General features: G+C 39.3%; 1 protein-coding gene and 1 pseudogene across 1 annotated transcript; one reads left to right on the top strand and one right to left on the bottom strand.

The window, feature by feature from the left end:
* Window positions 1-1,840: 1,840 nt before the first annotated feature.
* Window positions 1,841-53,038, bottom strand: LOC137049971 (zinc finger protein 721-like). Its single transcript, XM_067428720.1, has 9 exons — window positions 52,982-53,038; window positions 46,948-47,093; window positions 43,929-45,037; window positions 34,724-34,808; window positions 25,035-26,130; window positions 23,104-23,249; window positions 22,784-22,861; window positions 12,317-12,505; window positions 1,841-3,869 (listed from the first exon to the last, which is right to left on the bottom strand). Exons 2-9 carry the CDS (start codon window positions 47,030-47,032, stop codon window positions 2,695-2,697), a joined length of 3,963 nt encoding a protein of 1,320 aa, XP_067284821.1. The 5' UTR covers window positions 47,033-47,093; window positions 52,982-53,038; the 3' UTR covers window positions 1,841-2,694.
* Window positions 27,022-33,066, top strand: LOC137049903 (uncharacterized; annotated as a pseudogene).
* Window positions 53,039-54,200: the final 1,162 nt, after the last annotated feature.

Genomic DNA, 54,200 nt, shown 5'->3' with positions numbered 1-54,200 from the left:
GAGCGTTTCAAGGCCTCCAGGAAGACCAGGAGACTAGAAAAGGTAGGATACCCCTAGAAAGGTATCACTGATGATGGCCATCTGGACAAGTTCATTTGGTAGACAATATTAGCATATCAGAAAGCATGCAAGGAAAGCATCAGGGTAGCTCACAGACAACTCACCTGGACAAGAGATAGGGTTAGGGTGATCAACAACCTCTAACACAGGAATTACTTTTAGGGCTGGGCGATAAAACAATAACGATATGTATCGCGAAAGACACATAATCAAGCAAGTTTGGCTACATGAGCAAAGGCACTCACTCTCTGGTAACCAAGCAACATAGGGAGTGACACGCTAATACCCAATCATGTAACACAATCAAGTTTGGTTCAGTAACTCAGAACCGGCGTGGAGTGATACGTGGATAAGCGAAAATTGTTGATAAATCAGGAAAAACAAGTTAGCTCGCCATTTTTTGGGGATTTTAGGTCTGACCATAGTCAGACCTAGCCTGGCTCTGCCCTCCTACGTACTTCCGCTCAATTTTCATTTTCCTTCAGTACTACGTCTGGGACTGCTGTGTAGTCTTAGGTTTTCTTCGAACAAATTTTTACCTGTCCAATCAGCGAACAGAGGGAGTGGCTGAGAACGATGACGTTGATGTCGAGTGCTAGTTTGAGATGTAGTTCAGTAATGGCGGCGGAGAAAGATGCAAATTAAACCATTCATTGCATTGTGGCACCGCTGCCGAATATCCAGAAGTTAAAGCCGGAGCAATAACAGTCTTTGCTGGGGTTTGTTGGTGGCCATGATGTTGTGGCCCTCCAACAGGGTAAATTCGGGAAAAGTTTGATTTTCCAGATCGCTTCGTTAGTGATGAAGGAGTCGGCTGAAGCTTTTCGGACGGTAACTGTTCCCCGTGGGGTCGGAAGGTATTGCCATCATTTAAGTTACAGGGACTGGTCAATTATTTTATTGCCGTCCGTCTCTCACCACCTGTGTAAAAATCCCCGGCCGAGTTACCTAACGTTACTGCTTTTGACAAACGCAAGGTCGTGTTGATGTAACAGCTGTCCGAATCCACATCTCTTGAGTTTTCAACAATATATCACTTCAAAAGTCACTGTTTGTAATCATTTTTGACCCCTGCAGGACACCATACGGTTGCTTTGCTGTTATTAGGATGCATTTATAGACTTGTATTTCCTTAAAATGCTGGCAAGTATTTAGAAGAGCAACATATTTCATCACTGCTCAAACAAATTAAAATAAAAGCACTTAAACATTTGAATCGGTCCGTTTTTATAGCAGCATTTATTATCATACCAAGCATATGACATTTTATTTACAGCATACAATGATGTTACGGTCCATGTGAGTGCCGCGTTCCCGATCACAGAACTCTCGTCTCCACCGTGGCGTGAATAAATCACAATCCGAATGCACGAGTTTTAGGTTTTATCCTATAGTTTTATTACTGAGGTGGCATGCACATGTGCACTTTTATTTTGTCGGATTTACCTGAGTGAAACAGGCGAAGGGCGCATGACATACGTCACGACCAAACGTTAGCGATTGGTTATGGCAGATCCAGAGCGGCTCAGGGCAGATCCAATAGTTTTAAACCTCAACAGGGTGCCCTGCCTTCGCGGAAATAAACCCTTGTCAATGGAGAGTGGCCAGACTCTATGTACAAATGAAATGTACGAGAGTCTGGTAAAACCAGGCTAAGTCAGACCAACGTTGTTTGCAAATTATGCAAGACCTTTGTCCCGACCAAGACTGGTAATACCACAAACTTGTTTTACCACCGTAATCCTTTTCAGCTCCTCCGCCTCGTCCGTTTGGGGGTGTTTATATTATGTGCTATCTCTGAAACGACAGGAGGGCAACTCGGAGTAATTATTCTATAAACCATCAAGAAACAGTGGAAACTTTAAACAGGCAATTTTATTAAAGTATTACTTGTGGCATTAGAACGGAATATATCGATGGGAGAACAATGGGGTCTCATGCTCTCAACGCGCACAACCGTTTGGTTGAAAATACAAAATTGATTGAAAACTAGTTGAGGTTCTATTGACAAAATTTAAAAAAAATGCTAAATGGTAACAATTATATACATACAATTAATAAGCTGTACAACGGACCACAAGGCCAGTTGAGTGTTGTACAACAAACAGATAGAGGAGTACATAAGGTAGTAAGTTAAAAAAAATATTAATGAAGATAACAAAAATAGATTATAGATGATATGTACAGTATTTACAGAGATGTACAATACAACCAACAGGGAGGAAGAAGGGATGCAGGTGGGGCCAAATAAAGTAATAAAAGGAAGGAAGTCAAACTTTTCAATGCCCTCTAAATCTAACTGAAAAAAGGAGAGATAAGTGACAACCTTATATCCTAATGCAGGGGTCCCCAATCTCGGTGCTGGAGGGCCACTGCCCTGCAGAGTTTAGCTCCAACCCCAATCAAACACACCTGAAACAAGTAACCAATGCTAATCAATGCCTTTATATGTGTTTCAGGTGTGTTTGCTTGGGGTTGGAGCTAAACTCTGTCCCTCCAGGACCGAGATTGGGGACCCCTGTCCTAATGTGTGGAATATCCTTCCACACTAACAACATATAAAACAGTTCTCTCTTTAGTGAATCTTCATGTGGCAATAAAGGTCTACTTTATATCTGAAACTTTCTACACTAATCACGTTGTTGGCTGCTCTCTAGTGTGAATTTTCATGTGGGTATTAAATGTTTTTTTATATTTAAAAATCTTTCCACACTGTTGGCAGGTGTAAGGCTTCTCTCCGGTGTGAACTCTCATGTGGACTTTAAGGTTTCCTTTACAACTGAAGCTCTTTCCACACTCTTGGCAGGCGTAAGGCTTCTCTCCAGTGTGAATTCTCATGTGAACCTTAAGGGTTTCGTTCTGATTGAAAGTTTTTCCACACTGTTGGCATGGGTAACGGCTCTCTCCAGTGTGAACTTTCAGGTGAACTCTAAAACTCTCTTTTTCAGTGAAACTCTTTTCACACTGAGGGCATTTGAACGGCTTCTCTCCCGTGTGAACTCTCATGTGGACTTTAAGCCGTTTGTTTTCAGTGAACGTTTTTCCACACTGTGGGCAAGTGAAAGGAGTCTCTCCGGTGTGAACTCTCAGGTGAACTCTAAGACTCCCTTTTCCAGTGAAGGTCTTTCCACACTGAGGGCATTTGAACGGCTTCTCTCCAGTGTGAATTTTCATGTGGATTTTAAGGGTGTCACCTTGAGTAAAACTCTTTCCACACTGTTGGCAGGAAAATGGCTTCTCTCCAGTGTGACTTCTCATGTGAACTTTAAGGTTGTCTCCTTGAGTGAAAGTCTTTCCACACTCTTCGCAGGAATACGGTTTCTCTCCATTGTGAACCCTCATGTGGACTTTAAGGTTTCCTTTTTCTGTGAAACTCTTTTCACAATGAGGGCATGGGAATGGCTTCTCTCCAGTGTGAATTACCATGTGTTTTTTAAGGTTTCCATTTCCAGTGAAAGTCTTTCCACACAGTTGGCAGATGTAGGGGGTGTCACCAGTGTGACTTATCATGTGTGACTGAAGGTTTCCTTTTTTAGTGAAACTCTTTCCACACTGTTGGCAGGTGAAAGGCTTCTCTCCAGTGTGAATTCTCATGTGGACTTTAAGGTCTCCATGTTGACTGAAACTCTTGTCACACTGAGGGCAGGTGAAAGTTCTAGTTCCTGACTTCGGAGCTCTTTTTGGTGTGGACGTCTTTTTAGTCTGTGAGAAACTAACATCTTTTTCTTCAGTTATGAAATCATTCTTATAGTGATCTTTCTCTTCCTTTTCATTTAATTCTTGACACTCCTCTTTCAGCGGCATTAGGCCTAAAGTTAACAGAGACAAATGCAAGTTTAATGGCGTAACATGACAGACACATTTAGCAGCATTTAGACACAATCCCCCTACTCATTATCCCTAATCACTCCATCAAATAAAATAAATGTGACTAATTGAATAAATAAAGTCTAATTGTTTTCCCTGAATAATAATTTTGATTATTACTCTGTTTTTATTAAAGGTGCACTACTTTTCCGTCCACTAGAGGTAACCTATTCAAAACAAAGGCATAGTTTGATGATGGCAAGCTCTATCACAGAATCTTGGGACATGTGGTTTTCACTAGGGTATAACGATTCGTTTTAACAACGATTTGATTCGTATCACGATTTGAGGTTATCGATACGATTTAAGGACGATATTGGTTCATTTAAAACAATATGATCCGAAACGATTCAGTGACTTGAAATCGATTCAGTAACTTTTTTGCCAAAAATTTAAATCAGTGTGACTGATTTATTTCAGTCGAATCGAATTGTTGTTAAAACGAATCGTTACACCCCTAGTTTTCACCTCACAGCCGGTGGAAAAGAATCGGGTTTAAGACTCCGGCAGAAATCATGTTCAGGAAAAAGTAAATTTTTGAATAGCTGAAAGCTTTTGAAAGGGTTATCTATACATGTATATTGAAATGACATTAATGTATAGTTAATTCTGTTGTCAGGCTGCAGATAAATTAATTTACATTTACACAATTGTGACCAGGGGTATAACACAGAATATGTCCCCTCTATGTCGTTCTGCGTTATTCATATGAACTCTCTTTCTAATCATATCTCATTCTTATATGTTGGATATGTTACTGTTATTTTAAGTTTTAAATGTGTAAATACAGTCCCTGACAAAAGTCTTGTCGCTTATCTATTTTGTAGAAATACCTGATATTAACCTGACTTTTAATTAATCAATTGGTGTTAGAAATAGCTCATGTGAAAAGCTAAAACCCTCCCAAATGATGTTTAATGCACTGAAATAAATAATTTTCACAGAAGAAATATTTATCATTTAATCAAGACAGAAAGGTCAAATTTTGGCAAGACAAAAGTTTTGTCGCCTATACAGAAATTGAACAAATTTACTGCAAATACAAAAATATGTCAGCAAATTAAGTTGTGGTGCTGTGAGATCCAAATTTAATATCTTGTATGACTTCCATGAGCTTGAAGGACTGCATCCATGCGGTTTGGCAAGGATTCATACAATTTATTGATGAAGTCATCAGGAATAGCTAAGAAAGCAGTCTTGCATGCCTCCCAGAGTTCATCAATATTCTTTGGTTTCGTCTTCCATGCGTCCTCTTTCATCCTACCCCACATATGCTCAATGATGTTCATGTCTGGTGACTGGGCTGGCCAATCCTGGAGCATCTTGATCTTCTTCGCCTTGAGGAACTTTGATGTGGAGATGGGAGTATGCGATGGAGCACCGTCCTGCTGCATAATTTTGCCTCTTTTATGGTTGAGAATAAGAGGTAGCTAAGATTTCTTGGTATTTTAGACTATTGATGTTGCCTTCCACCCTGCAGATCTCTCGCACACCCCCATACTGGATGTAACCCCAGACCATGATTTTTCCGCCACCAAACTTCACTGTTTTCTGGGTGAATCTCGGATCCATTCTGGCTCCAGTAGGTCTCCTGCAATATTTGCGGCGACTGTGGTGTAATTCAACTGAAGATTCATCTGAAAAATCCACCTTCTGCCACTTTTCCAGCGTCCATCCTTTTAGCAGGCTGTGGGCATTGGCAAATCACACGGTTTTTCAATTGTATTTTGTTTAGTGCTGGCTTCTGGGCACTGATTCAACCATGGAGGCCATTTCGAGGCAGAATCCTACAAACTGTTCTGGTTGACACAGAGACTTCAGGTGACCAGGTCTCCTGGAGCTCTGCTGCAGTGGAAAATGGGCTGGCCTTGGATTTTTGAGCCAACAAACGGTCCTCTTAAGCAGTTGTCTTGTGGGTTCTGCCTGACCTGGGCTTGTCAAAAACGTCTCCAGTCTCTTCAAATCTTTTTTTTAATCCTCTGTACTTGACGCTGAGACACATTGAAGGTGTCTGCCACATCAGCAGTGGATCTGGTCGTCTGCCTCTTGATAAACTTTAGTCTCAGGGTGAATCTTAGGCATGTTTGTAGAGGTCTAGTTGCAGTTGATGTGAAGGTCTAGCGTACTTGGGTTCTTTTTATACACACTTGAGACCTAATTGATCCATTATTAGTCACAGGGGAAGCTCATATGACAAGGTGACAACACTTATGTCTTTGCAAAAATGGACTCAATGGGCTTTACCAAGCTGTGAATATTAGAATACTTTTTGAAAGTTTAGTTTTTCACTGAAACATTATCACAAAAGCTGGTGGGATTAAAATGAGCCATTTCTTGTAAAAATATCTTGATTAGAAATATATTTCAGCGGCACTTTAGGTCAATTTGTACACAAGCGACAAGACTTTTGTCAGGGACTGTAGGTCTAATTGAATAATTTGTGTGAATTCTGACTATGCTGTTTCCCACCTGTCACTATTGTGACTGGGTATAAAAACCTAGTATTTCAGTAACTTAACCAACATAAAATCAAAGGTGGCATAAAGTTTGTGTAAGGGAGGTCTAAAGAATAAATTGCATGTTCCCAAATTGCAAGAAAAAATTTGGGATTAAATTGGGTTAATGTGGCATAGAATAATCACCTTTGTTTCACCTTTTCAGAACCTCAGAAAGTTACAATGTCTGATTTTGAAGCAATTGACGGTAAAATATTTGAAGAAACAGTACAGCACCTTAAAACATCAACCTGCGCCCTTGACACACTTATTTATTCAAAAGTGTGTTTAACTGTTTAGAAGCCACTTATATCTCCTAAAAGTGCTAAACTCCTCACTTCTCTAAAGGACTTTTCCAAAACCACAGTAGCTAAGCCTCTCCTGAAAAATAACTCCATATTGAGCAACTACAGACAATCTCCAATTTCCCCTTCATAGGCAAGACAATTGAAAAAGTTGTTTTCAATCAGCTGAACAAATTAAGTTCCAACGGATACTTTGACCATTTTTTAAATCTGGTTTTCGACCGCATCACAGCACAGAGACAGCGCTCATAAAGATTATAAATGATATTCGCTTAAATTTTGATACAGTCAAAACATCAATTCTGGTTCTACTGGACCTCAGTGCTGAATTCGACACTGTTGACCACACCATACTTCTTGACAGGCTGTAAAACTGGGTCAAGCTTTCTGGGATGGTCCTCAAATGGTTCAGGTCATACTTAGAAGGGAGAGGTTATTATCTGAGTATAGGAGACCATAAGTCTGAGTGGACATCCATGACATGTGGAGTGTCATAATGGTCAATTCTTAGCACTATCAACGAATGACTACATCCCCATTGACTTCCTGTGCAAATGCATTGATGAAGTTAACAACTGGATGTGCCAAAACTATCTTCAGTATTCTTATTTCTTATGCATGCTCTCACTATTTTAATTAATTTCTATGTAAAGCACTTTGAATTTAGCCTAGAAATCTAAACGCACCTTAGCGGCAGCAAATCTAATCTGCCACGAGTGTCATCTAGCAATTCTCAATACACTCCTGAGCTGTAAAAACCAAACTCTGGTCAGGCCAATCACATCGTGTATAGAGTCAGTGGGCGGGGCTTAACACAATGACGACAGAGTCGCGCTTGCGTGCTACTAGTAAACACAGAAGCTGGCGAACAGCGCTCTTTTGAATCAGCTTGGACCGCGACTCTGGAAGACTTGGAGTTAAGCTTTTCTCTGAGAAAAGAACAAAGAACAGCACTGAAGTCATTCTTAAAAAGGGAAGCTGTGTTCTGAGTTTTGCTGACCAAATACGGCGAAAGTTTAATCTATCAACTAGCTCCGCTTCTCTGTTATTCTGGTCAGTTGTAGCTCTATCCTACTGCGTGCAGAGGAAGTATTAAAGACAACCATTTATCCTGCCCCTCAGATTGGGCTGTCAATGATGAGTTTCCAGACAAAACATCTTGATGTGGGTCTACTTTGAATTGCCACTGCGTATGAAATGTGCTATACTAATCAAATTGCCTTGCTTTGCTTTGTTCATTGCAAAGTAGTAAAGAATGTCATTCTTTGTTCAAATGGGCAAGTATGAATGAATGAATGAATGAATGAATGAATGAGGCATTTATATAGCGCTTTCAAATGTACTACTGTACACCTAAAGCGCTTCACACTCATTTCAGGGGTCTCTCCTCAACCACCACCATTGTGCAGCATCCACTTGGATGAAGTACTTGAGGATTATAGTTAAGTGTTCAACATATGTTGAATTTGCTCGAGAGAAGGGTATATTATTTGAGCGATGGATTAAAGCATTCAAGACTACTAAGAATAATTATCTGCTCAAACACTTCTTGAAGAGTTTAAGAACTGTTTCAGAACATACAGTCTATTTGAACAAACAAAAATGACTTTTGGCAGATGAATATACTTTTAAGCATAAACTACACCTGACTCAGACATGAGTCAGGACTTTCTAAAAAAATAAACAATTTGTTGGACAATGATCCTAGAGTACAAACCTAATGCCAAACAAGTTGGGACACTACAAAATGTTGATTTTAAATTTCATGGCATCAACACATCTCAAACAGGTTTGGACAAGGTTATGTTTACCACTGTGTGGCATCCCCTCTTCTTTTTATAACAGTCTGCAAACGTCTGGGGACTGAGGAGACAAGTTGGTCAAGTTTAGGAATAGGAATGTTGTCCCATTCTTGTCTAATACAGGCTTCTAGTTGCTCAACTGTCTAAGGTCTTCTTTGTCGCATCTTCCTCTTTATGATGCACCAAATGTTTTCTATGGGTGAAAGATCTGGACTGCAGGCTGGCCATTTCAGTGCCGGATCCTTCTTCTATGCAGCTATGATGTTGTAATTGATGCAGTATGTGGTCTGGCATTGTCATGTTGGAAAATGCAAGGTCTTTCCTGAAAGAGATGACGTCTGGATTGGAGCATATATTGTTCTAGAACTTAGATACCATCAGAGATGCAAGCTTCTGAACTGAGCTCTGATAACAACTTGGGTTTTCCTTGTCCTCATTAGTCCGGATGACATGGCGTCCCAGTTTTCCAAAAAATAACATTTTGATTTGTCTGACCACAGAACATTTTTCTTGGCACACTTTTGGCCCCTTAGTGCCAATTAGGCATTTAAATGCCACGGCCTACCTGAGCATTGTTTCTGACCATGTCCATCCCTTTTGATCACCATCCTCTGATGGCTACTTCCAGCAGGATAATGCACCATGTCACAAAGCTTGAATCATTTCATTTTTGTTTCTTGAACATGACAATGAGTTCACTGTACTAAAATGGCACCACAGTCACCAGATCTCAACCCAATAGAGCATATTTGAGATGTGGTGGAACGGGAGCTTCGTGCCCTGGATGTGCATCCCACAAATCTCCATCAACTGCAAGATGCTATCCTATTAATATGGGCCAACATTTCTAAAGAATGCTTTCAGCACCTTGTTGAATCAATGCCACGTAGAATGAAGGCAGCTATGAAGGTGAAAGGGAGTCAAAAAAAGTAGTAGTATGGTGTTCCTAATAATCCTTTAGGTGAGTGTAGATAACATATCAAATGTTGAAAGTGAGACATTTTGAAATGTCATGCCAAATATTGGCTCATTTTGGATTTCATGAGAGCTACACATTCCAAAAAAGTCGGGACAGGTAGCAATACGAGGCCAGAAAAGTTAAATGTAAATATATCAGTAACAGCTGGAGGACCAATTTGCAACTTATTAGGTCAATTGGCAACATGACTGGGTATAAAAAGAGCCTCTCAGAGTGCCAGTGTCTCTCAGAAGTCAAAATGGGCAGAGGATCACCAATTCCCCCAATGCTGGAGCAATATCAGAAAGGAGTTTCTCAAAGAAAACTTCAAACACTTTGCCAATTATCATCACCTACAGTGCATAATATCATCCAAAGATTCAAAGAATCTGAAAAATCGTTGGGCCCTTTGCAGATGGCACTGCATCACATACAGGAATGCTACTCTAATGGAAATCACAACATGGGCTCAGGAATACTTCCAGAAAACATTGTTTGTGAACACAATCCTCCATGCCATTCACTGTTGCTGGCTAAAACTCTATAGGTTTAAAAAGAAGCCATATCTAAACATGATCCAGAAGTGCAGGTGTTTTCTTTGGGCCAAGAATCATTTAAAATGGACTGTGGCAAAGTGGAAAACATCCCCCACACCATTACACCACCACCAGCAGCCTGCACAGTGGTAGCAAGGCATGATGGATCCATGTTCTCATTCTGTTTACGCCAAATTCCGACGCTACCATCTGAATGTCTCAGCAGAAATCGAGACTCATCAGACCAGGAACATTTTTCCAGTCTTCAACTGTCCAATTTTGGTGAGCTCGTGCAAATGGTAGCCTCTTTTTCCGATTTGTGGTAGAGATGAGTGGTACCCGGTGGGGTCTTCTGCTGTTGTAGCCCATCCGCCTCAAGGTTGTGTGTGGTCCATCCGCTACAAATGCTTTGCTGCATACCTCGGTTGTAACAAGTGGTTATTTCAGTCAAAGTTGCTTTTCTATCAGTTTGAATCAGTCAGCCCATTCTCCTCTGACCTCTAGCATCAATAAGGGATTTTCGCACACAGGACTGCTGCATACTGGATGTTTTTCCCTTTTCACATCATTCTTTGTAAACCCTAGAAATGGTTGTGCGTGAAAATCCCAGTAACTGAGCAGATGCTGAAGTACTCAGACCGGCCCGTCTGGCATCAGCAACCATGCTACACTCAAAATTGCTTAAATCACCTTTCTTTCCCATTCTGACATTCAGTTTGGAGTTCAGGAGATTGTCTTGATCAGGACCACACCCCTAAATGCATTGAAGCAACTGCCATGTGATTGGTTGATTAGATAATTGCATGAATGAGAAATTGAACAGGTGTTCCTAAAAATCCTTTAGGTTAGTGTATATTCCATTGTGAATATAATAAGTTTAAGAGATTTGTAAATTATTGCATTCCTTTTTTATTCACAATTTGTACAGTGTCCCAACTTTTTTGGAATCGGGTTTGTAAAATCTTAGTGTGCTTTCACACTTGGCATGTTTGGTTTGATTAAAACGAACCCTGGTGCGATTGCTCTGTTAGTGCGGTTCATTTGAACGTGTGAATGCTTGATGGGAGTGGGCGTGTTTGTACTTTTATTTATTTTTTAAATTTAACACTCAAGATATTAGCATAATAAACGCAGCACTCATCTTTCAGATCAGATAGGGGTGTGACGAGACACTAATCTCACGAGACGAGACAAGATTTTTGCATAGTATTTTTAAGAAATCCACAATGATGAAATACATGACTAGAAATTAAAAATAGTTTGCAGGTGCATTTGAAATGTTTTAACTAATCATCTTGTAATTAATGGCATTTCATTTCTAGGCTTCGTTCTGAGCATGAATTATCATAAAAGACAGCCGTATTGTATTATTTCCTGTATGATTTTCTCTTCAGACCTTAGAACTGCACAAGCTTCTTTTGACCTCCTAATTAAACTGCTTCCTACAAATTGATCATAGATGCATAGATCATAGATCTCGTTGCAAACAATAACCATAATCAAAGTACTCAATATTCAAAGTGCAAATAGAGAGCAATTTTCTTCAAGCATGATACAGAGATAAGAGATGGTTAACTACAAATAGAGTTTTCATATTGGGAGATATTCGCGTACCTCAGGGAGTTGCTTTCAAACAGCGGTAACGTATTGAAATCGCGTTTGAATGCGCGTTCCCGTTTACTTTCACTTTATATTTCGCGATCGTGCTATACTCTGTGATTAGGGTGCGGTGGTGCTAAACGTGCAGTTTAAAATATAAGTCTGGCGGTTTTGCTGCGCAAGGGATCCTCCACCACGATCTAGTCCACTAACATGTAACACAACAGCTCAATGCGAGCGCTTCACTAACACGTAACACATTCATAACAAACGCTTGTCTTCTTGTTACGCGATCACTGCTGGGAACAACTCGTTCTAGATGAACTGATGGAATTAAAGCGACTGTTATGATTATCCACCTGAATTCAATTGTTTTTATTTCTATAAAAAGCAAAACTAGAGTTGAGGCGTAATATAAACTTCACCCTCACACTCTATATGACGAGACAGCTTTTCACCTTGACGAGAAATCTCGTCACAGTTTAGTCTAGCGAGATATTGTGGTACGGAGACGGACAAAAAAGTCTGTGTGCTTTAAGTTAGAGTAATCAATAATGTCCTTTTCAATTAAATATCGATTCTAATCAGTAGTCTGACGATCCTAAGAGGTTAAACCATTTTTAAGAAACAGGCGAGTCAAAATTAATAGTTAATCTGAATATATGAATAGTTCAGCTTTGAGAATGAAACCAACCTGTTTGTGTCTCAATTTCTTCATGTTTGATTCGCAATGTTTCTTGAATCTTCACGTCTTCACTTTCCTCTTTAATAAACGCCATCTTTGTTTGTGTCTCAGTTTCTTCATGTTTCAAACTGAGTACATTTTCAATCTTCAGGTCTTCACTCTCCTCTTTAATAAACTCCATCTTTCTAACACGTGGATCTCAGTCGCTTCACCAGGAGTTTTTCAGTGTGTTTGTCCTGTTTAAGATGAGAATAATTAACAGAAAGAAAAACATCAAAACTAAATCTCTGTGTGTCTCATTCAGCTCTAGTTCAGTCACTGGTAAGAGAGTAAGAGAAAGTTAATGGACTTAAAAACACTCAAAACTAGCTTAAAAACTATATAGTAGGCTCATTTTAGACATACCGTAATTCCTCAAATAAAGACCGGGGCCTTTATTTACCTGAACTGCCGATGGGAACCGGCTTTTGTTTGAAGCAGGCTTTTATTAGGGGCAGGCCTGTATTTCTAATTCCATCTGTTTGAAATATAATTGCTTTAAGTAAACCATTTTCAGTTTAAAGTGATTGTTCCAGTGGACAAATAACATTGATTTATTTAAGAAACATTTGCAAAAATATCACCATACTACAAAATAATACGCATTTTTTGTAATTCCGCGCGCAGCTCCGCATCCGAAGATGAACGAGTTCTCGGCGAATCTAGCCGAGCATGACGTCTCATCACACCGGCCCCAGTTTGCACATACAAATTAGGTGCTTATATTTACTGAATGAGCCTACAAAAGTAGAAATAAGCCATTTTAAAATAAATAAATAATAAATAAATCCCAACATTAAAGTTTAGTGAAATTAGGAAATATTTAAGAGATCGTTAATTTAGTGCATATTTTGTTCTCATGTCACAAGTAATAATATCAAGCCAAGGTTTACTGAGTTTTACACGATTCTTTTGTAGTGTGGTTTTTGGTGAAATGTACTAAAATAAATATCACCTGTGCACGTAAGCCCACTTTTTCTCGATGCGTTGGTTTATAGAACAATTACTCCGAATCGCCCTCTGTCGTTTCAAACAATAGCACAACAGCGAGCGCGTCGAGTATAAACGCCTCGTCAGTTTGGGGAGGAGCGTGCACAGTCAGCGGAGGCTCGCAGAGCGGAGACGGGCGAAAGTATAAATAATGCGTGAGACGGGGCTGCGCGGAGCTGAGATTAGAGGCTTGGGTGCGACACCCTTAAGACATAAAAGAGACGAGAGGCTAATATTAGGTGCGTCTTAATATCAGTAGTCACGGCACTGATCAGGACATACCGGTAAGTCAATGGGCTGACTCCCTGATCAGTGCCCTGACTACTGACAGAGCAGATTGAGGCGCACGCATTGTGAAGATCAACATTTGTAGCCTGCCTTTGTAGACGTCGCATCTCTCATAGACTACAGTAGCCTATAATGGCACATGCATCCGTTATGTTCTCAGTTTAATTTACAAAGCAATCCCTGTAAAGTTTTTAGGTTAACTACAGAAGAGACCAGGATTAGTGTGTGTCGCACTGTCATGACTCGCATCGGGCGCGTGGCATCAGGATGGTTTCACATTAAATTAACGGCATTTAGGAGATTATCCACTCATTTTCCTCCGGCTTTTATTTGTTTGTGCTGACCACACCCTCGGCCACAATCAGAGGCCCGGCGTTTAATTGACTACAGGCTTTTATTTGAGGAAATACGGCAGTTTAGTTTATATAAAGTAGATTACCGTTCAATGAAAACTTTAGCAGTTGGTTTGCAGAAGTTGTCATTATAAACGGTTGTTTTTCTCGGTGCATTTACAGTGTTTTGACCAGCAGGAGTCGTCAGTGTTTGAGGTGAATCGAGTGAGTCGACTCAGTGAATCATCCTGTGTGATTCAGTTGAATAGGGGCGGTGCAAAGATGGCGGGTTGAGCGGTCGTGCTTGTGATAGTTGTTCCCAAAAGTTTGCTTAAAGTGAGTAATTTCAACTGTTTTATGTCAAACTAAAACTAGACTCCAAAGGTAAAGATATGACACCTAATATTTAAAAGAAAGTTGAGGCCAGAGATAAGGAGCATGACGACTACGCAATGAAGGTTTCTGTTCAAAATAAAAGAGGGTGCTCCTGTCCTTCAAGACCAAAGCCCCTTTCACGTTCACTGCACGTCGGACCCGCAATATTCCCGGAACATTGCCGGGTCGCCTTCTGTGTGAAAGCAACCACGTCCCGGGATTGATTACCGAATTCGACCCGGGTCGGGGACTTAGTAACATTGCGGGATTCGACCCGGGACGAGCGCTGTGTGAACAAAAGCCAAAACTAATGCCGCAGCGTGTGCGTAGTTATCGTGCGACTCCTAGAGCTTGTTTTTCAATAACAAAAATCTGCAGTGCCAGAAGAGCTAGTCGGTGTTTTAAACGCAGAGAGTGTTCGTATACAAAAGAAACTAAAATTAAACAAGCAGAAATGTGCGCAAACTGGACACAAGTCGAGACCACGGAGCTCCTTACTATCCGCGCTGAAGCTGAGATCGCTCGCCGTTATCCGTCACATCAGGATGTCACGTGTCAACTCGACCCGGGACCGTTACGGGTTGTGTGTGAAAGCGCTCATATTACGGTATTTCGCTGGCAGTGTGAATGGACCAAATCTAGCGGCCCGGGAACAAATGCCGGGTCGCATTATCCGTGTGTTTGCCGGAATCGCAGTGTGAAAGGGGCTTAAGTAAAACTCCTACAGAGAAAAGGGTGAAACCAACAGCTGACAGAGAGAAGGCTGAAATCTCCAACGAAACCATTTTTGGAAGCGATTTTGAATTTTGAAAAGGAGATTATTGGACATTTGGGGATTTGGACATTACGACTGGTGTTCTGAAATTTAAATGATTAAAATCCTTCAATTAAATTTGCCACTCTTTTTAGTTTATTGTCCCCAATGCAATCTTTAACAAACTGGGTGGAATACACTATTTTCTAAGCTGCGTGTTACTTTGTTACCAGTTAAACTTTTGTTTTTCAAGGCTGAGAGCTGCTCTAATGGAAACTATTGTCCTAACATAACGTCACACTCACACCTCACCATAAGGCTGGGCGATTAATCGAAAAGTAATCGAAACCGAGATCCATAACCGCTAAACGTAATAATTTTCTCATCTCGGTTATTTCGGTTTTAGTCACGTGACTCCATCCTGTCAGTCACATCAGTTTGCAGGCACAGAAAGTTATCTTTGTTTATACAGTCTGGATGCTCAGAACTATTGTTTTACAGAGAAAAGTTAATCAATGTTCTTATAAGCGGTGCTATACCACGCCCTGAAGTCAGATCGCGCATAAACTAAACGCTGTCCTTTATTATCACTAAAGTAGGTTAGAAAGTCAACCATTATAGCATATATTTGTCTACCTTTGAGGTAACTACAAACCACAGCTTCATAATTAATAGAAACAGTGACTAAAGCCCTATTCACACGGGATTAGTATTATCTAGGGACCTCTGTGATTTAGAAATTACTCCCCCACATCTGAGTTTTGCGTGACACATTCGCACGGGATAAGCAAAGCCTGTGATTTTACTCGAATTTACTGACTTATCTCCCGGATATGATGTCAAGTGTTTTTACATTATAGTTATACCTGTATGAAATCAGAAACAGTCATCAAAATCATTTTGATAGTTTTATAATAATAAAAATTATTTTGTTGAGTTAGAGAACAGACGCTAGCCTGACAAGCCAGAGCCACATCAAGATGTTTGGTCTGGAAACTCACCATTGACAGCTCAATCTGAGGGGCGGGATAAACGGTTGCCTTTCAAACTCCCTCTGCACGCGATAGGATAGCGCTACACCAACCAGAGCAACGAAGGTGAAGGAGAGCTCGCTGACTGATTAAACATTCACCGTATCCGGTCGGCTAAACTCGAACACATCTTCCCTTTTTAAGAATGACTTCAGTGCCGTTCTTTGTTCTTTTCTCAGAGAAAAGCTTAACTCCAAGTCTTCCAGAGTCGCAGTCAAAGCTGATTCGAAAGACCGCCGTTCGCCAGTTTCTGTGTTTACTAGAAGCACGCAAACGCAACTCGGCCGTCGTCATTATGGCCCCGCCCACCGACTCTATACACGATGTGATTGGCCCGGCAAGAGTTAGGGGAATACAGCTCAGAAGGGTATTGAGAGTTGCTAGATGACACTCGCGGGCAGATTAAATTTGCTGTCACTAGGGTTGGGCTAGATTTCTAGGCTAAACAGACGCCACAATTAAAACTGAACTGAGCAAAGACCGGCGGCAGGAGTCAGATTTAATTTATTGAGTGAGAAGCTGACAGTATAGCCTACTGCGGAAGATTCAGTTTCAAAGCTAAATGTAAAAGCGCCCATTTAAGCGAGCTTGTCATTGTACTGTTCTGTTGTTATGTTTTTCATTAATAAAAGTTTTAATAATAATATTAAACACACCATTCAGATACTAGTCCCATGCAAATAGGGCTAAATTCATACACATAATCGCTCTCATTGATAAATTTAAATTTATGTAATGTAGGCCTACTGTGCCAATTTATCTGTATGATGTACAACAAACAGAATCTGTAAGAAATGTTACGACCCATATTCAGTAACTGCTGAAAGGAAGCTGTTTCCTTCAAGTAATTTAAAATTGCAAAGAAATGTACCTTTTCATTAAAAAAATGTCCCACCTTTAGTAGATGAACAAAACTTAGCAGTGAACTATGAGGGCAAAATAATCATTCATTAATCGTAATTGAGGTAAAATGTTCGATTTATCAAGGTTTTGATTTTAGGTCAAATTGTTACAGCCCTACCTCACGACAGTATTTGGCAGAAAGTCTGTATTTGGAGGACTGGAAATCCAAAGGGATTTGGGCTGTCAGTCATTTAAATGTCAATAATGTAATTGTGGTAGTGTATAGAGAGAGTTTAGAGACAAATGTACTGTAGGATGTTGAGCAGAGACCCTGACACGAGTGTAAAGCGCTTTGGGTGAACATCAATAACGTATGAAAGCGCTATAAACGCCCCATTCATACTCATACAAAATAACGTTCATTAATGTTAGATAAAGAATTACAATGTTGCATTCAATAATCACACATTCCTTTTAGCCGTTCTTGTTAAAATTGTTAAAGTGCCTGAACAGTTTGTATTAATTTAAACACTTTAAAAGCTTAAAACACAAACCTTTCTTCAGCAGAATCACAACAGATGCAGGAGCGCGGCGCAGCCTTATGACGTCACATCTCCACTACAAAATAAAAGTCCTGATCTCAAGTCACAGATGTGTAGAGACATTCACATACAAACAATAAAACACATAATTTGCTTTCTTTATTTATATTTAAATGCATTTTGTTCGATAATGTGCTAAAAAAAATCTACCAAAGAAAGAATTTGAACCACATCTAATATGTGAGATTCTGTTCATGGCCAAACACACCAGTTTTTATTTATATATGGGTCATTCCTGGGATTCTGTAATATTTCAGTCCCCTAGATTTTTGAAAGTGGTGGCTCACCAAAATGAAATGTTAAAAGCTTTTCACAATACTTTGGTATGTCCTTTATAATGAATACAAATAATTATTGCATTTAAATATTTTTTTTCAAGCATTTTGTCATGTCCCTGAGGTTCTTCGCTGAATTTGTACTTGGAAAATAATTAATAAAATGTGCACAGTGTCTATAATTTTCGGCAATAATGCAAGTATTTATTTGTATTCTTTGCTTCTGAAAATAAAAAAAATAAAAAATGCAAGATATTTGATAAAAAACAACTTATAAAGTTACGTCCCTCAGTCTGAACTCAACCCCGTCACGCCAACCATTCTCCGCCCATAATAATTTAGACTCCACCCATTTGTGACATTATTCACAGGAAGTTGCATCATTTAGCTCTCTTCAACAGCATGGTGCAGAAGGTGAGTGATATCTCACTTTTTATTCATTTTTGTAGGTGTATTATAGTCAGAGAGGGTACTGTCAAGCTTAACAACTCAACCCCATCACATACAATTAAGATGGAAAATGATGACTTTTCAAAATGTTATTTTAATCCATAAAAATCTATGATATACTTATCTCATTGGCTGCCATGTGGCCCACTCTTCTACACCACATTAAGAGCAGTGGCCATTTTGAGCAAAAAAACCTCAACCCCATCACACTCAACCCCGTCACATATGTCATTATTTCGGGTTTGTAAACGTTGTGACAGGGTTGAGTTATTCACTTAATTGAATCAATGATTTCAATTAAAAAATTTAATTTCACTAAATATATAATTACAAAAATCATAGCTCATATTTTTGTTATAGATAAAATATTTGATGTAATGTGTCCACTTAAACTTGATTTGACCACATGAAGAAGAATTCAACAGTAAAGATAACTGTCAAGAAAACTATTGAGGGTAAACAGGAGACCCTTACAGATTTGCTTCACAACAACATTCACAAGTTTAAGAAGCACCTGTTCAATATCAAACAGCAATATGCCTACAATGGTGAGCTAAAAAAAAACCTGCCAATAGATTAGGCATTGATCCACATCGATTTTTCAGAGAACTATGTCTGTAAATATGGATCAGAGATCCAAGCTGTTCACTTTGGGGCCTCACATAAGCAAGCCACTCTACACAATGGGGTAATGCATGTAGGGCAACAAGAGCCCATGTGCTTCACCACAGTCTCCCCTTCTAGATACAAAGGTCCTCCAGCTATCTGGAAATATCTTGATCCTGTGCTAGACCACCTTCAGGCTACTCATCCAGAAGTTTCTGTCCTACATTTTTTTAGTGATGGACCTTGTACACAGTACAAACAAAAAGGAAATTTCATGCTTTTTACTACAGAAATCCACAAACGTGGATTTTAAAGCTGGCACATGGAACTATTTTGAATCAAGTCATGGGAAACGGGCCCTATCTTTTTGAAGGTTTAATATGTGCCTAATAATGTGGGGTATTTAGAAATGATGTAATCATATGTAGTTCAAAAATTAAAAAAGTCCAAGTTGAAATATTACCGATTCCCAGGAATGACCCATATATATATATATATATATATATATATATATATATATATATATATATATATATATATATATATATATATATATATATAAAAGTTGTATTAAAAACAGCGAACATTTGTCAAAATATTGTACCTTTTTTTAGGACCACAGACTCATAAAACAAGCATACAATACTATATAATAGTTATAATTAATTAAATAAGTTAATTAATTGTGGTGGAAAACTGAATATTATATTTTTTCTCATTGAAGCAATATGACAGATCTCAGTTACTCTTATTTTTCAACGTTCTTTTCCTTTCTTAAAAAACGCAGATTGAGCATAAGATTTATATTCATTTGGTATCGCTGTTTAATGAGCATTTGAGCATTGCATGAGCATATATATATATATATATATATATATATATATATATATATATATATATACACACACACACACATACATACTGAGGTAATGATGCTCAAAATTAAAGGGTTAGTTCACCCGAAAATGAAAATTATTTCATTAATTACTCACCCTCATGTCGTTGGACACCCGTAAGACCTTCGTTCATCTTCGTCCTTGCAAAGAAAGGTGGCTATATTGGTCACTGATTTGTTTTTGTTTGGTTTTTGAATGTCAGAAATGTATATTTGTGAATGTTGAGATGCTATATTGGTTTCACTGGTAAAAATAAATAATTGAAATGGGTATAAATTTGTTTTTTGTTAAGTTGCCTGATAATTATGCACAGTAATAGTCACATGCACACACAGATATCCCCCTAAAATAGCTAAAACTAAAAACTAAAACTTCCAAAAAATATTCAGCTTTGATATTAATGAGTTTTTTGTGTTCATTGAGAACATGGTTGTTGTTCAATAATAACATTAATCCTCAAAAATACAACTTGCCTAATAATTCTGCACTCCCTATATATATATATATATATATATATATATATATATATATATATATATATATATATATATATATATATATATATATATATATATATATACACGTTTTAAAACGGAACTTTTTTAAATGTTTTTAAAAAAGTCTCTTCTCACCAAGGCTGCATTTGTAATTAGAACTACAAAAAAATATTGTGAAATATTATTAAAATATAAAATAACATTTCTATTTGAATATATTTCCTGTGATGCAAAGTTTAAAGGGTTAGTTTATATATACACACACACACACACACACACACACACACACACACACACACACACACACACATTTCTGGAGACAGTGGCTACTGTGAATAAAGCAGTTGGAGTCCAGGGAAGACTGGAGGACAACCATGAGAGACTGGTGGCAGCAGGATAGACTGCATTGGGAGAGGTGGGCTGGTGACCCTACCTTCTAGTTTTCCAATAGGATGACACCCAAAGCCTACTACGAAAAAGAAACAAAGAAAACCCGAAGGCCCTCCGAGAGGCAGGATGAAAAAAGGGCCAACAAGGACGGACCACATGGTAATGAGCACAAGGATATTGGCAAAAGAGAAGATTCCAAGGAAGTGTGGGTGTGGCTTGAAAAAAAAAACAATTTTGAGAAGACTTCACAGCCACATGGGAAAGAAGAAGTGTGATGGAGTGGAGAAAGCTGGACGAACATCGGAGTGAACAGCTGGAAAAAGCTCTATGCAGGTCAATGGTAGCCAAGCTAAACCTGTTTGGAGAAATCTTGAATGAAGAATGCAGCAACAGGTAAGGTGAGGTGACCATCAGAGAAGCCACAATAAGATCAAAGGGCAGGAGGGAGAAAGAGATAGATGACCTGGTGGCAAGCAGAAGGCAGCTCCACAAGCATTGGAGGAAGGCAGAGGAGTCTGAGACGGAGGGCCTAAAAGTTCTCTGGGATAAGATCAAAAGATGCCTTGCTAACCTCCTAACGCATCAGAAGACTGAGAAGAAGGAAGAACATTTCAGCATGCACGCAGGCTCTCTGAAGAGAAGACAAGTAGAACCCTGGACATCTCAAAAAAAGAACTGCAGTAGCACATCCACACTCAGTACAGTGACCCAGCAAGGAACAACCCCCTAGGCCATCTGAGTGGCAGAGGGCAGTGGCAGTCTCTATTCCCAAAGAACTAAACGCTAAAACCATCGAGCAGTTCCCTTGCTGTGTAGAGCATGCTTCCATGATTTGGGAACAGATCTAGAACACTAAGAGGTAGAAGAAAGATCTGCATGTCATATGGCTAGACCTAGCCAATGCTTATGGGTTAGTGCCACACCTTCTCATTGCCTTCGCTCTACTTCCAGGACATGTACATGTGCTTTGAATTGAAGAAAGTCACCACTGGCTGGCAAAAACTGGAAGAAGGAATTGCAATGGGATGCTCCATTTGCCCCATTCTCTTCGTGGCAGCGTTTGAGACAATTCTAATCGGGGCAAGGCAGGTGGTGGGTGGGGTCCGGCTGCCAGCAGGCCAGAAGCTCCCGCCCCTAAGGAGCTATATGAACGACATAACCTGCCTTTTAGAACTGCCCCATGCACATCCAGGCTGCTTAAAAGGCTGGATGAGCTGATTAATTAGAAGAGGATGAAGTTCAAGCCACAGAAGTCAAGGAGCCTCTGATTGCGAAAGGGCGGGAAAGACATCTGCCACATCGTGGATCAGCCCATCCGAAGCCTGGGAAGACTTTATACATTTGATCTCTCAGACAAGGATATCGGGGAAAAAAATCATCCTTCGGCAGTTGTCAGAAGGCCTGTCCAAGATCAACGCAAGCCAGCTACCTGGAAAGTACAAGGTGTGGTGTTATCACTTCACCCTGTACCCAAGGGTGATCTGGCCTCTGAAGCAGTGTGAAATCACCTCATCAGCTGTAAGTAGGATAGAGGTAAAAGCCAACTTAATTTGCAAATGGCTCGGCCTACCAAGGTGCTTCTCAGCTGTTGGCCTGAATGGATGGAACTCACTCCAGCTACCCCTGAAATCCATCACCCTGGGCTACAGGCAGGTGAAGGTAAGGTTGGTGATGAAATTGAGAGAGGACAGTGGCTGATGCAGATGCCAGAGTAGAGACTGGAAGGAAATGGAGGGCTAAGGAGGAAGTGCAGAAAGTGATAAGAAGACTGAAACATCAAGTCGTGGCCATGGTCCAGACAGGTCTTGGATGAAGCAAGCCCTATGTTCTAAGGCAAGCAGGAAGGAGAGGAAGGACCTTGTTGATGCAGAGGTCACCAGGATTGAACAGGAGGATCTCAGAGTGAGGTCTGTGGCACAGGAGCAGCAATGGCGGTGGACAACTTGGGAGGGCGTTGCAAGTCGAGCAATCAGCTGGGGAGGTATACAGGGCGGTACACTGGGCTCTTAGCTTTGGGCGTACAGGTGAGTATACAGGGCGGTACACTAGGCTCTTAGCTTTGGGCGCATTTACACAGCGGACTTCCAGCCTTCCTCACTAGGACAGACTTCTAAGGAATACGTTGACGATGACTTCCCACACGTAGTAGAACAGTCCCACGATGATGCAGAGCCCATGGCTCAGTCCTGAAAGCACTCAACAGATATATGATCATACACAGAGACAGCACATAAGCTCCTTCTATGCAGCAGCCCATTCAGACTTCCCTTCTTCTGATACTCCACACAATATTCACAGCAAGCTCTCACTTCATGCAGTTGCCACGCCACCACCAGGGATCGCTGACAACATTGGCACAGCACAACACTACAATTCTTCAGGTGTACACACGTCAAAAAGACTCACCCACTGTCCTCCACACACTCACGGTGAGTTAGGGTCAGGATCACCACGTTGGGCCGGGAAATAGGTCCTGGATAGTGAAAAGGGTCGGTGCAGAGAATGATCATATGGAAATGTCGAGACCACGACCTTTCAGCACACTCCTTCCTCTTCTCAATACGTTTCCGGTAACTTCTCAGTGTAAACAATATCTTCAAGGTAATAATAATACATATCAACAGTTACTTCAAAAAGGAATGCTTCAAACACTTGTTTCTTTCTGAGTTTTTTTTTCAAAAACTCCATGTTTCTTTCAGCCTAATACTCTGTTTTGACTTCGCTCAGCCTCTAATATCCGCCTTAATTCGTCCCTCCAACCCACCGAGTGCTCCATCTCGCCCACTGCGTTTGCCGGAATAAACTTCACACTCCTCCACCCTCCTCTGCCTCGATTGCTGTTCTCCGGATGCCTTATTTATACGCCTCCTCTTCTCTGAATTGCCCAATTACCAATCGCCACATCCATTCACACACCTGTTCTCAATAATCCCCCATTTTGGTTGCCCGGAGTTACCGGAACTGGCTGCGTGTTTCACGGACAAAGTCGCTCTGTGACATTGCTCCAAAATCCAAATACTTGACACTTTGTTGCTATCAAGTGTTTAGTGACACATCGCACATCTCTAGGCCAGACCCTCAGTCACTCCTCAGAGAACAAAATAAACACTTTAGAAAACAATCAGTGGTTATCTTCAACAAAATCAAAACAGGAAAGAATCATAATAATATAGGAAGATAAATATTGATTAGGGCTTTGATTGTGAATTTAACTACGATATATATACAGGTATAGTGAAGCGGCAGTGGATTTCAGAATCCCCCTTTTAGGTCCAACACAGCCTGAGATCTTTCCTGTGCTTCTTACTGTGGGCCAGGTGGACTTAAACCCACCCGTTCCTAGACCCAGTAGAAACCAGGGAAACGGATCAAAAGGCAGCAAGACAGCCTTGGTCTCAGCCTCCATCTAAACCTCGGCAGCTGTCTCACTCTACTCTTTGTCCGACACCCCAACACTAAAAGCCCGCACGCTAGCACCAAGTGGCCCGGTCTCCCCAGCATCAACAAATGGAATCAAAAAAATCTTAACCTCAATCAAACTTTCGTACATAATAGTTTTCTTAAGAGCTTGGCTTAACACAGTAATTTTGTAATGGTCCACAATCTTCAGTGAATCATCTTTTCTGCAACAAACCGTTGTAGGGTTGGATGATCAATAAAGGACTGCAAATCAAACAAGGTCATGTTTAATAATGTTAGCCAGTCTACAGTCAGAACAATCCACTATATGGAAAACAAGATTGCTTTGTCACAAATTATATATTTCCTTCAATGTCTTTCTGATGGGTATTTTTTATCCCAGATGAGCCCCCAAATGTTAAAACCCCCCAAATTGGTCTAGGGGTACAGGGGTCAAACATTTTAAATTGACGTTAACAATTATATACATACAATTAATGTGCTGTTAAAAGAACGACAAGCCCAGTTAAGTATCATAAAACAAACGGATACATTTGAGTACATAAGGTAGTAAGTTAAAAAAAATATTAATGAAGAAAACAAAAATAGATTATAGATGTTATGAACAGTACTTACATAGATGTACAATACAACCAACAAGAGGAAGAAAGGACAAATAAAATAATAAAACCAAAGGAAGTCTAACTTTTAAATGCTACTCTCTCTGTTCCAAAACCCAAATATCCACAGTAATTCCTGTATGTCACGTGACATTCTTACCTCTTACCAGCTTCTCCCAGGCATAGTAACATACAGTTTAAACATTTAAAGAAATATGTTATGTTGAATAATATAACACTGTGAAACTTCTCCCCCACTGACGACAAATAAAATAGATCTTTCTTCATTGAATCCTCATGTGGCAATTAAGGTCTACTTTAAATCTGAATCTTTCCACACTAATCACATGTTGCTGGCTGCTCTCTAGTGTGAATTTTCATGTGGGTATTAATTGTTTTTTTATGTTTAAAACTTTTTCCACACTGTTGGCAGGTGTAAGGCTTCTCTCCGGTGTGAATTCTCATGTGGACCTTAAGGGTTTCATTCTGAGTGAAACTCTTTCCACAGTCTGGGCAGGTGTAACGGGTCTCTCCAGTGTGAATTCTCATGTGAACTCTAAGACTCCCTTTTTCCGTGAAACACTTTTCACACTGAGGGCATTTGAACGGCTTCTCTCCCGTGTGAACTCTCATGTGGTTTTTAAGCCGTTTATTTTCAGAGAACGTTTTTCCACACTGTGGGCAAGTGTAAGGAGTCTCTCCGGTGTGAATTCTCAGGTGAATTCTAAGACTCCCTTTTCCAGTGAAGGTCTTTCCACACTGAGGGCATTCAAATGGTTTCTCTCCGGTGTGAATTTTCATGTGGGCATTAAATATTGTTTTTTGTGTAAAACTCTTTCCACACTGTTGGCAGGTGTACGGCTTCTCTCCAGTGTGAATTCTCATGTGGACTTTAAGGGTGTCTCCTTGAGAGAAAGTCTTTCCACACTCTTGGCAGGAATAAGGTTTCTCTCCATTGTGAACTCTCATGTGGACTTTAAGGTTTCCTTTTTCAGTGAAACTCTTTTCACAATGAGGGCATGAAAACGGCTTCTCTCCAGTGTGAATCACCATGTGTTTTTTAAGGTTTCCATTTCCAGTGAAAGTCTTTCCACACAGTTGGCAGATGTAGGGGGTGTCGCCAGTGTGACTTATCATGTGTTTTTGAAGATTTCCCTTTGCAGTGAAGCTCTTTCCACATTGTGGGCAGGTGTACGGCTTCTCTCCAGTGTGAATTCTCAAGTGGACTTTAAGGTCTCCATGTTGATTGAAACTCTTGTCACACTGAGGGCAGGTGAAAGTTCTAGATCCTGTCTTCCGAGCTCTTTTTCGTGTAGACGTCTTTTTAGTCTGTGAGCAACTAACAGACATTTCTTCAGTTATGGAATCATTTTCATAGAGATCTTCCGCTTCATTTTCATCCAATTTTTGACTCTCCTCTTTCAGTGGCATCAGGCCTAAGACAAATACAAGAGACAAATACAAGTGAACAGAGACAAATACAAATTAACCCAATGTTTAATGGTGCAACACGACAGACACATTTAACAGCATTTAGACATATTCCCCCAACTCATTATGCAGGTCCCTCAACACCCTCATCAAATAAAATGTAGTCTAATTGTTTACCCTGAATAGTAATGTTGATTATTAAAAGGAACTGCCTGAAGAGCTCAGAGACAAGGTTACTAAAAAAATATGCTGCAGTTAAGGTTCCTAAGAGCACAGTGGCCTCCATAATCCTTAAATGGAAGATGTTTGGGACAACCAGAACCCTTCCTAGAGCTGGCCATCCGGCCAAACTGAGCTATTGGGGGAGAAGAGCCTTGGTGAGAGAGGTAAAGAAGAACCCAAAGATCACTGTGGCTGAGCTCCAAAGGTGAGAAAAAAGATTATCTGGTCTGATGACACCAAGATATAACTTTTTGGCCTTAATTCTAAGCGGTACGTGTGGAGAAAAATATCCCCTATCCAATACAGTCCCGACAATGAAGCATGGTGATGGCAGCATTGTGGTGTTTTTCAGCTGCAGGGAAAGGATGACTGGTTGCAATCGAGAGAAAGATGAATGCGGCCAAGTAGAGGGATATCCTGGACGAAAACCTTCTCCTGTGTGCTCATGACCTCAGACTGGGCCGAAGGTTCACCTTCCAACAAGACAATGACCCTAAGCACACAGCTAAAATAACTAAGGAGTGGCTTCACAACAACTCCGTGATTGTTCTTGAATGGCCCAGCCAGAGCCCTGACCGAAACCAAATTGAGCATCTCTGAAGAGACCTGAAAATGGCTGTCCACCAACGTTTCCCATCCAACCTGACAGAACTGGAGAGGATCTGAAAGGTGGAATGGCAGAGGATCCTCAAATCCAGGTGTGAAAAACTTGTTGCATCTTTCCCAAAAAGACTCATGGCTGTATTGGATCGAAAGGAAAATTATTCAGACCCTTTGCTACTAAATACTTAGCAAAGGGTCTGAATACTTAGGACCATGTGATATTTCAGTTTTTCTTTTTTTAATAAATCTGCAAAAATGTCAACAATTCTGTGTTTATCTGTCAATATGGGGTGCTGTTTGTACATTAATGAGAAAAAAAATGAACTTACAGTAAATGGCTGAATATAACAAAGTGTGAAAAATTTAAGGGGGTCTGAATACTTTCCGTACCCACTGTATAACACTGGCCTAGTGGACTAGTTTTAATGCTGCAGTGTAAGCTCACTGGAAAAGCGTAGGTGTGTGCAACACTCCCTTTGTGCAGCAAGCAGCTATTTTGGCAGATGAATATGCTTTGAGTCATAAAACTATGCTTGTCAGACATGAGTCAGGACTTTTGTTAGACAATTTGATCCTAAAGTACAAACTTGATTCCAAAAAAGTTGGGACACTGTACAAATTGTGAATAAAAACTGAATGCAATGATTTGGGAGTTTCAAATTTCAATATTTTATTAAGAATACAACATAGATGACAAATTTATAATTTTAAGGGAAAAATAAGTTGATTTTAAATTTCATGGCAACAACACATCTCAGAAAATTTGGGACAAGGCCCGTTTACCACTATGTGGCATTCCCTCTTCTTTTAAGTCTGCATACGTCTGGGGACTGAGGAGACAAGGTGCAAAGTTTAGGAATAAGAATTTTATCCCATTCTTGTCTAACACAGGCTTATAGTTGCTCAACTGTCTTAGGTCTTCTTTGTCGCATCTTCATCTTTATGATGCGCCAAATGTTTTCTATGGGTGAAAGATCTGGACCTCAGGCTGACCATTTCAGTCTTTCAATCATCAGGGTTCGTACACCTTTTCAAAGGTCAAATTCAAGCACTTTTCAAGCACTTTCAAGGTACATTTTAAAGATTTTTCCAGCACCTAACACCGCTGTAAATTACAAACCAATACATTGTCAGAATTATAATTTAGTGTTTTCATCACATTAAAAAGATATAATACTATAAACAGCCAAAATTGTGTTTTGTAAAGCAGAAGGATCAGATATTTAACCAAATCACGTGAAGTTGTATTTCTTTTAAATGCATCACTGTCTAAGTAGACTTTGCTTACTATCTAACCTGCCTTTGGGGTAAATGTAAAAACAATTACCCTAAACAAAATCACTCGACGGGTTCACTTAACTTTCACTTCATTTATTGAAAATTTAAAAACTGCAAACATTCGTCTTTGAGTTAGACAGTCAATCAGATTCAGCTCATTGACCTTTTCTATTTTTAATTTATTTATTTTTTGTGTGTATGTCTATTAAAAGTCTAGGCAATTCAAATATTTCTTCTGAAGAGATCACTTTATATGATAAGGCTTAAGCTTTTTTTTTCATAAACATTGATCAATTACCAGTACAATTATCTCACAAATATGCTTACAGTGCGTGTTCTACAATGGGGTAATTGTGTTGCAGTAGCTTACATACAGCACAAGAAAGATTGGCTTCAAACGGTAAAAAGAAGAGAAAACAGTAATAAAATAAGAACAAATAAGCAAAAACAATAGCACAAATAAATCAGGTAGGCCTAGGTCTAACTGTATTCAGGTGAGAAACTGAATTTAAAAAAATATTTAATTATTATTTATTTTGATAATTAATTATTATTTATTAAAGTTATCAAATTTAAAATAACAGTGGATTTTCATTGTAAAAATTAAATACATAATAATCTGTTAAAAGTTACACAAGTTAATCAGTAAAGAGCAGCAAGTCATCTTTTGTCTTTTAGTAGTTTGAATAACTGCTGCCCCTTTAAGACCTGACGCAAGTGTGGAATCAAAACACTGTTCCTGTTACTCATTCTTCTGAACTGTTTACGACGGTATTTACGTCAATACACACCCAGATGAACATTGTAACATTTTTGTGTGTATTTGACCATTAATAAGCTGGGAAAAGGAGCTATTTTTTATTTTATTTACTTGTATGTCAGAGGTCGGCTTATAACGGTATGTGCGCACTTCAGATATGAGTGCGAAATCTGCGGAAATTTGTAGAATTATGTGCAATCCTGTGCGAAATTCAGATCGATTACACACTAACACACTGTCATAAAGAAAAATCCAGCAGGACGCGTCGGCACGTTAGTGTTCAGAGGGTTAAACCTGTCGGCTGGGGGTGGAGAGGAGAGCAACAGGTGTAAAGAGGAGACGTATCGTTTCGGATATTTCATTATCGATGCATATCAAAAATATCAATATTTCTGACAGCACTAAGTTACTTGTATGATCATCTGACACTATTTTTATGCACTGAGCTAACGTTTGTAGGTTTTAATTTGCGGATTTGTGGCTACGTTCACTGCCTATTCCACAAATGAACATGCCATAACGGACATGCTAATCTTACATTATCACATTATATACATATAAGTAGCTACTCCGTCACTTATGCGAATTCCTAGCTAGCAGTTAATAGCGCAAGGTAAACAAATAGGCGCTAATGTGTAGGCTAAAGTAAACTACTTTAGTTAGCTTACTTAAAAGTCTATGACTTAGCCTACCTTTCATGTGACTCGAACGAGCAGACTCGCCCATAGTGAAAAGCTGCAAGTGTTTTTGCAGACTTTACAAGAGGCACTTCGTGGGGTTTGAGTCCATTTGATCCAAAATTCGTATTTAGCATCTTTCAGCCAGCGTTCATTGAAACGGAAACATGGGGGCGGAGTCACACATGGAAATAGACAGGCAGATCGCGAGCACAGCAGGTTTCATTTTACGCTCTCCAACATTTTATTTCTACATTTAATAAATAAACTATTTAGTCAGATAGGTATTTATTTCAAGCATTTTTAAGCATTTTATACAAAATTCAAGCACTTTTCAAACCTTGAAAACACAACATCAAAATTCAAGCACTTTCAAGGATTTCAAGCACCCGTACGAACCCTGAATCATCCTTCTTCTACGCAGCCATGATGTTGTAATTGATGCAGTATGTGGTCTGGCATTGTCATGTTGGAAAATGCAAGGTCTTTCCCTGAAAGACACAATGGCCCTCATTTATCAATCCTGCGTAGAAACGCGCGTATATGTGGGCGTAAGAATATGCTTACACTCCTCTCACCGCCTGATTTATAAAGCTGTGCGCACCTCTGCAATCCAGGTGTACGCAATACTTGCCCTTGATAAATGCCGCGGCTGAAAAAGATTGTCATTAGAATAACACGCCCCTATATATTCAAGTCTCCGCCTCCCCCACGCCCTCATTTTACACCATGGACACACGGAAGACGGCAAAGAAGCGAAACTTCTCCGACGTGGAGATCGGGCGCGTCTCAATCATCTCACTAGTCCACTAGTCAGGGCACTGATTAGGACATAAGTCAATGGGCTGACTCCCTGATCAGTGCCCTGACTACTGAACTAGTGAGACGATCGAGACGCGCCCATCGAGACCATCACCAGGGAAGTGGAAAAAAGCGAAATTGATTTATTTGGGAGTTTAAAGAGTGGGATTAAAGGCACCCACAAAAACAAAATGTGGACCTAAATTAAGAGTAGGCCTACTGTTAATAGTGTGGGGGTTCAGAAACACACTCCAGCAGTTTAAATAGCTGTTTGGATGAGAAATTATCACAATGCATTATTTTACAGAACGTGTTTTGAAACAATTAGCATTTAAATCGTATCACGGCACATGTAGGCTATTGGGGTGTACGACAGTGATGATGATGTGATGTGGAGTAGCCTACCATTTATTCACATTAAAGGGTTAGTTCACCCAAAAGTGAAATTTCTTTCATTAATGACTCCCCCTAATGTCGTTCCACACCCGTAAGACCTCTGTTCATCTTCAGGACACAGTTTAAGATGTTTTAGATTTAGTCCGAGGCCTTTCTGTCCTTTGAATGTAAGTGTATGCCCACTTGCTATCCACGTCCAGAAGGTAATGAAAACATCATCAAAGTAGTCCATATGTGACAACAGTTGTTTAAATAGTCTTTTTTGAAGTGTCTACCATTTTGGTCCAAAAATAACAATAAATACGACTTTATTCAGCATTGTCCTCTCTTGAAAACGTTTGTTTTCAAACGTTAAATAAAGAATCAAACCGTCGCGAATATTTCAATCCAGAATAAATCTGAAAATGTCCATACCACAATGAAGTCCTGGTACTAGAGCAAAAATGTAATGTGGAACGAACATGATCACTTGCACACACATATGCTCGCGCACACAAACACACACACAAGCGTGACTCCAATTGAAAGCATTTTTTTTTTTTAAGTTGACAAATGAGAAGGAAGACACTGAAGCAGATGACTCTGACTGCAATCCTCCTGAAGAAAATACAGGTTTGGAAGAGGAGTACCAGGAATCGGATGAGGAAAATAAGGAGGCAGATGCAGACCAAACCTTTGAATCTAAAAATGGAAAAATATCCTGGACTACTTCTCCACCTCCACAGGGACCAGGGAGAGCTTCATCTTCACAAGTGATAAAGCTGAGACCTGGACCAACAAGGTTTGGAATTTCTTGCGTAAATGACAAAGTGTACATTTTTCCATCAACAATCCTAATTATCTTGGTGGAAATGACAAACTTTTTGCAGCCCTGTCCAGTTTGTGGGAGGCTAAGACTGGACGGGCAAATTTTCTGGGCTGTCATGTCACCAAGAAGATTTAGCAGATTGTCTCAAATCATTCGATTTGATGACAGGGCCACTAGACCTGCTCGGCACGAAAGTGACAAACTGGCACCCATTCGTGATGTGTGGAATTTAAGGGGCGAGCGTCTCTATCTAATGTGCAACCCTGGCTTGAACATTACAGCGGATGAGTGCCTGGTGCCATTACGAGGTCGCTGCCCTTTCAAGCAGTACATCCCCAGCAAGCCAGCAAAATATGGGATAAAAAAATCTGGGCAGCATGTGACGCCAGGGCAAGTTACACATGGCACATGCAAGTGTAGAAAGCCAAGAGATGGGCAGCCAGAAAGACATCAGGGCATGCGTGTGGTCCTGGATTTGACCACTGGTCTCCAGGGACACACAGTAACATGTGATAATTTCTTCCCTTCATATGCTCTTGGCCAGGAGCTCCTGAGAAGAAAGTTGACAATGGTCGGTACTATTAGGAAAAACAAGCCTGAACTCCCACCTGCCCTTACAACAAGAGACCGAGTTTGTTTTGTCTCTATCTCTGCCTTCACAGAGACACACAGTCTTGTGTCATACTGCCCCAAAAGGGGTAAAAATGTGCTGCTGACGTAAGTGACAGGGAGGACAAGAAGCCTGATGTCATCCTAGATTATAACCGCTGCAGAGGTGGTGTAATTCATAAATGAATTTGTGGTTTGTAGGGAGGTAAATCCATCGTGGGAAAGAGGGAAGAATTACAAAAGGAGGCTCTTTCTAGAAGAGCTGGGGAAAGCTCTGGTGTCCCCTCACATGGAGCGACGAAAAAGCCAGCCTCATGCACCAGCCTCTGTAGCAGTCCTGAAGAGAAAGCAAGATTCTTCCAACGCTCCTTCCACTGAACCCCCATCCTCCAAAAGAATAAGATGTCCGGTTTGTCCATGCGCCAAGGACTCAAAAACGGATAGGCAGTGCGCAAACTGTGAAAAAGCCATCTGTGCTGCGCAAACCGTATACTTGTGCCAGATGTTCGTGGACCGATGTTTGTTCATTCACAACATTCTAGACTGTGTGTAATTTTTTTTTGTTGTAGCTTGTTATTGCTTTTATGTTCAGTGTTCAGAATTTGATTGTCAAAAAAATTATATTGTTATTCTGTGTTCATTCTTTTGATTCACAATTGGTTCATTAAAATAATGTTAGAGGCCCAGTTATGGCTGGTCCTTTTTTTTTTTTTTGTGTTTTGTTTGCAGGTGTGCTGCTGAGTGGGGGGTGTGGCTGTTCCACCTGAAGCTCATTGGAGGCGCATAAGAACGACTGATGTAGGATTGGAGAGGGGAACGTCGGGGTGTCTGCGCTTGGCTGCCGTTTTGTTATTTCATTTGTTCTTATGTTGATTATTTAAATAAATTATTCTTTTTTTTACGACTTCGCTGGTCCATGTTGCCTCCCGTTCATGTCGCAATTGTGAGCTGGTTGTGACAATAAATAATATACAACTAAAATCTGATTCTAAGTCTTGTCCTTTAGGTGTTTCTTATGTGGCGATAAACAGACAATTTAAAAAATCTAAAAACTAACAAAATTCTACTATTTGAAAGAAGATTTATTTGTAATGTCTTGAATAATGTCAATACATATATTAATTCACAAAATGTATCACAAAGTTATGATATGAGCAGTTGGCCACATCAAGTAAAATGAATGGATCTCTATTGCCATCTGCTGGGTCTCTATGGACAAAACAAATTATTTCTTAAATTGTAATTCCTTCAGGTTCATCTTTGACCAACAGATGGCAAAATTGTACACCTAACACCAATATCAATATCCAGAAACAAATTATATTTAATTTAGATCATCATTTAAGTATTTTTTTCATAAAAAACAAATATTTTACACGCAAGCTAATGGTATAGTTGAGGAATAGTGGGGTAAATAGGTTCAAAAGTAATTTGTATATCCAAAAACACAGCATTACTGCATAGATGAGTAGTAAACAAAAAATAATAATATATTTTTAAAAAAGTTTTTTTTTTTCAATCACTGTATATCATATAGACCCCAAATGCAGGAAACTAAGGACATATGAGGGTTAAACATCAATATAATAAACGCAGCACTCATCTTTCAGATCGGACGAAGCCAAGAAACACCAGGGTCCAGTCTTCAAAAAGCATCCCCGTTTTTAATTCAAAACAATGAAAAAATAGCGGGAAAACTAAAAAGCTTTTTTGGTTTGCATGAGTGCTTTGAGTTATAGTAATTAATCATGTCCATTTTCAATTAAATATTGAGTATTCTGACAATCCTAAGAGGTTAAATCATTTTTCAGAAACAGGATGAGTCCAAATTAATATTTGATCTGAATATATCATCTTCACTTTAATAAAATATGACAAACACAACCCTCTTTTAGTTAAATGTCAGTTTACAATACCAATAATAGCCATTATAAAAGATAAGGAAAAGGAAAAGGAAGCTATCTAAAAAGAAATCAAGCAAGCAATTCAGTCAAACGTACAAAGTCAGCGTTGTAGTAGCTATGACGGAAAAGCCTAAAAAGCTTACTTTGCCCTGGGACAAATGATAGATTAATGAGAACGAAGATCGCCCGTTAGGTCTACACAAGACAATCTATATCGAGTTTAACCACTACAGAGACATCAGATCCAGCGGCAAACGCCAGAAGGACTAGCTAAGGAAAGGCTGTTTTCAGTGAAGTACATGAGCTCCACAATGTTTCCCTAATTTGGGGAAAGTCTGAGTTTAATTAGTTAAGAGTTCTACAAGGGATGTGAACACATTTTAAAAGCAGCAATCTCCAAATTAAGGTAACTTTGACATGGCGTGAAGACAGCATTAGCATTTGTCTGGTCATGTGATCTCTACATGATTGTCTATATGAAGCGACCCACTTCATGTTTAAATGGGACATGCTTACAAAATAGGATTGAATGAAACCAACCTGTTTGTGTCTCAGTATCTTCATGCTTGACTCTCAATGCTTCTTGAACCTTCATGTCTTCACTCTCCTCTTTAATAAACGTCATCTTTATAACAGCGCGTCACGTGGATCTCAGTCGCTTCACCAGGAGTGTTTCAGTGTGTTTGTCCTGTTTAAGATAAGACAATTTAACAGAAAGAAAAACACATCAAAACTAAATCTCTGAGCCTCATTCAGCTCTAGTTCAGTAGTTCAGTCATTGGTAAGAGAGTCAGAGAGAGTTAACGGACTTACAAGACGACAGCTCCAACGAAATTCGACATTTGAGGCTAAACAGGACGTTTCTGAATGGTTGGTTAACGTAATGTCACTTTGATCTGTCTTTATGTACTGGCAGGGTAACGTTAGCGTGAATGCTACGTGTTTACTGATGTGTGTGTTAGTTCACTGACAGATTGATGTTACAGCTGATGCCAATAAAAACGTTTTTTCTGTTAATGTCGGTTTGTCAGTGATGCGTAACGTTATCTATGCATTGTAATAACTGTTACAACACGATTTATTTTTAGATAGTATCAGACACCGTTATAAACCATCTACATAATTAAGCTTAGTGCTACCACATCCACGTTAACTTTAAAACCAGCGTACACAGTTTGTAATAACACAATAACCATAACGTGTTGTTCATTATAAACGTGGGATCATGAATTATATTGAGAACATTGAACATAGAAAGCATGGCGTAATTTAACGTTACCCTGTAAACTTTACCTGCAGCTCATTTTAAAGCGTTTCAACTTCTTGTGGAGGGGCAGCATAAACACGAAGAGTTGGTACAGATCTTTATTCAGGAGCAGCTGGATTAAATGTTCGGATTTAGGAACGAGCGACTGCTGTGTTCATTATTGCACCCAACAACAGAACATATGGCGTTTAAATAAAGTCAAAAGTCGCGCAAAACAGACCCAAGAGAGGAAAATAACAACGCGAGAGAAACAGTATTTAGGGGCGGAAATGAATACTAGCGCAAGCCCCTGCTGCCTATCGCGCACAACTGCAAATGAGCGCTCGCATGACCACTCAACACTCGCTCGCTCCTCGAGTTGACTTTTGACACTTTGAGGGCGGGGCAATGACTTTTGTCTTCCCACCTGTGATTGGTCATTTGTTTAATCAGTTTTACTCTTGTTTAAACATGTAGCAGGACTAGGACAAGGCACGTTTTAAGGAACCATTATGTCGGACCCTGAGCAGGTCATTTAATTTTTTCTGTGAGAGTTTCTGTGTGGTCAGGAGCTGTATATTCTGGAGGCCCTGTCCAGTCACATACAAGTACCCCCTGCTATCACCCAGGCTTTGCAAGAGCTCTTTGACCTTATACGGGCACAAGCGGAACATCCAGCACCGTGTGTCAGAAAAATAAATCACAAAGATTGCATTTACGCTGCTTTGTTTAGTACATTAGCATACTAGCTTTGTTAAGTAGCTAGAAATGCTACTCAGTGATGATTTATTTACTGTATATTGTCAATGTAGGTCAAAACTAACCTTTCACATCCTACATTTATGGGTTAGCCAGCTTTATCTTAAATTAGCTTATCTTTTTTAGTGTTAAGGTCCTATTCAAACTATTCAAGATGATTGTAAACAAAATACCTTCGAAATTGTACAATACAATTTCATATATTGAGAATATATTGCAGTCGAAACACAAAGACTTAAAAATTAAATGACCTGCTCAGGGTCCGACATAATGGTTCCTTAAAACGTGCCTTGTCCTAGTCCTGCTACATGTTTACACAAGAGTGAAACTGAATAAACAAATGACCAATCACAGGTGGGAAGACAAAAGTCATTGCCCCGCCCTCAAAGTGTCAAAAGTCAACTCGAGGAGCGAGCGAGTGTTGGGTAGTCACGCGAGCGCTCATTTGCAGTTGTGCGCGATAGGCAGCAGGGGCTTGCACTAGTATTCATTTCCGCCCCTAAATACTGTTTCGCGCGCTCGCGGTGTACAAATGCGCTCGCGGCTGCACAGATGCGCTCTCGCGGCTGCACAGATGCGCTCTCGCGGCTGCACAGATGCGCTCTCGCGGCTGCACGGATGCACTCTCGCGGGTGCTAGGATGCGCTCTCGCGGGTGCACTGATGCGCTCTCGCGTTGCTATTTTCCTCTCGTGGGTCTGTTTTGCGCGCTTGGGTTTATTCGCGTGCTCGTGGTTTTCGTGCGCGCGACTTTTGACTTTATTTAAACGCCATAAGAACACTACAATCGCACAGCATCTCTACTTATACAATGGCGGACTGTAACGACCATAGACATCATATAGATTTGAAATCTATATGATGTCTATGGTAACGACGACAGCTTGAGCTCGCTCAGGGCGGGTCTGAGATGAAACGCTGCTGTCAATCAACAGTCATGGGAGGGGTGTCTGATCATGTGATGTCACATCGAACGGCTTGATTTCAGACAGGTGAAAACATATCAAAAATGATAGATTTTTATAATTATAGGACGGTTGTGGACAGGCACTGCCATACAATCAGCTTGTAAAAGTGCATACCATTATATGACCCTTTTAAACAAATCAGTAACTTTATTGGAAGTGCAATGCCTTTCTCTTACAAAATGAAGAATTTTGCAATACAAATAAGAAATTAATAAGAGGTAAAAACAATTCCTTTGGTTGTAATATTAGTAAATGAGAATTTCTACAATTCAAAATGAGAGACTTTTCCACAGGTTTCTCTAAGAAACTAAACAAAGTAAAAAGGCAATATGAAAGGAATTTATTTGTGAAATAAGTCAATGCTGTAACAAACCTGTTTTGAATAATTATGAAAATGACAGGGTGATGGACTTGAAAGTAAATTAGATCATTTGTATCTTGAGAGGGCACATGGTGCTTTTAAAAGATCGTGCGGCAAGTGGACTGGTCTTTTAACTCTATTAGTAGTTTAATGATTCAAGAATTGAAAAGTAGGTGTTTCAATTATATTCTAAACTATATTCTTCAGACTATTGTTTTTGTTGCTAAAACCCAGAAAAATATTCCACGTATTGAGGACTCTTTTTAAGGATTTTGTGTTTATAAGGTTTCATACTCTTTGGGGTATTCAGTGCCCTAATGTATTAAAAAAAGAAGAGTTGATTAGAAAGTATGAACCAAGGCTTGATTATATTTATTCCCAGAAACTGATAAAGATAACATCATTTCAGACAATCTGAGGTCTATCACTTTTCTTAATACAGATTATAATTTTCTTTTTATTTATAACTGCTAGGCTAAAAAAAAAAATTAAGACACAATCAGAGTTTCTGGGAGGAAGGTCAATCCATAATAATAATAGATTGGTTTTAGATTTACTTGATTATAATGATATGGTTCAATGGAGTGGGCATCTTTCTTTCTTTTTACAAAACATTTGATGCTATTGAGCATCCATTTATTTTGAGAACATTTTGCTTATGGATTTATTCATTTTATTGAAATGTTATAATGATATCAACAGCTCTGTAGGTCAAGGGCATGGAGTCTGCTCAAATTGTCCAAGTAAAAGTTTGCTGAGTTCCTCTAGCCTTACAGTCTGTCAACCAGTTTTCTAAAAGTAGATTTAAAGTTTGTGTCAAGTGTTCAACATTGCATGAGTTTACTTTGCTGTCGTTTAACATACAAATTAAGAGGGAAGTAAACTTTTTGGAGATTGTTATTTCTAAAGATAGAGAATTAACAGAGAATAAAAATGTTCTTAAGCAATCTTTCATAACATCACACCTCACGACATTATAGAGTTTGGCGGAAATATTTGCAGGAATGGAAATCCAATTGTTGCCCATATCTTGGTCAATAATGTAATTGTGGTAGTGTATAGAGAGAGTTTAGTGAGAAATGTACTGTTGGAGTTTGAGCAGAGACCCTGACACGAGTGTAAAGCGCTTTGGGTGAACATTATTAACGTCATGAAAGCGCTATAAACGCCCCATTCATACTCATACAAAATAACGTTCATTAATATCAGATAAAGAATTACAACGTTGCACATTCATTTATCGGTTCTTGTTAAAACAATAAAAGTGCCTGAACAGTTTTTCTTGCTTTAAACACTTTAAAAGCTTAAAACACAAACCTTCCTTCAGCAGAATCACAACAGATGCAGGAGCGCGGCGCAGCCTTATGACGTCACATCTCCACTACAAAATAAAAGTCCTGATCACACGCTCAAGTCTATGTGTGTAGAGACATTCAATAAAACACATATCCATTTATTTCTTGGTGAAATACAAATTTAAATGCGTGTTGATCAATAATGTGTAAAGAGTATGAACCACACAAACACTAATATGTGAGATTTTGTTTATGGCTTAACAATTACAAGGGGACATGAATTGTTTAATTTTTCTTGATATTATATAGAGTTTTATTTTTTTTTTAAAAGCAAAATCCGGACACATATATACACATGCAAATGCGACCATGTTCCCCTCTGTCACAAACACACATGCATATAACATGTTGTATATAAATAAGTATAGTTCACATGATATATGTAACATTAAAGTTAAGATAAGCTTCTAGTTTTAATAATTTTAACAGGCATTTGAAGCTTGGGCAAAAAGCTGCTCACGCTGAATTAAAGCCACATTGCATTGTTCTGATCAAAATTGACACGATTACATGAAAAATGTTACACCAATGTGTTTGACAGCGACCGCCAGTTAAGAAACAACTTCTACGTGATATAGCTTTTTAAAAATACTGTATCCTAAAATTGTGGATAATTAAACGATATATTATATGCTGAAGTAAATTTCTGGAGTGGTAATAATTAAAAGAAAAAACAACAAGAATCATACAGAACCAAAAACCGTGACCCTAAACCATGATACGAACCGAACCATGGGTTTTGTGAACTGTGTCACCCCTAATATTCATATACATATGTATTTTCTATTGGGTTTAGGTCTGGAGACTGGCTAGGCCCCGCCAGAACCTTGATATGCTTCTTACAGAGCCACTCCTTAGTTATCCTGGCTGTGCTTTGGGTCATTGTCATGTTGGAAGACCCAGCCTCGACCCATCTTCAATGCTCTAACTGAGGGAAGGAGGCAGTTCCCCAAAATCTCGCAATACATGGCCCCGGGCATCCTCTCCTTAATACAGTGCAGTCGCCCTGTCCCATGTGCAGAAAAACACACCCACAGCATGATGCTACCACCACCATGCTTCACAGTAGGGATGGTGTTCTTGGGATGGTACTCATCATTCTTCTTCCTCCAAACATGTTTTGTGAAATTATGACCAAAAAGTTATATTTTGGTCTCATCTGACCACTTGATTTTCTCCCATGACTAGATCATCCAAATGGTCAGTGGCAAACTTAAGACGGGCCTGGACATGTGCTGGTTTAAGCAGGGGAACCTTCCATGCCATGCATGATTTCAAACCACGACGTCTTGGTGTATTAACAACAGTAAACTTGGAAACGGTGGTCCCAGCTCTTTTCAGGTCATTCAAAAGCTCCTCGCATGTAGTTCTGGGCTGATTTCTCACCTTTCTTAGGATCATTGAGACTCCACGAGGTGAGATCTTGCATGGAGCCCCAGTCCGAGGGAGATTGACAGTCATGTTTAGCTTCTTCCATTTTCTAATGATTGCTCTAACAGTGGACCTTTTTTCACCAATCTGCTTGGCAATTTCCCCGTAGCCCTTTCCAGCCTTGTGGAGGTGTAGAATTTTGTCTCTAGTGTCTTTGGACAGCTCTTTGGTCTTGGCCATGTTAGTAGTTGGATACTTACTGATTGTATGGGGTGGAAGGTGTCTTTATGCAGCTAATGACGTCAAACAGGTGCATCTAATTTATGATAATAAATTGAATTTTAATTAATTTTAAAGACAGACTAACAGGTCTTTGAGGGTCAGAATTCTAGCTGATAGACAGGTGTTCAAATACGTATTTGCAGCTGTATCATACAAATAAACAGTTAAAAAATCATATTGTGATTTCTGATTTTTTTTTATTTTTTAGATTATGTCTCTCGTCTCTCACAGTGGACATGCACCTACGATGACAATTTTAGACCCCTCCATGATTTCCAAGTGGGAGAACTTGCAAAATAGCAGGGTGTTCAAATACTTATTTTCCTCACTGTATACACACTCACCTAAAGGATTATTAGGAACACCATACTAATACTGTTTGACTCCCTTTCGCCCTCAGAACTGCCTTAATTCTGTGGCATTGATTCAACAAGGTGCTGAAAGCATTCTTTTGAAAAGTTGGCCCATATTGATAGGATAGCATCTAGGAGTTGATGGAGATTTGTGGGATGCACATCTAGGGCTCCCATTCCACCACATTCCAAAGATGCTCTATTGGGTTGAGATCTGGTGACTGTAGGGGCCATTTTAGTAAAATGAACTCGTTGTCATGTTCAAGAAACCAATTTGAAATTATTCAAGCTTTGTGACATGGTGCATTATCCTGCTGGAAGTAGCCATCAGAGGATGGTTAAATGATGCTGATAAAGGGATGGACATCTCCAGAAACAATGGCTGTGGCATTTAAACGATGCCCAATAGGCACTAAGGGGCCTAAAGTGTGCCAAGAAAACATTCCCCACACCATTAAACCACCACCACCAGCCTGCACAGTGGTAACAAGGCATGATGGATCCATGTTCTCATTCTGTTTATGCCAAATTCTGACTCTACTATCTGAATGTCTCAATAGACAACGAGACTCATCAGACCAGGCAACATTTTTCCAGTCTTCAACTGTCCAATTTTGGTGAGCTTGTGCAAATTGTCGCCTCTTTTTCCTATTTGTAGTGGAGATGAGTGGTCCCCGGTGGGGTCTTCTGCTGTTGTAGCCCATCCGCCTCAAGGTTGTGTGTGTTGTGGCTTCACAAATGCTTTGCTGCATACCTCGGTTGTAACAAGTGGTTATTTCAGTCAAAGTTGCTCTTCTATCAGCTTGAATCAGTCGGCCCATTCTCCTCTGACCTCTAGCATCAACAAGGCATTTTCGCCCACAGGACTGCCACCTACTGAATGTTTTTCCCTTTTCACACCATTCTTTGTAAACCCTAGAAATGGCTGTGCGTGAAAATCCCAGTAACTGAGCAGATTGTGAAATACTCAGACCGGCCCGTCTGGCACCAACAACCATGCCACGCTCAAAATTGCTTAAATCACCTTTCTTTCCCATTCTGACATTCAGTTTGGAGTTCAGGAGATTGTCTTGACCAGGACCACACCCCTAAATGCATTAATGAGAAAATGAATAGTATTTATTAAGTTCGCCCACTTTTACAAATCAGTCACCTTGAAAAGTTTGTTTTGTTTCATACAACAGAATGGGACCTTAATATATTTGTGATCCAGAAATGTAAGGTACTTCCATGTACGTCATGTGCATGACCGTTCTGATGCGATGACATCATACGCCTTGCAAAAGCAGAACACTGAAGTCGAACAATTTGTAGTTAAAAAGTACAAAAGATGTAAACGTTTTTGGGGTTTTTTGACAGAAGTTATATTGCTGTACTAGAACGATGATAGAACAATACCAAACTTTTTGCTGAGAGGAAGAGTCATCGACAAGCCAGCAGAGAAAAACTTTATTTCCTAAGGTAAAAAGGAAGGTTACTCTCAGAAAACGTACAAAATAAAGATACTTTTAGCTGTTTAGTTGCTATTTGTAGCTCATTTTTTGAAAACCTCAAATCCAGCCGAAATGGACACTTTTCAAAACGTTTGTTTTGCCTGTAAGCTTAAAATTAGGCCATGCGCATTCCGACTCCTCTTCCCAGAATGGGTCACGTTTGTGACGCCTGCCTTTACATGCACATGAACTTTAATGACATCCCATTCTTAATCCGTAGGGTTTAATATGGAGTCGGCCCACCTTTTGCAGCTATAACAGCTTCAACTCTACTGGGAAGGCTTTCCACTAATTTTAGACCATTCTTCTAAGCGCATTTGGGGTGGTCAGGCACTGATGTTGGACGAGAAGGCCTGGCTCGCAGTCTCCGCTCTAATTCAACCGAAAGGTGTTCTATTGGGTTGAGCTCAGGACTCTGTGCAGGCCAGTCAAGTTCCTCAACACCAAACTTGCTCATCCATGTCTTTATGAACCGATGCTTTGTGCACTGGAGAGCAGTCATGTTGGGACAGGAAGGGGCCATCCCTAAACTGTTCCCACAAAGTTGGGAGCATGAAATTGTCCAAAATGCCTTGGCAAAGCATTAAGAGCATGTATCAAAATCTGCATGATTAGGGACTCCAGTTATGAGCATGAAATACAGACAACTTTACGTAACATGAACAAGACTTTATTCACTAGACTAAACACTTAAAATACTCTAACATACACGCACACACACGCAAACAGTTTACCAAGGGAAAGAGAGTTGAAGCAGAATACAGAAAAGCAAGAAGTTATACAACTGTTTAAAATTCAGCAGCTCAACAGCCTTGAGCAAACCATCAGTTTGGGTAAGTATACCTAATGTATCAAATAATAAGACTAAATTTGATATGTGTAAGTCTCACATATTTGAATCAAACTGTCCTGATGCAATTTGTTGAGGCTCCGGTTGATCTTTGCTGATGTTGTCTTGATGAGAGAGAACCAGTTGATGAGTCAGAGTCAGATGATGGTAAATGGAAAGACAAGGACATAGCCTGGCACAAACTTAGGGGTCCTCAGGAGACTTCTAGTTCAGCATCATCTTGGAGAAAAATGTATGATCATTTGTCCTCTAGCAGGGTATTTGAATTTGTAAAATGTTAATTGGGTGTTAAAGAGAAGAATCTTTAATATTCTTATAATACTAATGTTCACAGAGTTAGCAAGATTTCACAAGTAGGGAAATACATTTTGAAAAACTGATTTCATAGATAGCAAACATGCTACCCATATGACTATAGTTAACCACAACTCTGAAACATTAATTCAAAAGAGTTTATACATAGGCCAAACCTTATAAAAGGAAAAACATGTGATGGGAAAATGTTTAAACATTTCTCATGTGGTTATATAAAGAATATATAGGATTAAAAGATTGACAGGAGACTGGACCAATAATGGATGTCTAAGAAAGTGAAAGTAAACAGGAGAAGCGGGGAGAGAGAAAAAAAACGCACAAAATACAAGGACTTTAAACTTTAAATACACCTTAAAACACCTTCCTCACTGACGATATATATAAAACAATTTATGTCTTTAGTGAATTTTCCAGTGTTGCTGGCTGCTCTCTGGTATGAATTCTCATGTGGTTATTAATAGTTTTTTTATGTTTGAAACTCTTTCCACACTGTTGGCAGGTGAAAGGCTTCTCTCCAGTGTGAGTTCTCATGTGGACCTTAAGACTTTCGTTTTGATTGAAAGTTTTCCCACACTGTTGGCAGATATAGGGGCTCTCTCCAGTGTGAACTCTCATGTGGACTTTAAGACTTTCGTTCTGATTGAAAGTTTTCCCACATTGTTGGCAGATATATGGGCTCTCTCCGGTGTGAACCCTCATGTGGACTTTAAGACTCCCGTTTTCAGTGAAACCTTTCCCACAATGAGGGCATTTAAATGGCTTCTCTCCAGTGTGAATTCTCATGTGGACTTTAAGACGTTCGCTTTGAGTGAAACTCTTTCCACACTGAGGGCAAGTGTAAGGGGTCTCTCCGGTGTGAATTCTCATGTGGATTTTAAGACTCCCTTTTCCAGTAAAGGTCTTTCCACACTGAGGGCATTCAAACGGCTTCTCTCCAGTGTGAATTTTCATGTGGGTATTATAAATAGTTTTTTGTGTAAAACTCTTTCCACACTGTAGGCAGGAAAATGGCTTCTCTCCAGTGTGAACTCTCATGTGGACTTTAAGGGTGTCTCCTTGAGTGAAAGTCTTTCCACACTCTTGGCAGATGAAAGGTTTCTCTCCATTGTGAACTCTCATGTGGACTTTAAGGTTACTTTTTTCAGTGAAACTCTTTCCACAATGAGGGCATGCGAAAGGCTTCTCTCCAGTGTGAATTATCATGTGTTTTTTAAGGTTTCCATATCCAGTGAAACCTTTTCCACACTGTTGGCAGGTGAAAGGCTTCTCTCCAGTGTGAATTCTCAAGTGGACTTTAAGGTCTCCATGTTGATTGAAACTCTTCTCACACTGAGGGCAGGTGAAAGCTCTAGTTCCTGTCTTCTGAGATCTTTTTTGTGTGGACGTCTTTTTAGTCTGTGAGCAACTAACAGATATTTCTTCACTTATGAAATCATTCTCATAGAGATATTTCTCTTCCTTTTCATTCAATTCTTGACTCTCCTCTTTCAGCGGCATTAGGCCTAAGGTGAACAGAGATGGATACAAGTTTAATGGCGTAACACTACAAACACATTTAGCAGCATTTAGACCAGTGGTTCTCATACAATATAAAACAGAGAATTTATTCATAACATACAGGTGCTTGCCATGTAATTAGAATATCATCAAAATGTTTATTTATTTCAGTAGTTCCATTCAAAAAGTAAAACTTGTATATTGTATTCATTCTTTACACACAGACTTATACATTTCAAATGTTTATTTCTTTTAATTTTGATGATTATAACTGACAACTAAGAAAAATCCCAAATTCAGTATCTCTGAAAATTAGAATATTACTTAAGACCAATACAAATAAAGTATTTTTAGAAATCTTGGCCAACTGAAACGTATGAACATGAAAAGTATGAGCATGTACAGCATTTAATAATTAGTTGGGGCTTCTTTTGCCTGAATTACTGCAGCAATGTGACGTGGCTTGGAGTTGATCAGTCTGTGGCACTGCTCAGGCCTTATGAGAGCCCAGGTTGCTCTGATAGTGGCCATCAGCTCTTCTGCATTGTTGGGTCTGGCATATCGCATCTTCCACTTCACAGTACCCCAGAGATTTTCTATGGGGTTAAATGGACTGCATTTATATAGCACTTTCAACATTCAACATATATAGCTTTTCAACCCTATGGCCATCCAAAGTGCTTTACATTTAAGGACAGTAGAGTTTGCTGGCCAATTAAGAACAGGGATACCATGGTCCTTAAAGCAGGTACTGGTTGCTTTGGCACTGTGTGCAGGTGCCAAGTCCTGTTGGAAAATGAAATCTGAATCTCCATAAAGTTTGTCAGCAGCAGGAAGCATGAAGTGCTCTAAAACTCCCTGGAATACGGCTGCGTTGACCTTGGACCTCAGAAAACACAGTGGACCAACACCAGCAGATGACATGGCACCCCTAACCATCACTGACTGTGGAAACTTTACACTGGACCTCAAGCAACGTGGGTTGTGTGCCTCTCTCTTCCTCCAGACTCTGGGTCCCTGATTTCCAAAGGAAATGCAAAATGTACTTTCATCAGAGAACTTTGGACCACTCGGCAGCAGTCCAGTCCTTTTTGTCTTTAGCCCAGGCGACATGCTTCTGACGCTGTCTGTTGTTCAAGAGTGGCTTGACACAAGGAATGCGACAGCTGAAACCCATGTCTTGCTTACGTCTGTGCGTAGTGGTTCTCCAGCTGCACTCCACTCTTTGTGAATCTCCCCCACATTTTTGAATGGGTTTTGTTTCACAATCCTCTCCAGGGGTAGGTTATCCCTATTGCTTGTACACTTTTTTTCTACCACATATTTTCCTTCCCTTCCCCTCTATATTAAAGGTGCTCTAGAATGTAAAGTTGAATTAACCTTGCCATAGTGAAATAATAAGAGTTCAGTACGTGGATATCACATTCTGTAAGTCTCAAACACCATTGCCTCCTACTTCTTATGTAATTCTCGTAAATCAAAAACACCACAGAAAAAAAGTGCTTCTCAACATAAACCCAACCATGATGCAAGCGTTTATATGCACGTTTAAGCGTTTAAACATCTTCCTTCACATCTCCTCCCCCCTATTGACAGAAATGAGAGAGGGAGGGGGAGACTTGAGGGAGGATTTTTCAGACGGGACTTTTTACTGCGCCGAGTTGAAGTACTCTCAGAAGTGCTATTCCGCCATACATTATAGTTCTCCTTTTTTAATCTGCTTAGAAAAGCGCCACGTTTTATTTTATGTCATCATACTTGGTTGTTCATTCAACTATTGGTGTAACTGTATTTAAATAGGGAAAACGTGGAGGTGTTTGGCCGCTTCTAACTTGATCTCTGTTTGGTACCATAGTGAATGAACTGGGCTTAGCGGGCAAAAGCGGTAAAGTATCCCTTTAAGAATGAAACCAACCTGTTTGTGTCTCAGTTTCTTCATATTTCACTCTCAATGTCTCTTCAATCTTCACGTCTTCACTCTCCTCTTTAACAAACTCCATCTTTATAATAGTGTGTCATGTGGATCTCAGTCACTTCACCAGGAGTTTCTCAGTGTTTGTCCTGTTTATGGTGAGAAGAATAATTAACAGAAATATAAAAACATCCAAACTAAATCTTTAAGTGTGTCTCAATCAGCTCTAGTTCCGTAATTCAGTCACTGGTAAGAGTCAGACTGTTAGAGCCATATCTAAAGTATGTTAGATTATTAGGGGTTCAAGCACGAAGTGCTTGAAAACCTATTGTATTTGTGCCGGTTTTTATTCTGCCGTAAAACGCATCATGCAGACCAAACCATAAGGGCTAGAGACTTGAAACTTGCCCAATAGGTAGTACAAAAATCGAGGAGAGGTTTTCAAATTATGAGCCAGATTGGCCCATAGGTGGCGCTATAGCGATCAATTGCGCAAAACTGCTCATAACTCCTAGACCGTTGGCCGTAGCCTCAAGTGCCTTATATCGTTAGAATCCTTGGCTCGAGACGGACCAGACGCATGCCTCGGATTGGCTCGCTCTTCAGGCGCCAATTTTGAGATATTTTGGGTTTTTTGAAAAACCTATTTTTGCAAACTGGTGCCTGGTTTTTTGACCTATCGGAACCAAACCAGTGCAGAAATATTCTCTGGAGTCAGATTATCAATAATCATTGAAAAAAAGTTGAAACTTTGATTCAATTTTGCTAAGGGGCGTCAAAATGGACGTTCAAGGCGGAGCCTATTTTATTAATAAGGCTATAACTCAAGAAAGAAATGAGATATCATCACCAAACTTGGTGCACTTATGTATGGACTCAATCTTTGGTCACGATAAAAAAATCGCGATGATTGGGCTCTAGATGGCACTATAATGTTAAAAAAACATAAAAACGGCTATAACCACCTGACTGTTAGTCTGATTGACTTGAAAATTGGTATGCAGTATCTTGGTCCAAGGCCCCATGTATGTATATGAGGACATCAGCGTATCTCAATCAACATGGCCGCCATCGGTCAATGAAGTTGATACCTATAAGACAAGGTTAACGGAGGCCAATCAGAACGAAACTTGATGGGCATGTTTGACTCATGGCCCTAGAGGTCTGTAAGAATTTTGAAAGAAATCAACCACTAGTTGGCGCTAATGAGTTTTATGGCTCTGTAATCACGTGGTGTTTGACATATCCACACCATATGCATATCAATTGATAGATCTCCTCATGTTAAATAACTTTGCCTCTAGAGCCATTGCTGTCAATCAAATCGTTCATTAAATATTTGCAATTATGTTAAAAACCTACATTTGCAAACTAGTCCCTGGTTTTTTACCCGATTGGAACCAAACCAGTCTAGGACAATTCTCTGGACTCTCTAGAGCAATCATCTTTGAAAAAAAAGTTGAACTTTTGCATTTGGATGGCCATAACAGGGACATTTAGAAAAGAGGTGTGGCAAAATACATTCAAAAGCCTTTAAATACTAAGGGAAAACTCAAAACTTCACGACAATTGTTGGGTATATGTGGCATAACATGCTGAAGAAGCATGCAAAGTTTTATGGAGATCATACCATAGGTGGTGCTATACTGTTAAAAAGCTTTAAAACCATGCATTTCCTATGGTAAATTCCCTTTATTGGCTGTAAATGGCCTTTTCCATCTGTTATCATATAATGTTCAAATCATTTGTTAGATCTGCTCATTCTGACTCTCTAGATCAATTGAGAATGAGATGTCGTCACGACACAGTGCCCCGCCCATAGAGATCACGGAATCCTCCCCCTTCTGCCATTTTGGGAGGATAGTACTCGCCTTAGTGGATTCGGACAGAGACTGGAGAAGAGATATTCTGATGATTATTAAGTACAACATTTTCTAAACTCAATGTAACATGAAGTTTTAATCCACCCAAGCCGAGCTGAGAAAGCAGCTGCTGATAAACATACGCTATAATTCACCACAGGGTGTCAGTCATCGTCTAAACTCGTGACCGCGAAGCTGAAGTGTGTAACACCTGATGAATACGATCCTTTATTTATTTGTATTAAACATTTTGATCACTATTCTGTCATTTTCACTATCAGTCATTTTACTGTATGTAATTTACATGTTTATGCCCAAAACGCTTAATTAATATTCAAAGTAGGCCTATAGTTGACAAATTTTCCTCTAACGTTACATTAATTTAAGGCACGTACCGAGCATTTATTCTACTTAAGAAGGCTGGACTAAAAGCACCAGCACACACAAGCGATCCTTTTTATTAGTCAAATTCATTTAGAAATCAAAACTCAACAGGTATTAAATATGATCAGTACGAGAAAAACTCTTACTGAGAGGACGAGCACTGGACTGCTGCAGGATAGTGGGGAGATTTATTTATTTATTATTCAGAATGCACAGAAAATATATGTATAGAAACATTTCAGGAAGGTAGTAAAGCGTCTAACGTTAGGTCTCTGTGCTGCAGGCAGCTCGTATGGGTCGACGTTTTTGATCTCAGCCAGCTTAAATACCTCTGCCTGGCGCTGGTAGTAAGTTTCTCCCTGTAAGAGGCCTCCATTTCTCCGTTTAAACGCGGTGATGATAATTCCTCAAGCCGTCTTTCCTGCTCCGATCTCTGTATCGCTCTTACAATGTTGCCCCTGGCAACCGATAGTGTAGGATCCCAAAATGGTGGACGGGCTCAGACACCGCCCAATTCGTCACGTGACAGCAAGCTACCATGACATATGTCCTCATTCTCAATAATTATCCAAAAAAATTACTTTTGCATTTGGATGGCTATAATAGGGTCATATCAAAATGTGACTTTGACCAAGTGTACCTAAACCTTTAACTCCTCAATAAATGTTTAGATCTTTTAATGTTTAGATCGCTATAACTATAAAAGCTTTGATGCGTTTGCTATGGTAAATTTCCTGTAATTGTTGTAAATGGTCTTTTGTATCTATTATCGTATAATGTTCAAATGATTTGTTAGATCTGCTCATTCTGACAGGTCAATAATTATCCAAAATGACTGGCATTTGCATTTGGATGGCTATAATTGGGTCATTTCAATATGTGGCCTTGACCAAGTGTCCCCGAAAGCCTTTAATAAATCCTCAATGAATGCTCAGATCTTCATTTCATCTCAGTTTTAATTAATTTAATGCTTAAAGGCCTTAAATACAAAAGACCTTAACTGTTTAAAGGCCTTAAATGCTTGAACCCCGGTAAATGCTATTTGCAGCTTTAATTACTTCTTGTACTTTAATTTATTTTTAAATAAAGATTAAGAATGTTTTTTATATATGCTTTGTTATCTCCTTGCTAATGGATGAAGGGATTAAGACATCATATCTGGGTTAGTGGATTGTAAGCAAGTGATGGAACGATACAGTTTTTGATTGTATTGTGTTGTTGTGTAAGGGATAATGTCCACCCAGCTGGTTGTTATCGCAGAATAAACCCCGACAGAGTGATCAGGACCGGCTGGGTATCCCGCTTATTACACGGCTACTAGTCTCAAATAAATAATTATTAGACAAAAAATATTGTCTTGAGATTAAATATTTTATTAGCTCTTACGCAAAGCTTCCGCGAAGAAAAACAGTTCCAACCTGTTTTAAGCCTTTATCTATTGCTGAAGATTTGCCATATGCCCTTGCTAAATGTTGAAAATGAATGCTGAAAGGGTTAGTTCACCTAAAAATGAAACCAAGCCCATAATTTACTCACCCTCAGGTCATTATAGGTGTTTATCATTCTTCTTTCAGACAAATACAATCAGAGTTATATTTAAAAAGTCCAGGCTAACGTTAATCCCAGCAGTAGTTGTGTTTGAAGTCCATAAAAAATGCAGCTGTCCGTCAAATAACGTGCTCCACACGACTCCGATGGGTTAATAGAGCCTTCTGATTCCAATCGATGCGTTTGTGTAAGAAAAATATCCATATTTAAAACGTTATAAAGGAAACCTGCCTTGAAGTCTTCCATTGTAACCCACGGCTGTTTAAGCCACAAGATGGCGCCAGCGTTAAGCACAGAAGTAGAACCGGTCAAGATAACTCGCAGTACCCGGATGAGCGGTGTGTGTTATCTGGGAATAACATACCGCTGGAATGCGCGATTGACCAATCAGAGTCAAGTATTTCACAGAGCCGTGTAATAAATAAAGTTAAAAGGTTATTTCTTTTCAGCAGTGTTCCCAACTATTTTCCCCAAAAAATAAAGCACTTTTTTTTTTTTTTTTACGGCGGTGAAGCAGCAACTAATATTGTGGTTTGGCGGTTTAGCCTCCTTTAATAATACAACCTTACAAAATCCCCAACTTTTTTTAAATGGTCTCTCCTTTTTTTAAAACAATTTTAAGAAATTCTTTCAATTTCGGCTCCAGTTCTTCATGTAAATCAAAATGGTTTAAACTAAATTATAAATTTTGGCACACCATTTGGACATTACTATATAAATATGTTATTTCTAGTAAAGTAAAGTAAAAAATTCACAAAATTATTATTAATGGATGTTATCCTGTAAATGCAAGCATTGGTAGAAATATTCATACTGTCTGTGATAAATGTACTTTTTGTACACATCATGTACACATCAATTGAAGATATTGAACATTTATTTTGTATATTTCTGTTTGGACTGACTTTAAAATAGACATTACAAAAACTAATCAGAACTCTAAATTTAGAAACTCAAGACATTTTACTCTTTTTTTTAAAACCCAGTTTTTTTCCTGAACAACATACCTATATTATTAATCATCCATGTCTGCTGATATTATAGTTAATACATTAAGTTTTTCTAGCACTCCATTTCCCAAATTTACTGTATTACAATCCGAGTTGCTCTGCAAGCAGGTTTCTCGTATGATAGCTTCCACTTGCGTACTTTATTCGATGCCTTGTAGCCTATTTAAATCTTGCTTTGGTCCTTTATATCCCTCAGTTCTTGCTATAATAAATTACTCTTTGTCAACTGGTGTGGTGCCAGCAGCACTTAAAACTGCTGCTGTCAAAGAAAGTTATCTTCCAATCTCAAATGTTTCATACCTGGCTAAAATCTTGGAGGGTGTGGTTGCGGCCTAATTGAACAAACATTTCATTGATCATTTATTTGAGCCCCATCAATCAGAATTTCGGAAATTGCACAGCACTGAAACTGATGGCATTTGGTTTGTCAGGGACAGTTTTTGGATGGTTCAGGTCTTATTTGTTTTTATGGGTGGCCATAGGGCCAAGGTTGGTTCTGTTCATACTGGTGCCCCACAGGGATCAGTATTGGGTCCCTTACTTTTTTAATATGTATATTTCCCCACTTGGTCAACTTCACTTTTATGCCAATGATACGCAGATTTATATCCATTCAAGTCAACATGTGGACATTGTGCATCTTTCCAAATGCATCACTGAGGTCAAGATTTGGATGTCTAATAATTGTCTGTCTTTAAACAGCTCTAAAACAGAAGTTATGCTCCTCGACTCTCCTCACTTTATGATACTGGTCTCATAATATACACCGAAACCCATTCAAACATGAGATAACAAATAAAAAACGTATTAAATCAATGTACATTTTAAAGCTTTTCAAATTCATGTAACTGCCCTAATATTATACTTTATTTAAACGTTTTATTGTTTACTATTATTGTTACATACATGTTCATTCTATATTTTAGTTGATGTTGTTTTACATACTCCGATTTGTGCCACAATGTCTTATATTTGTTTTGTTATTGTCTGTAATTTTACTTATAATTTAAAGAATGTATATATAGAGAGAGAGATAAATGAGATGCATCTTTTCTGTTACTCATGTGTGGATGAGCTTTGCTTAAAAAATATCAAGAGTTCATGAATGTCAGTTAAAGCATTGCAATGTAAAGTTCAATAACCAAACATTCATTTAACTGTTCTTGTTAAAACTATAACATTGCCTGAACAGTTTTTATTGATTTAAACACTTTAGAAGCTTAAAACACAAACCTTTCTTCAGCAGAATCACAACAGATGCAGGAGCGCGGCGCAGCCTTATGACGTCACATCTCCACTACAAAATAAAAGTCCTGATCACATGCTCAAGCGACAGATGTGTAGACATTCACATAGGAACAAAAAAACACATATCCGTTGATTTCTTTATTCATATTTAAATGCCTGTTGGTCAGTGATTTGCTAAAAGTAACCAAAGAAAGAGTTTGAACCACATCTAATATGTGAGATTCTGTTCATGGCTAAACAACATTTATACAAGGGGACAGGACCTTTATATATATATATATATATATATATATATATATATATATATATATATATATATATATATATATATATATATATATATATATATAAGAGTTATTATATGTCAAAATATTGTACCTTTTTTAGACTCAAAAAAGCATGCATTAGTACATAGTACATGAACGTGGTGGAAAACAGATTTATTTTTTTTATTTTTCAATTAAGAAATCAGACAGACCTCAGTTCCTCTTATTTTTCACAAAAAAAAAAAAATCTTACAAAACGCAAATTGAGCATAAGATGTATATACATATGGCATTGCTGTGGAAGAGTAATTAGCTGGTGAAGTGGATTTACTTATTTTAGAGTTAACAAAAGTTATCATGAGCATATATATATATACACACACACACTCACCTAAAGGATTATTAGGAACACCATACTAATACTGTGTTTGACTCCCTTTCGCCTTCAGAACTGCCTTAATTCTACGTGGCATTGATTCAACAAGGTGCTGAGCAGGTGTTCCTAATAATCATTTAGGTGAGTGTATGTTAACTAATATAGCAGAGCAGCAATACATTGAACAATCATAATATAGCATATTGCTTGCACGCACGCACAGAGTTAATATGGAGTTGGACCTACCTTTCCAGCTATAACGGAAGAAGGCTTTGCACAAATGTTTGACCATTCTTCTAAGCGCATTTGGGGTAGTCAGGCACTGATGTTGGACGAGAAGGCCTGGCTCTCAGTCTCCGCTCTAATTCAACCCAAAGGTGTTCTATCGGGTTGAGCTCAGGACTCTGTGCAGGCCAGTCAAGTTCCTCCACACCAAACTCCTCATCCATGTCTTTATGGACCGATGCTTTGTGCACTGGAGTGCAGTCATGTTGGGACAGGAAGGGGCCATCCACAAACTGATCCCACAAAGTTAGGAGCATGAAATTGTCCAAAATGTCTT

This window comes from Pseudorasbora parva, chromosome 20 (genome assembly GCF_024679245.1).
Source record: "Pseudorasbora parva isolate DD20220531a chromosome 20, ASM2467924v1, whole genome shotgun sequence".
In the NCBI taxonomy this organism is placed as follows: Eukaryota; Metazoa; Chordata; class Actinopteri; order Cypriniformes; family Gobionidae; genus Pseudorasbora; species Pseudorasbora parva.
The sequence above is the reverse complement of the archived record's forward strand: the minus strand, read 5'-3'. Positions and strand labels throughout refer to the sequence as shown.

What these genes read in the sequence shown, in the direction of transcription:
- LOC137049971 (XM_067428720.1), bottom strand. Translation starts at nt 47,032, where the DNA reads ATGGAGTTTGTTAAAGAGGAGAGTGAAGACGTGAAGATTGAAGAGACA. An exon ending in CAGCCAGCAACATGTGATTA is followed by an intron (nt 23,250 to 25,034) that starts GTGTGGAAAGAT and finishes TACACTGAGAAG; the next exon opens with TTACCGGAAACGTATTGAGA. An exon ending in AGAAATTGAGACACAAACAG is followed by an intron (nt 3,870 to 12,316) that starts GTTGGTTTCATT and finishes TGTTAACTTTAG; the next exon opens with GCCTAATGCCGCTGAAAGAG.